Raw genomic sequence first — 68,569 nt, 5'->3', positions numbered from 1 at the left:
CTAGTCCTGTGATATGGAATTTTCTTTCATCCGTATTTACTTCTAGTACCATATTTTTCTGGATAGCTTCTTTCCCTGCCTCAAACTGAGAAAGAAGAAAAGCAAAGCAAGACATAGCAAAGGCATAGTTGTAGTTTGTAGGGGTATTTATGCTTGTAACATGTAAAAAGAAATACAGCTCTTTCCATTCAATTTAAAGCTGTTTTGTTTAGTTTTGAGTGTCATAGATCAGCTGAGTTGAATTTATATTGTATCAGTTCATAGTCAATTACAAAGTTTCAATGCTATTCAGAAATCGCTGGGATAGTTTCTGCTCAGAAGAACAAAATCTTGTTTGTTTCTGAACATTTAACCAAATTCCAAAAAAAAAAAAGGCGTTTTAGGAAATTTCCATCCATCTTGGTAGGTCTAATCATCAGGTATCGCCTAATCACATTATGCAATAGATTGGTTTTCCATCTTTATATATTTTTAGTGGAAAGCAAGTCTAACAATGTTTGGTTGATCTGCACAAATGTTTCCACGCATGCAGGCATTTGGAAGATCAGCAAGATGAGGGAGAAGAAACAGAGGCACAATAGGGCTGTTCGGATGATGGATAAATTGATTGAGAAAGAATCACGATATAAGTACAGTCACGATGGGCAAAATCCCATAAATGCTGCAGAACGGATGTATGCAGAAAGAATTGACATTCCAAAAGCAGCACCAGAAGCACCTGATACTCCTTCAAGCTCGAAAGACAACATCCCTGCAAGCAAATCCAAAGACGAGAAAAACAAAATTGAGAGTAAACCAGGTATGGTTTCGAGATAACAGTTTAGCTCTGTCCACCTCACGTGAACAACTAAAATTTAGAAGAGACTCGACTGTAATATCTAAAATTTACATGATATTTGTCTGCTTTAGTTGTATTGGTAAGGGCAATTATATTGGCAGCATCTTTTACCCTTGTTGTGCATGCTTGTCATTTGGCTTAAAGAGCATTTAAAGTGTGCATATGAAGCTAAATATGGTCTGCGAATGTCATTACTCGATGGTGAAGTCATAAAGGTAAAGGTTGCTTGTTCCAAGAAGGTAAGGTGCCGATAAAATATAGTTCCCTCTTTCTGTAATCTACCTTAGTTAGTCATACAGGACAATGGTTCATGCTTCCAACATCTTCGGTGGTCAATTTATGCAAACATGAATAGTAAGATATGAACCATGTTGAGAGTTAGCCTCAAGAAAATTGACTCTCTAATTTGAAATTAAGAAATAATGATGTGTTACAATGAAGTTATACTTCTAGGTCCTCTCTGCCTCACCTTCCATGGTGCTTTCTTCCCAAGATGATTTCTTCCATAAAATAATTGTCTTAAGCAACTCTACTTTAGATTGCACACACTTGTGCTGAAGCAAGTTAGCATAAAATCTTAGTAGCACATCAAAGTAGCTGATAGGTAAGATAAGAATTTAGCTTGAAGCTGATGGATGCCAATTAATCCACTGACATGACATACCTGTACCAGAAGCCAACCCCAAGGACGCTAAGGAGACATCAATATTACTTGCAGCAAAGATGGGTATATCAGAAATGGTGGAAAAAATCCTGAAAACCTTTCCAGTGGCCATTCAAGACTTGGATGCAAATGGGAAGAATGCCCTGCTCTTGACCGTTGAGAACAGGCAAATCAAGGTATTTGATTTATTAATGACAATGAAACTCCCGGAATTTGTGCTTTATCAAATTGACAATGAAGGAAACAGTGCAATGCATCTCGCTGCCAAGTTTCAAGAGCATAAACCTTGGCGAATTCCAGGTACCGCATTGCAGATGCAGTGGGAACTCAAGTGGTTTAAGGTACATATTAGTCCTTAGTCAATTGTTCCAAGCTGAGATTATGTTCTGATAATACCTGACTGAAATCAATCTATGACAACTTCATTGGCTTTACGTTCTTGATTCATTCTTTTATTATTAGAACTTCCTTTTTAGAATGCGGTAACCATCTCCAGTTCACTTTGTGTATTCTGTTAATTAGTCTCTCTGTACTAATAATGTTATATCCTGGAAAATGTTTCTCAATTAGCTATAACTTTTAGCTAGTACCTTTTAACTTCTTCATGAATGCACCCGGAGAGGAAGTTACTTTCCAAGGATCACCCCTCTTGACTGAAATATGTAAAAGAACTTGACAATGAGTTTTCCTTGTAAATATTTGTGCTAGTACTCTTTCTAGTTCAATATTTTTTGGCCTAACACGTTTTCTCCCATTCAAACCTTGCTCAAAAACACCAATATGCATCTTAACTATCTAATATCCAGAGATTAACCAAGGTGGTTTCCTACTGCAGCATGTGAAGACGTCCATGCCACCACAATGTTTCATCCAGTACAACAAGAAATATGAGACTGCAAGAGAGATTTTCACAAAGACGCATGAGAAACTAGCAAAAGATGGAAGTGAGTGGATGCTTAAAACCTCCGAATCATGCTCTGTGGTGGCAGCACTCATTGCAGCGGTGGCATTTGCTACAGCATCATCAATTCCAGGTGGTGTTAATCAAGACTCTGGTCATCCAGTTCTTGAAAGAGAGCCTATATTCAGAGTGTTTTCTGTCGCTTCAATAGTTGCTCTCTGCTTCTCCGTGACCGCTCTGGTGTTTTTTCTTGCTATCCTTACCTCAAGATGCGAACAAAGGGATTTCAAAAGAAGTTTGCCAAGGAAGCTTTTAATTGGATTAAGCTCCCTATTCACCTCAATATCTGCAATATTGGTATCGTTCTGTGCAGGAGATTTCTTCGTTCTCCAAGATCAAGTGCATAGGGGAGCATTTCCCATCTATGCTGTAGCATGTCTACCGATAACCTTTTTTGCGTTTGCACAGCTACCATTATACTTTGATCTCTTATGGTCTATCATCAGAAAGGTACCCGTCCGTTGCTACAAGTTATACTACAACTAGTATGTCCTGGGCTAATCTCTTCTGGTTTCTTTAGTTTCAAGGACATATCAATTACCCTGTTGGAGCTTGGATTGTATTTTTACCCTGATTGTTTTGGAGCAATAAGTTTCGTGTGCAACTTTAAAGTTTGATGTACTTGGATAAGACGATCTGTTTTGAGTGTTCATGGTACTCTGACCTGAGATGACTGTTGAAAGATAAATGTTTGCTTTGTGAAAAGAATTGATGCAATGATACGAGTGATTTTACCAAAATCAGCTTTTGATTTTCTGCCACATGTTGAATTTTCACCGAAGCAATGTTACATTTGCTTGTTACAATTAATCATATCTTTGGAGGTGATCGATGGATCAACTTGAGGAGTTGCAGCAAGCAGAGATTTAAATAATAATTATCACATTGATCTTTATGTTTAAATTCGATGATAAAAATAAGGATAAAAAATCTTAGCGGCTACTAAACTATTGGTCAGATCATATTTTGGCTATCAAACTATTTTTCGTCAGTAATTGGCTACCCAATAACATGATCAGTAAACCTGTGACCATTTGGTCAATAATTGCTCTTAATCTGCGAAATTAGCAGTTAATCTATGAAATAGAGTCACGTAATTGTTGGACAAAATTACCCTCACGCTTTGCCGCGTGTACTGCTAATTTCACAAATTAAGAGCAATTATGGACTAAATGATCAAGGATTTACTGATTAAATTGGTTAGTGGCCAATTATTGACGAAAAATAGTTTGATAGCCAAAACATGATCCGACCAATAGTTCAGTGGCCGTTGAGATTTTTTGCCAAAAATAATAACTATTTGCAGTACTATTTATCATACTCTGCTTTTCTTCTTATTATCTCTTGAGAACAGCTTAACATATTGTAATTTCTCCAAAATCCATAATGTGACGCCAAAAAAGGTGGACCAGAATGGATAGTGTCTACACCTGAGCGTAGTAAAGTTCCCTTTTTCTAGACCAAGAAAGGGAATAAAAGAGCACAGAATACGTGCAAGACCTTACTTGACTCACAGACGAACCAGGCTGAAAGGAACATCAAACCTGCTCTTAAAGAGCAGAAGATGTAAGCTGCGGAAATCATGGCATACAACAGTGTTAAAGAAGAACTGTCAAGTTTCACTTTAAGGATCTTAAATTATCATTCCCAACAAAAGAATATTAACTAGAAAGATCAACCTGGTTTCCCATTTTCATCATCAAATTCAGGCTTCCATCTAAACAAATTTCATCCCAGATTTACCAAGCTAAGGTGATCGAAACCATGCTTCTCCTTGGAACTAATTCCTTATTATATAACAATCCAACGAACAAGGGTCAAAAGAGAATACTCAAAATAGAGTGCAAAGGGCAAATGAGTTGTCAGCAGCATACAAGTCTGAAGTCATATATACAGGATGGTGAAACTTATGGCGAACCTATAAACATCTGACTACCTTCTGTCACTTTGCGTCCTCCTTGCAGCTGATTTATACAATTTGCAGACAAGTAATGTCACAGAACGATAAAAAGGTTCCAATCAGTTGAATGTGAGGAAATGTCTTCTGTAGCTAGCAGCAAATATTAGCAAAAATGCAAGTTTTGTACACAAGTGTGTGAGACCATCCTGGATACGTAATATGTAGGATTAACATCAATCTCCCATTGCAAGTAAATAGCTGGAGGTGACAACAGAAGATATTTGTTTACCAGTTGTGATTTCCATAGTTTAGGAGCATGTCTGCAGCGAAGAGGAAAGACTTCTACACCGTCTTTTCCTTGAAATTCCCTGAATCATGATTTTGTAATATAAATATCCAATATAAAGAATTTAATTCAAGGAGTAAAAGATTAAAAGAAAAAGAACAGACTAGTTCATTAGAGTGTACGAGCTTTGCATGCATTTCAGCACGGTAAAATATCTCGCCTTGATGTCTGAATAGACAATAAGCATTGGTTTCTCAACTATTTCCAACGTAATAACAAAGAATCAACAAAACTAGAATTCAAATTACATTTTAACCGGTGATTGGCAGTACAAATATTAAGCTTCAATCTCAATGTCAATCAAAACACCAAAGATTGATCAAATCTCTGATTACTAGTTTCTTGGATGCCAAGTTCTCCTTTTTAAGAATTATACCGTTCATTAAATATATGAAGTCAACAAATATTTTGTAACAGATTTGCACCAAGTTCTTTCCAAGCAACTCTACATTTCTTATGATAAAGTCAATAAATATCACTTGAAGAAAAGTCAATGCAGTCAACAGTTATATTCAACTGTTACCACATAGACAAGTAAAGAAGTGCCAGACCTTAGACGATGGAGTGGGTAAAGAAGCTTGTCGTACTGTCTTTCCAGTTTCAGTGAGCTGCTGAATCTCTTGAAGTGGGTGTGCCATATTCTCCAAAAGCTTCAACTGCATTTTCTCCCTTTCTTGGTGCTCCAAAGACAGGTTAAGTTTCCCTCTTCCTTCTTGCACTACCTTTAATCTTTCTTGAAGCCATCCGACTTCAAAATCAATCTTCAACTGTTCATTGTTTACCACAGACAAGGAACTCCTCTGCAGATCAGAAAGCAGAGATTTGCCATTCAGGCACAGTGGTGGGAGACTGCTAGTTACATCTGAACTACTTCTCCTAATGTCAACTCCAGCATCCAAGCAGCTCGTACTTAGACAATCACTGATAGCGTTAATCATCTGACTGGCAGAAGCTTCAGATGGAACATTAATTTTCCTATCAATTTCTAAATCATCATTCACTGACATCGAGTCAAGGTTGCTGCCACTAATCTGATTACACAAGTTGGAGTTACCAACTATTACATGGACATCATGAACGTGAGGTTCTTTATCAAGTACACGACAAGAACTCTTGGACCACTGGGTACCCACATTTGAATCATTTTCATACCGCTTTATATTCCCATTAAGATACGGAATATGCGAAGTTTCAACACAACTTTTTCCCATTTCTGCATGTATATTTGTATTATCACAGTACTCATGTCCTTTCACCAGTAGGAAAGTGGTTGTCTCTGGAAGTATCTCTTGAGAAGTGCCAGGTTCACATGTCTGAGAAGTTGACACTAATCTCTGCAAATCCCCTGCAGAAGAATGTGAGTTATCCATAGATATCATTTTATCCTGAAGATTCAACCTATCAACCATGCTGCATCCTGAAAACTGTGAAAGGTGCCCAGCAGGATGCCCATGTTTTTTAACTGCAGAACTTTCATCCAATCTATGAACTAGCAACTCTTCTGGAGAAGCAAGTACAGCTTTTCCTTTCTCAACAGGAACAGCCTCATCTGCTCTTTTAGTTTCAATCATTACCTTCTTGTCAATAGAGGCATTCAACTGCTGAAGTATCATTGCTGGATCCTCGTTTTGGTCAAATGAAGTATCAAATTCTTGTTGTTGACTGTTCAACATATCCACACCATCACCTGAAGATGGTTCCTTTCCAATAAAGCTCATCTCCCGATATGCATCAAGTTCCTTTTCCAAAAAATGCTTCTCCCTCTCCCTCCGGACAATGATTTCTTTGAGGATATTCATTTCTTCTGCATCATAAGCAGATTTCTCGTCAGTCATCCTCTGATATTGCCGAGCTTCCATTTCAATTGATGCCTTCTCCTCTTGTAGACGTTGAATCATAGCCATGGCCTCATCTGCAGCACTTGCAGCAGCACTTCTCTCCATCTCGAGCTCAAGGCAAAGAGCTGCACGAGCAGCATGCTCTTTTTCAAGGGCCTGTTCCAAGAGTCTTATTGTATTCTTATCCTCGCTGCCAACATGAAATACTGATTCTACATTAGGTTTTACCTCTTTAACGTGCTCATGCTGCATGTCAGATGATCTATATCCCAATCTCACTTTAGTTGGTGCCTCTTCCAAGTCTAAAATGACGTACATACCACTTTAGTGTTAGACTATACATGCAATAAATAGCAGAGACATCATATAACGCAAACTACAATCCTCAAAGACATTCATTGAAGCCCTACAGAACAACTCAAAATATAGTACGAATACTGATAACATCTTAAGAAAATGCATGTCAATGAAAATTAAGATTAGCAGTAGTTAATTCAAGAACTGTTTAAACAGCGATATGATGATTGAAAACAAAACAAGAGAATGGCACTCACATTTAAAATGATGCCTATTTCCTCCATAACCCAGAAGCTCAATGCCATCATCAACCATTTTACTCCCTCCCTTATTGATGCTAGGAGGAGAACGAGGAGGATCACTCTGTAGCATCTCTGCATACGGAGGATCATACAACGAAACTGATGAGTCTTTGCCATAACCAAGACCCCGTTTCCTCCCACGGCGGATCCCACTCCTTGGCCTCTGATGCATCAAACCCTTCCCCTTCAAATCAAACCTCCCATCTCGAAAACCTAACAAATTTCCAGCTCCCATCTCGTTTCTACCACTCTTCGACTCCCCATTAATGCTACCACTATTGTTAGGCCTCCCAGCATCTGATACTAATGAACTAGATGAACCCTCAGCTTCCAATTCAACAGCATCCCTTTTTCTATCCTCTATGAGCCTCATATTCAAGTTGGAATTCCTATCCTTTCCCCAAACAGAATCATTGAAAGGGAACTTGGACATGACAGAAAGCTGAACATTGGAAAATTTCTCAGCTGGATACTCTATTAAGAGCTTTTGGAAGCACAAATACCTGTTGAAATTATCACCAAAAACCCCATAACAAGAAGGACAAGGCAAATACAAACCAAAAAACCCCAGAAACTTAGATGCCATAAATGCTACTGCAGATGCACATAACAAGAAGTAAGCTATAGCAAGATCAAGAAAAGCAGCCACTAAGCCAATTAAACTCCACCTACACGTAGCTTGGCAAGCCATTTCCAGTAAACAAGAACGTTACTTTCTACCAAAAGATTCAAACTTTATCAGAAAACATCAAAAGGGCCTTTTCTATTTTCTGGATATTTCAAAACTCTAACAAAAGAAAAATGAAAAGGGGTAAAAAAAAAAACTGAATTTGACACCAAAAGAATAAGAACACAAAAAATAAAAATAAAAATCAGTCACTTTGAGGCTTTTCTTGATGGGTTTTTTGAGGGGTGATTATGGAGAAAATTAGCGGAGTAGACGAGGTTTATTGCAGTGATTAGTGATGATTAGTAAGCGGTGGAAGAACAGAAACGGTTGATTTGTTTACTACAGCACTAAACGTGCAGATGTATGTTAGTTCCTGCTGGCGGTGGACATCTGTGAATGATTACTGGGGGCCACTCAATACGACGTCGTCGACAAGTACATATATTCATTCGCTATAACAGTAGATAGAGACAGCGATGGATAGCAGATAATACTACTTATTAATAGGCAAATGAGACAGTTGGACTGTTGTTCCATAGGACGCGACACATTAAAAATTGAGCTCCCCGAAGTGCCACCTACTCCCACGTAGGTCCCGGTGGCTGGCGGCTGAGTTGGTGTGTCTTGTCCTTTTCTTTTTTCTTTTTTTTCTTCATAAAAAAACAGTTTCAAGTGTTAATTTTTTTAAAAAAATATGTATTCCATCTGTCTCACTTTGATAATCTTTGTTTTTTCCCTCACACGGGTTAAGAAAAATTAGTTAATTTTGTTGAAAAGATAAATATAGTCTAATATTTTTTTTCTAAAATACCCTTCTATTAATATTAGGAATATCACTAATCACTGTACATTTACATTGATTAGAATAGTAATAATAATGTTATATTGCACCATCCAAGATATATATTAAGGCAATAATTGGTGAAAAAGTTCATTGTATTAAATAAAAGGTAGATTACATTTGCTGATAACAAAGTATATTAAATAAGGGTATTTTAGAGAAGTTAAAAGTTAACTATATTTTTCAATTGAAATGTGGACTATACTTTAGGACGAATGAGAAACGAAAACACGATTATCAAAATGGGACGGAGGGATTATAAATTAAATACAGTTTAGATATATTAACGAGTGCTTATGCTTCGATAAAGAAATCCTTTCTTTTATTAGAAGTATGTTTTTCCAAAATAAAATTGGCATTGGTGCTCCCTTGATGCTCTCATTTCAAAAAGAAAAAACTACCTTTTTTATTAAGTTTTGAATTATAATTTTTTTAAAATATGTTTCTTAAACTATTAACTTAACAAATCTCCCAATACTTTGCATTTTAAAAAGGCGATAAAGTGTTATTTTTTCAAAACCACTCTAAAAAATTTATAAAGAAATGAATTTAAACGGAATACAAAATTTTGGCTTCTTTCCTATAGATAAAAATTTCCATTTTCCTATTAGGTCATGATCGCAAGAAGAAACGAATATTTTTCTCTTTGAATGTGATGAGGAAGTCTAGGAAATGTGTCATTCTCAACTCCCACAACCAATATCATTGCTACCACTTTTTTTTTTAATATTTTGTCTTTGGCTTAGATGCATTATATCCATTTTGTAGAAGAAAAGTAAAAACGTATATATACCTGGATTATATAACGAAATCATTTAATACTTTCGTTAAGTTTAATGTACCACAACAATTTGATTTATGTAAAATAAAAAAATAATTAAAAAATATACTTACAAAAAATACTAAAAAAATTTTCTGCAAAAAATCATAATCCAAGCAAGGTTGGGATTTGGTTTCTGCTTTGCTGGTGGCATCTCCATGATTTCTTATCAAATAAAATCTTCCTCCACGCACGCTACCGTGAAGGCATATCGTTCTCATTGACTGCATGATTAGCTTTTTTAAAGTGTCGTCGTTTGCGTACTGATCTGTCCTTTGTTTTGGTCTTAGGTATGATGGATGACTTTGAAAAGTTATCTCAGTATAATATCCTCCTTGTCTTCATTGGTTTTTGGCAGTGCACATTTATGCGGATCAGTTCTCAGAAGCATATCTGTTTACTATTTGCCTCGGAAAGGTTTGATCCCTAATGACATGAAACCACTGTAACCTGCAATTATCGCAGATTACTTGAAAAAAAATTTAAAATAATACTGTAATATTTTTTGTGATTTGATATATGTGAAATAAAAAAATAAAAAAATATGTTTATAACATAAGTAAAATAATATTTACAAATTTTTTTCCAAATCAGATAAGAACTGCATGAAAGGTTTGAGAATTTTAGTTACCAAAAATTGTGCCCTGCATGCGGTTTTTTAATACACGAGTAAAATGACTTGAATGTTTTCATGGCAAATTACTCCCGTAGCCCTGTCTTGGAGTTCGGGCAACAACGATTACAAGTAACAATGATCTGAAAAGATTGACGATCATGATTTGATAAAAAAAATATAAGGTTTAAATTACATTTTATACGTCGATTTGATACTATTTGTGGGATTCATAAAAGTTTATTCTGTGCTTATAAGTTGTTGAAAAAGAGCTACATTCTAAACAAATGAAATTAAATCCTAAGATAATTGAAACAAAATTGACCCAAACATCTGTCTGACAACTGTTTTGGGGCCCTGATCCCGTAGCCTTAATGAGGTCAAGGCCATTGACATGCTAATACCTTTGTGTACCACAGAAGTAAAAACTCCTTTGTCGGCGGTGGAGTCAAATTCGAAGGTGGCTATGGCCTTTGTGCATCATTTGACTTGATCATATATAATTAATTTGATATAGAAATCATAATGAATTTAACTTCACAAGTCACATGGCTATGTACAAATATTTGCTATTGGCAGGAAGTCAAAAATCATGTGCTGGTATTTTGGTGACGATCATGAGCATAAATTTATGAAAGGGCATCATGCACATTATGGGTGAAAACGAGTCGAGTCGAATCGAATTTTCAGCTGAGTCGAACCGAGCCTCCAGTTAATTTCATGAATCTCGAACTCGAGCTCAAAATGTCAAGCTCGAGCTCGAACTTAAAAAATAAAAAAATAATTATTATTATTTATTTTTAAAAAATAAAAAAAAATTATTTTATTTTAAAAAATGAATAAAATAATAATTTTTTAACAAATATAAAATATTAGGGATATATATGTAATTTTACTATTAAAATAAAAAATATATATAATTGAGCTCGCGAGCTTGATATTTTGAGATCGAGATCAACTTGATTAGCTCGAACTCGACTCAAATTCAATATTGACCGAACTTAAGTCGAGCTCGTATTCGAGCCGCTCACGAGCCGATTCGTGAACGGCCCTAATGCACAAATGCACATGCACCTTATTCTTAGATTAAATCTCTACCTGCTGCGGCTTCAATGGGTGCCTCCCTTTGATTAGAAGTCAATAGGACAGCTTTTTAGAAATAGAAAAAAAAAAAAAAAAAAAACCCTAGCAGAGAAGGGCTAGAATTTAAAAAGTGAGAAAGCCACCCGAGGAACCTAATGAGAATTGAACCACTATCAGACCAGAAACATGCAACACGCATTCATATGAATTTAGAACAAACTTCATATAGAGGCATATTGATAGGAGATAAGGTTTGAATCATTGACCTTCCATCCCACAATTAATGTGGTGGCTAACTCCCTAGAGTAGGCTTTCCTCCACCCGCCCCCCCCCCAAACAACACCGCTCTCCCGATTAGGAGTAGGAGTAAATTAAACTAATCTAAATGTGCCGTTACGTTAAAAAAAAAAAAAGAAAAAAGCAGAGGGATTAGAACAAGAGTTGGATGTAGGTTGCACCTGGAGATTAAGTGTTATGTCTAAGTTACGAGCATTTTCTCACAAATCAACTGTATTTCTTTAAATTAATTGGGGTAATTCGACCAACAAGACACGGGATTAAAAACAACACAAAAACTTTTTGTAATTTTACTGAGACATTTATGCTTCATGTTTTTCTTCCTATGATTGTACAATAATTTCATATATTGGCTCTACTGGGCCAAAGAATCTGCTTATGAGTTTTTACTGAGAAATATCAGACGTTCTTTTTGCTAAAGAGTCTGAAGAAGGTTGCCCAACTTTGCACAACAGATCATTTTGCTTTTGTTTTCTCCTTTTTTTGATCTGATTCCAATTACACATAATACAATCATATTGTATTAACCGTAACATAATATAATTAATACAGTCTGGAATATAAATCTAAAGTTTTACGTTTCACACAAGCTCATAGCAAGGAAAAAACTTTTTCACAGAAGCCCAGAACTGGGATATAATCCAATTAAGGCCCAGGTATTTGCTTTGGGCCAACTGAAATCGTAGGACCGGCTGACAGGTGAGAAGTGAATTGTTAACACTTACCACATGCCTCAATCTCATATTTGCATAACTGGGCCCTTACAACAATTTGTAAAAAGACCGTTTCAGCCTCATAATTTTGAAAAGATATATTTTAGTCCCCAACATTTTCAAAAGAATATATTTTGAAAAGACATATTGATCCCAAGCCTCTGTTTTTGTCACTTCTTTGCCTGAAAGGTTCGTGCTCACATGCCATAGAAATACTATACATACATACATAGATACATATATGCGTGTGTGTGTGCGTGTGTCTGTCAAATTTATTATTCAAATTTATACCATATATAAAAAATGTTATTTTCCATATAAATAAAATTTATATGATAAGAATGATAGTGGGACTAGAAATAACATTTTTCATATATATATATATATATATATATATATGTATGTTTGTATATGTGAACTGTCAAATTTATTACTCAAATTGCTGTGATATCTTATTTTGACATCGTTTATGCTATAGATTATGCTCTTCAGTTAGAACCCTTATGCAACCTCAAGAAATGAAATGGAAATCTTCAACTAGCTTTAAAATCTGAACTATAAATATACGAAGATAGTTTGAACCTTCTTGATGAATAAGTTTGGCTCCACTTTTCTTTTCTTTTTTTTGTCAATGGTTTAATATGAATTCTGTACAACTAGTCAAAGTTGACATATGAGAGGTGTGTGTGTGTGTGTGTGTTTCTCAAGCTAAACATGGACATTTTTTCGAGAAGAGCCAGCTTGCCCGTAGTTTTTTGCTTCTTCCTTTTGTCCATCTGAAGAAGAATGAATATGTTTTGACTCATGGAATGTTCTAACTCTTAATCCAATTTCTTTGACGAGTTGCTGGTTAAGTAAGGCTGCGGCTGGTCCAAACTTCAGATGAATAAGAATTAATAACCATTCAAATAGTTTGAGTTTTTTGGAGGGTCAAAAAGCATACCTTTCCGTCATAAATCTAGATTTTTGATGCGTTGATAACTTGACCTCATTATTTTAAAATTTGCATAACACATGTAGTTAAGATTGAGGGGTGTGATTTAGTTTCACCTTTTTATTTTGAATAAATCTTATATACACCGACAGTGTATACACTATTATCGTTGGATTCATGACATGTGTGCAAAAGTTAAATTTTAAATTCAAATTTTACGTAGTTGTCATTCATCCAACATTGACAATGTATACACTGTCAGTATAGAAAAGATTAATTTTTTTATTTTGTTCATTTTTTTAAGAATAAATTTGATGCAGAACGTGTTATGCATTACACTAATTTTTCACCAATACAACAATATTATGCGTTTGCATGTACACCCGATAATATAAAAATTACACAAATATTATGATCTTGTACGTACGCCAGGAATTACATAATGCACAACTAAAACTGCCACAAGACAAATTCACATGCATAAAGAAAAAAAAAATACATGTAGTTCTAGAATGTTGGGCAGACTTGATCAAAGTTTAGCGTTTAAACCAGCTGTTGATTAAGAACAAATATTTAGAACAACATATGTACTTCCACTGCATGCAAGTTGACATCGTAAATGTATTAGAGTAATGCATTGATTAATTGACCTGGCAACTTATCTTATCTCTTGACTTTAATTCTTGGAATCTCAGTACTATAATAATTAGTCATCGGAATATTGTATTGGTTGTTTTGCTTTCAAGTTTTGCTACCATCAGCTTGCATGCCATCTTAATGAGTTGGCCAACTAGCTGCTTGTTTTTCAAAGTTTAAGGCGTCAGTAGTTGAAAAATGCACTCCAATAATTCGAGAATCATTTTCACCTAAACCAAAAAAAAAAGGAAACAATAGGGTTTTTTTTTTCTTTTTTTAAAGTTTTTTTTTATAGATTTAAAATTTTGTCCAATCTAATTTTGTTTAGAATCTAGGTTAATGTTGTATAACTGCCCTAGCACAATTTGCTTCATGATTAACTAAATTTCTCCTACTCAATCATACACCAAATTTGATTAGCAGCAGCAGCTAGGAAAATTTCCAACAACCATCCTCTTAAGAGTCCTTTTAGGAAGTTTTTTTGGAAAGTGCTAAATCTATTATTGAAACTTGTATATAATGCATGTGTGTATTTAAGATGGAGGAGTGTGATTTAGTCTCGACGTTTTAGCTTTATTTTAAGTACTTTTCTTTTACTAAGTAAGTTATTTGAACCATTATGTGGATAAAAAAAAAAAAGGGTTGCAACATAAAAGCAAATCCAATTTCTGAACTTTATCTTGATTATATGCAATAAGGAGAAAAAAATTTACTGTTTGGAGATTTTAAATATGAATGCTACTTATTTATTTAGATGTTTATGGTTAGGAATGATATTTATGAGCATAACCACTCCATCTGTTTAAATCACCCTTCAACCCCCCATCTTAATAAGATGTGATTGCATTGGTGGATGTAGGAAAGCTACATTTGATTCCATCAGCAGTGTATTAATTAAAACCAGATCCATCAATACTAAACTTCCTTGTTTTGTTCAAATACCGGCTGCAATTTGAAGTCATGTAAATTAAAATTCAAGAAGGCAGAAATAATTGACCCTAGTAAAATCAAATATTGATTTAATCCAAATGAATTTGGTACAGGCACAATTGTGTCATGATCTGATTCCATTCGATTGCTGTATTTGATATAATATCCTATGTGCAATCACATTAGTATATAAATGTATATTGAATAGATAATTCGTTGCACTAATTTTACAACAATACAGCAATATTATACTTTAGTACACTAGATAATGTAGAAAACAAAATAAAGATGGGGAATTGCACAAAGCAAAACCAGAGTTGCCCCAAGTTCAAACGGATCAAGAGCCTCTGCTGTCACAAGTTTTAATTGTACAGTGCAAATCTAGACAGTAACACAACAAATAAGAACACTTGTACAACAAGATGTGAAACATTAAAAAAAATTAATATAATAAAATTTAGGAAAAATCATGAAAACTAGCCATAAGTTTTATAGCGATTCTCACTTTATCCCCTAACGTTAACTTTTTGGCACTTTTATCACCTTGACTGCCAATCAAAGCACTGAACTGGTAACTGAGTTGATGGCCGAAAGTTAAATGATAGTGGTATTCCTAAAAAAATGTTGGATAGACAAAATTACCCATGAATTTGATTTGGGTAAAAATAATTTTTCCAAAATACCCTTGGTGGAATTGGAATGGCCGACGTTGCTAGTTCATTTTAGCTTCTCTATTTTTCCCAAAAATAATTTTTCCAAAATACCTTTTGTAAATAATTTAGCTTCTCCGTTTTTTCCACAACTCTTGATTGTAATATAGTGCAAATTTTTCTTCCATTGTTGCAAAGTTCGGGGTCGACCCACTTAAAATAATCACATGCTTACCGATTCTAGAACAAAACAAAAATTTTTTTCCTCAAATTATTTTCTCTAAAAGTTAACAAAATAACATTATTTATCGTACAATTCATACCTTATAATTTGAGCATCCAAGAAATCTCCTTTCACAATTTTCCGGTGTCCATGACCTTCTTAACGGTGCTAGTTTATTGCATCCATATGTTTCTTGGCTTGGTTCTTGTACATACTATGATGAACAACATCTAGACAAAGAGCAGCAAAATGAATTTGAAGAAGTTTGGGACATTTTTTTCCTCTATTTTGGGTTGCAAATATAGGATTGGGAAGTTTGAAAACTGATGAAATGAGAACAAAAAAATTTTGGTCTTCTAGTGAGGCTTCTCTTTATATACAATGGACAAGGGCATTTCGTCACAAAATTATAACATTTAACCTTGGATCATTTTCTTCAAACTGAAATATTTCAACGGATCTTTTGCTAAGCTAGATTGTCAAAGGAGATAAAGTGCCAAAAAGTTAACGTTAGGAAGTAAAGTGAAAATCGCTATAAACCTTATGAGGAGATTTCGTGATTTTCCCTAAAATGTATGCTATACATTTAATCCCCTCCATCCAATTTCACAACACTGCATCTATCATCCTCAACTGCAGCTGCAATCAATATTGATTACAGCGCATTTGAATCCAACCCAAACCAACTGCATAAATACATGTACTTCTAGATTGTTGGGCTGGCATATTTGATAGTTTAGCATTTAGTCGAGCTGTTAAAGAACGAACCATTTGGTACAACTTATGTTCTTCTTGACTTATGGATCAAAAAGTACTTCCACGGTATGTAAATTTACATCGTAAATGCAATAGAGCAATGCTTTGATAAACCAACCAACTTATTATCTCTTGGCTTCACTTCTTAGGATTTTAGTACTATAACACAGTAGTTTGGTTGTTTTGCATTCAATTGTCGTTAGCATCAGCTTGTATGTCATTTTAGTTGGTTAACTAGAGTTTGAAACTCAAAATTTAAGGTATCAATTACTTGAATAATACCACTCCAAAGATTAAAGAACCATTTTCACCTAAACCAAAAAAAGAAAAAGAAAAAGAAGAAACAATAGGGCTTTTTTATTTTCTTTCTTTTTTTCCTATGGAGTTGGAAAGAAGTGGAAAAAGATGTCCAGAAAGAAGGCGGCATCTAGGTCCTACCTATTCAATTCTGCTTCAGAATCTACCTTAATGTGATATAACCGCCCTAGTCCAATTAGCTACATGATTAACTAAATTTCTCAATCATCACCAAATTTGATTAGCAGCAACTTGGAAAATTTCCACCAACCATCCCTTTTAAGAAGCCAAGTTCCCCACGTTGGCTTGCTGTGCTCCACCTCCTTACTCTGCATAAAATGGGGCCAAAAAACCCATGGTTCTTTGGCCGTCCCTCTCAACAAGATGGGTCATTAGTAAGGGCATCCACAATGGTTTACACTCTCTAAAGTGTAATCCACATGCCACGTCAGCATTCCACTTTCTCCTCTTTTATTACACTTCCACTCACAATGAATTACACTCCACAAGGTGTAATAGCATGGGTCCACAATTAAATCAAATATTTATTTTAATAATGCATAACTCATATCCCATAAATAAATAAAGTAATTTTTAAAAATAATTTTGTTATTTTTAAAAAATAAAGTATTAACTTTCATTAAATTTTTTACCTTTTGAATTTTTTATTTTCTAAAAATGATATTATTAATTTTTAAGTTTGAATAATATATCTTTTTCTATCTCTCAAAAATAATATATTGTTGGAAAAATTAACGTTGCAAATTTACGGTTGCAAAAAATGAAACTGATCGAAGTTGCTGGCCAAAATTTTGTCCGGCTCTTAAATTTTGCAATGGGGGCCACCCATTACTAGCATCATGAGGATGATGCATGTAATGGGTATTACATGGCTACAATGGGGTGGTCGTGTAATAACCCATTACAATGTCAGACATTACACCACAGTTGGAAATGCTCTAAGGTTCATGGAAATCTATAGGCTTAATAGAGGTTTATATTTTCTTTTTAACCAATTAATTTTACATTTTTTTTATTCGTTTAAACAAGGAAATTCAATCTCCTTATTTGCTCTCAATCTGGTTTTGAACCAATTATACATGGCCAGAATTGTAACGGAGAACAAGTTTTGTCTGATCTTTTTCTTTCTAATTTTGGGTTGGATAAGATACAAATTTGAGCTCTTAATATGTGTGCCATATATTGAGTTGGATAACACTATCACAATGATTTCTAGACCTTCTTTTTTGCAAAGAAAACAGAATTAAATTTGCATAAATAATTATTAGCTGAGTTTGCTAGTCTATTAGCACAACGCAACAAAAATCCAACAAATTTTAGTTATCCCAATATTATTGAAAAGTCTAACTAAATATATTAGAATTTCATAAAAAATTTTGTTTTTATAATTTTGGGGGGCCAAAATTGAACTAATGTTTTTAATTTTCTTTTGCTGAAAACGAAGTGAATTGTATCAGCCATGTCTTATCAAGAAACCGCCCATATTAATGAGACAAACAAGTGCAACTCTCATCTCCCATCTACCTCCATCGCGGCAATGAAATTCAGCAAAAGGCGCCCAACATTTTTGGAGTAGGCTACCAAACACAGCCAAATTCCGGCCAGGTGGTTCCCCAGATTACGTATTGTTGTGCCTCGTTGCTTATTGATAGGTGGCCACCTCTCATACTTTCATATCTTAGATTTGATAGTTTCAAAATTTGCACTTCGAATAGTGGCACATATGAATTTGTCTTAGCCACATATGGTAGTGGATCTGGTAGTTAGGCTTGTGTTCTATCTAGTTTAGCCACATATAGTAGTGGATTTGGTAGTTAGGCTTGTGTTCTATCTAATTATTGTATTTATTACAATAATTTGATTAAAGGTGCTCGTTGAGCGTCTGATAAGAAGAGTTTCAGGTGTTTGCTTTTCAATATATATATATGATTAATTCGAAAAAGTGTCACAATTTGAGGAAATGTAATAATTATGAATGTGCGCGCATGAAATAATTTATTTATGTACATCAATTTTTTTAATAGAATAATGTCATGTTTTGCCCCAAATCCATATATAAAAGGAAGGAATTTACTTGAAGTAGTTTAAAAAACTGAATAAACACTTCAATCAATAACTAGTCCTAAAACCCATTTAGATTGTGGAATCATGTTACATGATTGTCCTCTTAAACAGTGCACATCAAACACTTGTTAAAACATTTCATGTAGGGAATTATAATTCAAATCTGTAATACAATCTGTCTTTTTCCAAATTGTTTTGTGTCTCTTTGTGCTTCCCCACCACAATTTTGAGTGATTTTGCGCCTAAACTTGCGCCATAAATGATTGTCAATAATTTTAGGTCACATAACAATTCTATCACTTAGGCTGTAGTAAGCAATATTGTTAATCTTTGTCACTTGTCATCAAGCTGTCATTGTCCTTATGTCCTTGTGCAAATTTCTTGAGCTGTTTTAGGTGTAGAAGTCCATTCGACAGCAACAGCTACCAAATAGTTCTTGGATGTATTATTCAGATCAATACAGTAGTATTTTTCTATAAAAACTTCATAAAAAAGCAATCCAGATGGGATCTTAATCTGCAATGTTTGATTCAAAGAAGAGTAAAAATGAACTCTGGCCAAAAGGGTTGCTCTATTGTGAGATCTTACCTAATTTATGCTGAATTACTTCATAGGAGTATGAGATGAGACATTTTGCTTAATGAATTCATACCTTTTGACAAAACCAAACAACCAACCAAAACATAAAGTAAATAGTAGTAACTCGCACTAGACTATAAAAACATCAATTAATACATAGGTTATTCATAACCATTCAAGATTTGTGTCATGAAGGTCAACAAACATTCTGGAGCAGTTAACTATTTAGGCTCAACTCAAACAAGGAATAAAGTTAGATTATCTGGTGGTGCACAGAAAATGAAAATCTTGTTTTATTTTTATTTTTTTACCTTCTTTAATTATATTAATATATTTTGGTTCATTTACATTTCTTCTTGCAAAGTCCTATTACCCTCAAATTTACACCTTTAATTTCCCTTTAAACCCTAAAGGTTGATAAAATCTTAAGCTCAAAATCTAAGGGTTTTCTTTGGTGGGGATCCTTTAGATATCACATGCCTTTGCTCTCTAGGTAGCAACTTTGAGAAGTATGAAAGGTTTCACACGTTAGGATAGTTTCCAATGAGGATTTTCTCCTTTTTAGTGATGCCTAGAAACTTGTTTCATGTGCATTTGTTTGCCTTTTTTTTCTTCTATCAGCTTGTAGAAATTATTGATCTTCAAACGATTAGGAAACCAAAACTGACAGCAAAGCTGGCTGCAAAATTATGCCACTGCTTATTAGTAACATTCAGGGACCACATTTCTTGTGCATTAAAATTGTGGGACTAATGTATGGAAGCCATATTTGAATATTTGATACACATCCCAGAATTTTCTATGCAAGTTATTCGAAGATAAGGTTTAAACTAGTGTTGTAGATAATTGAAACCGGTTCAGTTGTTTTCTTTAAATGAGTATGCAAGACCATTGCTTTTGTTCTTTTTGTGCAAGTGTTTGTGCAACGATTGATTGGTATTAAGGTTCAATTATGTAGGGTTCTTTGAAAAGTGTTTAATTTTTAAAGAAGGCGATAAATATAAATGTGTACACCAAGATGAAAATGTTTTGTGAATTAAATATTAAACGAGTGTTCTAACATACGCGTTAGAAGAAAAAGAAAGACACGGGTTGCAAAAATTCTTATAAGAAATCTACTCTGTTAAGATAAAATAAGATCCTCCAGAGTATTTAGGGGTTTTAAAAGTTTGATTGTGGATCTATACATTCCCCAAATATATATAAGAATTTTGCTTACCTAGAACTTGGATCTTTCAGAAATAATAAATGTTTATGTCCAAAATAATTCCTATGGCCATGCACAGGAAAGCAGAAGTCAATCCGAGGTCATTGCAGATGAGCTAAATATCCATATACAGCCAAAGTTTTGAGTCCCCACCTCTTTCTGTTGTTTCTAGAGAAACATAAAGGTAAAACCCTCAACGCGGTATGAAATTTAAAAAAGCGGCTATGGAAAAATTAGCCCTCTTAAAAGTGTGAACAACTGATATGGATGATGTGATCCATGATGTGTTTCCAGAAAACCAAATCAACTAAAGAATCAGAATTTTCTGTAGCAAACATCATACAGGGGTTGGTTCTTGTTGGCCAGTTTTATCTTCATAGGCATACAATTCAAACATGCAACCTAACCATGTTTGAATATAAGCCACCAAATACATAACCAGGTTCAAAACTTTCATACAAGAACCTGCTTTTGTTCATTGTTGGAACCTTCACTACTCTTATCTGCATTCCCTCTATCCATGTCCAACTTTTGCAATTCAAGCCATTAACCATCTCATCAATATCAGCTGAACCATGCATCTGAACCGCCTTTGCTTCATTCTGCCAGCAGATGTTGATGAAATTGAACCAATTGATCACAAAAAAGTCCAGAAAACAAAGGAAAAACAACCGTCTCCTCGTCACTGTGGCTCACAAGTTGTGAATCTCCTTCGTACATCAGTGCATCGATTCTTTGACTCAAAATGGATCAACTTCTGCCACCAAGAAGCCCCAGGGAAGCATTTCTCTGGTATGTTGTTCCAGGATATGGCAGGAGTGAAGATGTCTGAGGAAGTAGGGGGCGAAAATGCCAGAATATTCAGCTATTCTGAGCTCTACATAGGGTCCAAAGGATTTAGTGAAGATGAAATACTCGGAAGTGGAGGCTTTGGCAAAGTCTATAGAGCAGTTTTACCCAGTGATGGAACAACAGTAGCCGTTAAATGCTTGGCTGAGAGAGGCGAGCAATTCGAGAAGACATTTGCTGCAGAATTGGTAGCCGTTGCTCATCTTCGCCACAGGAACCTTGTAAAGCTCAGGGGATGGTGTGTTCATGATGATCAGTTGTTTCTTGTCTATGACTACATGCCTAACCGAAGTCTTGACAGAATACTCTTTAAAAGGCCTGAGAAGAATGGTTCATCACCTCTTGATTGGGAGCGTAGGAAGAAGATAGTCAATGGCTTGGCTGCTGCGTTGTTTTACCTCCATGAACAATTGGAGACTCAGATCATACACAGAGATGTGAAGACGAGTAATGTGATGCTTGATTCACATTTTAATGCCCGTCTTGGTGACTTTGGCTTGGCTAGGTGGCTAGAACATAAGATTGAGTACCAATCAAGGACACCTTCAATGAAGAATCAACAATTTCGGCTAGCTGAAACAACCAGAATTGGTGGAACCATTGGCTATTTGCCACCGGAGAGCTTCCAGAAGAGAAGTTTCGCCACTGCAAAATCTGATGTATTCAGCTTTGGAATTGTGGTCTTGGAGGTTGTTTCAGGAAGACGTGCTGTTGATCTCACATACCCGGATGATCAGATCATCTTGCTTGATTTTACCAGGAAGCTCTCCGATGAAGGAATACTTCTACAAGCAGGGGATACTAGGCTCCCAGATGGGTCTTTCAAGCTTTCAGACATGGAACAAATGATACATGTTGGACTTCTCTGCACACTTCATGATCCTCAATCGCGGCCTAACATGAAATGGGCTGTGGATGTACTTTCTGGCAACATATATGGTAAATTACCAGATCTTCCTTCATTCAAGAGTCACCCCCTTTACATATCTTTGTCGTCTCCAAGCAACAGTAGTTCTAGCTACACGATCACAACAGGGTCTTCTACAACAAGATCCACAACCAGCATCAGCACTTCTGCTCTAAACTCATCAAACTTTGTCACAGCCACTGGAGAAACCTTGTACGTAACAGCAGAGGTTGAGAACAGTAATATTGTCTCTTCACATAGTAGCCACCCTCCGCCATGTACTTTCCCGGTGGTTGAAACTCCAAGGGTGATAACATACAAGGAAATCATTGCTGCCACAAACAATTTTGCAGATTCACGGAGAGTAGCCGAGCTTGACTTTGGAACAGCCTATCATGGTTTCCTTGACAATCATTACCACGTTCTGGTGAAGAGGCTTGGCATGAAGACATGTCCTGCATTGCGAGTAAGATTCTCAAATGAACTCCAAACCTTGGGAAGGCTTCGCCACAGAAATCTGGTACAGCTTCGTGGATGGTGCACTGAACAAGGGGAGATGCTTGTTGTGTATGATTATTCTGCAAAATGCCTCCTAAGTCATGTCTTATTCCATCATACAAGCAGAATCTTGCAATGGCATCATCGATATAGCATAATCAAATCGCTTGCTTCTGCCATTCGGTACCTCCATGAAGAATGGGATGAGCAGGTTATTCACAGAAGCATCACATCTTCTGCCGTAGCTCTGGATGCAGACATGAATCCTAGACTCGGTTGTTTTGCTCTAGCTGAATTCTTGACACGGAATGAACATGGCCATCATGTCGTTATTGACAAGAAGAGATCAGCTTGTGGAATCTTTGGATACATGTCACCAGATTATATTAAATCTGGAGAAGCAACTACAATGGCTGATGTTTATAGCTTTGGTGTAGTGTTGCTTGAGGTGGTATGTGGGCAGATGGCAGTTGATTTTAGGAGGCCCGAGGTGCTACTAGTGAGAAGAATTCAAGAATTTGAGGCGCAGAAAAGACCATATGAAGAACTGGCAGACATGAGGTTAGATGGAAAGTACAACCGCAGGGAATTGTTGAGGCTGATCAAATTAGGCATGGCATGCACCAGCTCCAACCCAGAATCAAGACCAAGCATGAGGCAGATAGTAAGCATACTTGATGGTCATGATCAATGGTTGACGGACAATTGGCGCAAGGAGGAGGAAATAGAACAATGGAAACAAAGAAATGCATCTTCTTTGTCACTTATTAGAAGAATTCAAGCTCTTAGCATACAATGAAACTTGCCTATAATGTAAACAATTAGATATGCTTATATTTACCGCAACCTGTGTTGTAAAATTAATTATCTTTTGCCTTTTATTCTTTAACGTCATCTGAAGGGAGTTGTAATGTGTTTTACCATTAAGGGTGCAGAACGCTACAATCTTTAGCATAGATAACATTGACGTTTTCCAGCTGCTATCAATAGTCCATATCACATGCAAAGAATGGAAACAAATAAACACCGGGAAACAGTTCAATTCATTGATACAAAGTATAGACTACAGATCTTAAGAAATCTTATGGGGAAAGAAACAGCAAAACACACAAAAGTATGAAACAGAAGTGAGATTTCAGCTTTTTCAGCTGAAAGTAATAAACGTACGTGTAATTGGCCACTTATGCACACTGATATGCAACGCGCTTTATGTCACGTGTACACATCAATCAACTCTGACCTCCTGCAGATTGTATCTTGCTTTCTGCCTTGCAGATCTGGATCCAGCTAATTTTCTATCTCAATAGCTTCATCATCTGAGTCCATTCCAACCCAGTCGATGAAAGCAAAGAGAAACTCCCTGAAGCCAACCTTGCCTTTTCTGTTCCAGTCCATTTCTTCTGCAATCATTAATAGGATCACATGAACTCTAAAACATGGCCCTACTTGCTGGCTGATCAATGATATAAATAACATTAGAGAGTATGAATATACTGAATCGAGTGTGAGTCACGTGAGAGGGTGATCTCTCCAAAGAAGAAGCCTCATTCAGTGCCTGGACAACATCTTTCCTGTTCAATTTCCCTTTGCCATTTTTATCAAGGAACAAGAATGCTTCAATTATAATATTAAAAGTAGCTTGAAGCTGTGGCGAAAGAATATCTGATGCCTGAAACAAAATTCAACTGTGAGGGACTACATTTGTTCACAAAAGGATAAAAGAACATTCAAAATTGTGAAAAACGAAGGTGATGTTGATAAATATACAGTATGAGAAGGGATGGAATAATCCGTTAGGAAATATATGAGACACAGAAGAACAATAAACTCATTGAGTTGTATGCCTTCATTTTCATTTATATCACAATAGTAGAAAAGATCATCAATTTCCTCCTCTCTGATTGTTAACTGCAATTCCTGAGAGCATTTTTTTAGTTCTTCACGTTCAATGGTTGCATTGTTATCTTCATCTGCATTGATGATTCAAGAAATCGAGAGAGAGAGAGAGAGAGATTTCAGTGTCCTTAAGGCTTTCAGTTTCAAATTAAAAACTTCCAGACACAAAAAAGACTCACCGTACTGTCGGAAAATGTCTCTTATCTCTTTCAATCCCTCTTTGAACTGGGGGAATTTCATGATTATGCTATTGATTGATCTGAAGTTGCTTTGTCCTGAGGCACTTTTCTTAATCTCAATCATCCTCTTTTCAAGCTTACGATCCAGCCTCTCATACTTGCTTTGTGGTTTATGACAACAGAACATCCCTACCACCTTACCTGACAACAGCTTCAGATCAGCATAACGGCGAAAGGTGCCTTCAAGATAGCCAGCAGTAGGTAAATCATTAACTGTTGATTAAAACATAACAAATAAGGTTATCTGATCGTCAACATGAAATCGTAACGTTATCGTTCAAATAACACACAAATTAATGGAAATCATGTTCATCTATATGATTATAAGTGAAATATCTCAGAATATTAATCACCCCTGAATGCAGAAGCACATGTCATCAGCGCAAACTTATAATGGAATATCTTGCCAGCAATACTAAACATAACTTTTTAAGTTAGTTCGATGGTGGTTGTTGTCCGAAGCAGTCAGATAGTGATAACACTTCTAAGCAATTCAAGAAATTGGCAAACAGAATTAATTGCTTGCCATCACGTTACTGTACAGGTTTCCCAATACTCCAGTTAAGTATCTTTATTTCTTTTTTCTATATCGTGGAATATTTCAATCAGATTCCAAGCATGTAACAAGGAAACGAAAGACCTTTCATAATTCAAGATAATAACCGAAGGTTGTATCAGGAACCTACCATTCATATGCTGAAGTTAATGAACACCTACCTGTCTTCGTCATATTAAACAGAACTAATGTGGCAATGGAAATCTCCTAAAAAACAACCGATCATGCCTCGTACGTCTTTTTGCTCTCAAATGGTTGTAACATAGTCAGCAGAGTAATTTTGTGAAGGAATGAAGAGTGAGTATATGGACTCCAACCCATGAAACCAAAGCAGCAATAGCAAATTAAAGAAATATAACAAAGGAGAAAATATGTTGCTGGGAAGCGCAAGAGAACAGATAGAAATTGATGTCAGACGCCTGTAGTGCTCTTGCCAAACAAAAAATTTGTATTCATCTTCAAGGATTAGCAGTAAAGTTCTTTAATATCTTCATCTTTAGCAGCAAATTACGATTTAGAGGCTCGAACCCATAATTCGTTGATGCATAAAGTAAAGAAGCTAGAACTAGTAAATGCATAAATCCACACCAAAAAATGGATTACTCTGGAACAAGAAAGGAGTCAACAACATTGAGGCATTCCCATTAATACAGTCAGTAAAGATTCTTATAAAACCACAGCTGATAAAGCTTATTCTACTTTACATATTTAATCTTGTAATGTATAAGGAGCCATTACTCTTATTGCACTTTAACATGACAGAAGTACCAAATATCCTAGCTTGTTCCTTTATACAAAAGGCCGAAACTGTGAGATTATGCTATACACAAGTTGAATTCCTTTATGCATTTTAACAAACATGTAACGATAAAAGGAATAATGATATTGAAGTTGTAGTACAGTTTGAGAAACTGGGAATAAATCCAATGCTCCTGAACAAGAAAGACAAGAAATGGTGCGGTATACCTGGTGAATCTTTCATGGGTTTGGAGTCTGGAAGAACAAAGAAAGAAATTGCTGCTTAACTCCTAGAATCTATCTGTATATGATAGAAAGGGAAGAGGGACCCATCAATGGTACAAGCTGCAAAACTAGTCCTATAAAGAAAGAAAAACAAAGGGTTCAGTGGGGAAGGAGGGAATGGGGTTATGGAAAAGTAAAGTATATATACCATCGTCATCATATCTTTGAATGGAAAATTCTCGTTCTCTCTCTCTCTCTCTCTCTCTCTCTCTCTCGCTTCCCCAAGTGGATATGCCATCATAGCTTTGACTACAAGCCTTCCTCACTTTCTTTCCTCTCCTCTGCCAACTTCATCAACCTGAAAGAGTTTGAACAAGCTTTTATTTATGGATAGTTTAACTTTAAATTCCATTTCTTGGTGTCAATTTGATAAGGAAACTGTAGATTTCCATTCCAGAATTTTGCCCATTGGCATTGACTAATGCTTCCAACATTTCTCTACATACATCATCATGAATTCATTTTCGACTTTCAGACCCCCTCTTCCACGAAAACCTCAAATGTCAACTTGACACTGCATTAAATATTTTCCCTTTTCATGTCAAAAAGCTTTCCATGCACTTCTATTACTTAATTTTAGTACGAACATGAGTCATCTTTCAAGTTAGTTACAATTTAAACAAGATACTAGACTTCAGATTTCTTTTGCCCCAAAGGGAAAAAAAGAAAAACACACACACAAGAGCACATATGAGAGGGTGCATTTCATTTTAGTCATATAATTGTGATCAGGTTTGAGCAAGGCCCCTAGGCTAAATTAATCTCCACCCTGTTTACAGATTGATACATGCTAGACAATGATGAAAACCACTTCTCACCTGCAAAAGTCGATAGTGAAAGACAACGAAGTAGAATTATTGAAATCAACATGTTTGAAAGGTCATATATCGTTGATTAAAAAGAGATTCATGAAATCCAAAAATGTAAAATATCTTTCGTGAAAGTCTAACATGGCTATTATCCAAGTCAAGTTTAGGCCCTTCTACCCTTGTTCTATCATTCGGAATATCATTTCAGAATGCCGATATTTGTTGGTTTGAATAATAAAAGTGAGGGAATAAAAGGGTTATAGTTGATACATGGGTTAATATGCAATGTACATCTTGACGGCAAGAGGGAAAAAAAAAAAAAAAAAGAAACAGAAGCTAGAACTGTAACAGTTACAGATTGACACAAAATAATTTCTTGGTGATTACTCTTGACGCAGAGAATTGTTGTATATTTCGATCTTGTATATAATGTAGAATGATTAAGCACGAAGCTACTACAGATATATTGATCAATAAATGAAAAACTTGTTGCAGGAGCAACCACTCTTAGGCAAATGATTTTTCTCCTCTAATCCATTTCAATATTGCATCCAAATGTTCTTAAGAAACCACAGATAACATCTAAAATGTGGGAAATCTGTTTCTTAGCAACTGCATTCAGCAAGAAATTTGTCAGCAAGGTCAGTTAAAGGTATTTAGAAGTCAAAGTACAGGAGGAGGCACCTTGAAATTCAAGTACTCCCAAATCAATCTTCCTAAGTAATTTACAAAGGGCATGCATAAGACTGTTGCAAGGTAAGCTGATCTCTTAGATCAACAAGATAGAATCACAATGCGATGAAACAAGCAAAGAACAGATGATTTATCACTCATATATAAATCATCAGAAACTCATCCAATGTTGGTCATCATCCACTCCACTTGTCGCATGGAGTTGTCAAAATGCAGAGACTCCCCGTTGCCAAACACCCGGCGTGCCCGTTTCTTCAATGCAGCAGCCTGTGAACCATCACCAACAGGAGATACAGGGCTTTCATTTGACGTCAAGCAGCTATCTATGGAGCAGTCACCAATTCGAGCAGGCAAATTGGAAGGGGTTTTGTTTTCCATTCCTGCAGCAACTTCAGATAGAGGAGGAACAGATGTCATACCCTGACAATCAGAAGCAACCTTGATTGCCAACTCAGATAGCTCCTCCCTAGCTGCTTCTAGCCCTGCGGATGCCACAGCATGATCATTAAGGGCTTTACAAGCTTTTTCAAGGATTGACTGCAGGTATTTTCCCTGTGCTTCAATGCGTAACTGAAGACGCCGCTGAACCTGATTGAACAGGTTAAAGTTGGAAAGACATCTAGAATCAGAAACCAAGTTTTACGAAATAGAAATTGCCAAAAGAATTATGCGCATATGTGCTTATCTATGGTATTGAGTATATAATGCATTTAGCCTATTGCATTATCCTAAAGAGAAGTAATTATGAAACTCCAATAGCATTACTCAATTTTCTGAAAAGGGTGCAAAGAAGGAAATTCTCACATGCAATTAGCATGTGAGTGCAATAGGAAGCAACTGTTTTAACAAATGGAAGTAAATGATCAGGTTAATGGCGTAGATACAGAACAAAACCTCTGACTAACCTCGAGCTGTTCATGCAGTCTTCGCTGCACTTCCATCTGCACACGCAAAGCCTCCGTAACCTGGTAGCCACTGATCAAAGAGACGGAAGACTGGTGAAACATGATGTAGTACGTAAAACTGGTGGAAGAAAGGAGTAAGAAATGCAACATACTCATTGATATCTTGCGCAATCATTCTTGATGAAGCACATGTAGAAGAACCAGTGTCCTGACTTTCAGCAACGCAAGATGCTGCAAAACCAACAATTTAATATCAACACTTGGACCACTTCAAGTGCTTTTTCTGAGACAAATGATAATATGTATTATCAAGATTATCCAAGTTCATTTCCTTAAAGTTATCCATTCTAACAATTTTCATTTGCTGCTAAATAGCGTATTTGCTTAGTAGACACCATTTATTGAAGTCTATCCCAGACCACAAATCCAATACAAAGAGGCAGAGGAGGAATGGACTTCCAGAGCATGAAATTCATGATTATGACACAAGTTCAGTGTTAGAAATCCTACAAGTTATAGACCTACCCTTTTTATGGTACCATAGCTCACTAAATAATCCTAAAACAGGGTTTTCAAGAACTCTTTCAAATATTTTCCTTCCTCAGAAATAAAAAGTTGGATAATCCTGTGGATTTGAATAAAAATATGTAGAACAGTAGTTTTAGCCTTCTGATCTCTTTGATCTGCAAGGTATCATTGTTGGGAGAGTTCTTTAGTCACAATCTCTTTCTGCACTTTCTGACAATTGAAATATGGTGTCCCCACCCCACACACACCTCCCCCCCCCCCCCCCCCCAAAAAAAAAAACAAAAAAACCCACCCCCAAGAAAAATCCCACAGCAGTCAAACAAACTCACAGACATACAAGTTAGAAAGTTTTCGAAGAACATAATACTGTTGAATGAACAAATAATCTGAAGGGGAAGATAAAAAGCAGCCAAACCCAAAAGAGATTGATAATGGAACTTCTTTGTAAAACCACTTAATTCCCTTTTATTTTGTATACTTTTGTAGGTTTGACATCCTGACCGCTGGCCTCTGATGCCAACATAGTAGTTTGTCTAAAATACACTTTATTGGTATGTTTTAACAGTATATCTATTATAATACACATCATGATGCAAAAGCAGGATAGAGAATTTCAAAAGAGATCCAGGTTAAAAAGGGTCAAAGTTCAACCATTACCATCTTTAGAGTTTTCAGTTGTCTCCTTGCAAGCTTGCTTTCCAAGGCGGTATTTCTGCAAAAAGAAAAAATAGAAAACAGGATTCCATGAGAAATTGACAGGGAAAACTCTTAAACTTCTCCCTTCAAAGATCAGGTAGGATTCCAATGTTGTATTGCCTAGAAGAACTGTATATGTATTAGATCAATTTTTGAAATGCACATAGGAAGTCTTAGAAGTTTTTCCTTTTTACATTCTCATTTCTTTCCTTTTTTTTTTGGTGGGATCGGAGAGGGAAGCGACAGATCCATACCTGAAGATGAGACTTCAAATGATACAGCGTAAGGCCTTTGACTCCCATTGTTCTCATAATTGTTTTTGGTGTGGCCTCTGGAAAGTGGAATGGATTAATATCAAGACGAGCTTATTCATGCAGAAAAATGTTTTTGAACAAAAATTAACCATCAGACAAGGAAGTTAATGCCACCCACAGATGAAGAACAACAAAACATGCCATCATAAGGTATAACTTTTATTGATATATCCATGTAAGGGTACATATAAGGCCATAGAATCAGCTTGGGGGAAGTAATGGATACAATACTTGAAAGTATTATAGCTACACAAAATAGTCTACAGCTTTTAGACAATTGCTTGGGATTATTCAGCTTATATTTCAAGGTGTGTAAATATTCCAAGAGCTACTTTCTATCTTTCAAAATCCAAATTCACAGCTATTAGAATCCTTAAAGACAGTTCAAATCACTTGTAGCATTCCTTTTTTGACACTATCATAAATGTTCTATATTGAGACATTCAAACTATATACCAATACAAGCCACTTCTCAGAAAAATATCCATCAGACAAGAATCTTCACATAATACAATACTGTGAAAAGTATTCTCAAGTTTTCAGGTTAAGCGACAGAAAGCGGTAGGAAGATTTGTCTAAGTGTGGATTATTATCCAATGATTAGTTTATTAAATTTTAATTGGCTAAAATGAAAATCAGGTTTACTAGCATTGGCAGTTCTATAAGGTTTCTTATGATGGAAGCAAACATCTATAGTTGCAATCGTAGCAGGGACTCTAATACAGCCACAGCCACAGCCACAATCTGTTTATAAACCTTTTGATTGACCATATATTGAACTTACAGCACCAGAATATTCTTCAAGTGCAATGACAAAGTCCAGCTGTCATACTAATTTGTCTACTAATAGAACCCAAATAGAATTACATATGCATACATGGAGACAACATAATTTGCCCATTTGACTAACTTCTGTTTCTTTTGTGTCCACTCCACAAATTCATAAGAAGTGACCACTCTTAAAAATGCTATGAAAAATATTTTAAAACAATATATTTTAACGGTCCATTGAAGAATAAAAAAGATAATCTGATGGGACATTTTGAATGATTTTTCCTACTAGTAACAAAGGAGAGGCCAAGAGAAAACTTATTTTATGATTCCATAATTATGATCTTGACACGAGTCAAAAGAAAATGTCAAAATTAAGAAAAACAAAAAGGATATGGAAGAAATTGATAGGTAATCATGAAGTCCATAGCTATGTCTTGTCCTAATCATACTTATAAAAAACAAATGCCACTATTCAGAGAAAAAGAGAAGTTTGACCCCAACTTAGTGAATATAGGACATCAATCAACATCAACCACTATGGTGACAATAATGAAGATAATCATATTTAAGTGTAATTTACCGAACTTGAACCCACACTTTATGAGTTTCAAGGTCATTAAAAAGATAAGCTCTTTATCACCTTAAAGGCATCCCATAAGACAATTGTTTTACCATTTCTTGAATAGTTAATCACAAATTTACCGCACAACTAAAGGTAGCATTAAGATCATACAGTCATAAGATCATGCCCAGAATAACAAAATGCACAGCACACACGTATTATCAGAAATTCATTACATTTGACCAAGTACAACAGCTCATGCACGAATTACCACATAATTCAGAAAGCCGTTCCTACTCATATCAAGATAAACTCTTAGAAAAAAAAGAGTATTTTTGAAACACAAAAAATTCATTTCTAAACAAATGTTCTCAGCAAAAGAAAAAACCAGTAACAGAATTTTAAGCAAAGAAAGGCAAGGGGACGGTACGGACTATCAGGGCCACCGAGCTGAGTGACAGCGTCAATAAATCTTTCATGGAGCTCCGCGGTCCATCGGAGGCGGGGCTTGGGGTCAGTGGTGAGCACAAGGCACGCATCCCCAGGCAAGTTGGTCCCATCTAAAGACATGCCGGGCCCTCCGTGATGGTGATGATGATGGATGTGATAGTCCCCGCCTCCTGCTCCAGCTCCAGCTCCACCGGCGCCACCGCCGCTAGCCGCCTCCAACGGCAGCGTCTGTACTATCGGCATCCTAGCCGAAGAGTACATTTTTTTCCACGAAATGAGAAATGGAAACCACTGGGAAGGACCCTTTTAGCCAAAGTTCAAAACCCAGAAAGGATATTTCAGGTGAGTTTGAGAAGTGGAAGATTGGAGATGGTGTGTGTTGTGTGTGAGAGAGAAAGAAGGGGAGGAATGGGGAGAAGAAGAAGAAGAAGAAAGAAGGAGAAGAGAAGAGGAAGGAGCTGAAAGAGTAGAGGAAGGAGTCAGGACCGGACAGCGAAGTATTGTTGGGTACTGTTTTCTTTGCTTTTGGAGTTCGGTATTTTTTTAACTCATAACTCATCAGTTTCTGCTTTTTGGGGGGTTACTATGTGACTATGTGTTGTTTCTTTGTCTGTACTTGTCTGTGGCTGTTAGGAACTAGGCATGGCAGGACATGTTGGCACTATTTCTTTTCTTATTATTATTGGGAAAAAAATAGGGCTATGATGAGATATCAAAACAAACGAGATTAGTCTGTTTGGATCGTAAGTTATTTACACATTATTTATACATATTAATTTATTTACATTAGATATTAATATATTTTTCAATCACCTTTTTATTTTATATATATTACATCAAAAAAGTACTACAGTATTTTTTTCAAAAAGTTATCCCAAATAATCTCCTAACCAAACACAAAACACTAGAAAAAAATTTCAAGAAAAGAAAAATAAATATTTAAAAATAATAAAAAAAAGAAGAACAATACGATTTACCAAAAAAAAAGAAGTATTCAAAGCGCTATGCAACAAATTCAATGAGAAATCAGAGTTAAATAGACTGTGTTTTGTTTTGTAAGAACTCACATTATTTCGTTGTAAGATACAAGGCGACAATTTAATCAAAGGTTGATAGGTCAATTATGGCTGAATTAAGTATCACTCAAAATGGAACACTTTTTTCTCATCATACAACCAAAATGCTTGCCTTTTTATGCATTATAGTATGTGAGAAATAGAGGGAGAAGTCAAAAATGGAGAACTAGGAGAAAAGTAGAAGAGAGGGATTTTTTTTTTTGATGACAAGTAGAAGAGAGAGATTTGATAGTACTAATTGCATGATTAACAAATGGGTATTGTTTAGAGAGGAATATAGAACCTTATCTCTATGAATGAGACCTCATGTGAAGAAGGAACCTATGAGCTAGAGTGCTTGACCTTTTTGGTAAAATGATTCTATGATTAGCTCAATTATGCAGTACTAAACAAATTTGTGTGTACATAGTACTCCTAGAAGCACTAATTATTTAGTTCTAGAGATGGGTATTTTAAACTTAAGTTTAACCAGAGGGCTTGCTAAATCTAAACTGCAATTATCAAAATGAAATCTAAACAAATCATTTGCAGACCATGAAACATTGCTAGTGTAGAGGTTAATCGCACTTAGACCTGGGGTACTTAATCAAGTTAATGATAAGAATTTAAGCCTGTGTTTATATTGCTTGATAACCCAAGAACAAAAAAGAGAAATATTGGTGCATTTGCAGATTTTGATGAGATCACATATACTCCTACAAGTACTGATTATCTAGTTCTAGGGATGGATATTTTTAAACTTTAAGTTTCACCATAGAGCTTGCTTTATTGCTCACGAATTTTAGTTGTTTATGACTTGGCTTATCTTTGTTATTTTCTTCCGTATTTGATAATTCAATTCAATATTTAAATTTAATAAATTTAAATTTTAACGTATTTAGACGTGCGTTTGATAATAAAAAAAAATGAAACATATGAATTAACTAAGTTGGAATGAATTATTTAGACAAAATTTGCTCTAAAAAAAATAAGTAATAAGTTTTCACTTATCACTTAATATAATATACACTCAAATGTATCAAATTTAATACTTAACAATTCAATAATTTAACGAAGAATTCAAATTACAAATTTTAGATTTCAGACTTTAGTTCTCAGGCTTCAATTTCATCTGCGCACCGTAATTCCTAAGAATGGGATTAGTCATACGACCTAACCCTAGAAGAGCCCCCTTCCCCACCCTAGCGAAGTAGCCAATCAATATGGAAACAGTACGAAAGTTGGTATGAATGATAGGCAATTTCAACAGTTATGCCTTTAACTCCGACTATGAAATAATTTAAGCAATAACATGCTATTTATCGGTTAATGGCCTAAATCTAAACTGCAATTATCAATGAAATCTAAACAAACCATTTGCAAACCATGAAATATTACTAGTATAGATGTTAATTACACTTAAACCTGGGGTACTTAATCAAGTTATGATAAGAAATTGGGCCTGTGCTTATATTGCTTGATAAGCCAAAAACAAAAATGAGGAAAACTGGTGCATTTGCAGATTTTGATTAGATCACTTTCACCTCTTTTTTTCCATCATAGTTGACAATCTGTACGTATAGAATGCAACTAGCTTTTTGCAAATTTTAAGGCCCCTAAATGTACAGACTCACTTGAATTGGTGTTATTTTAAAAAATAATGGTCCAATATATTCCAGAATTAGTCCAATCTTCTTACTCTGCATCTATGGAATTGAACTATTTTTTGTCTAAGCTTCGCAAAGGCTTTTTCTTCCATCTTCTCTTCAGAGAATTTGGAGGCTACTAAACTAAATTTTCTTCTTTCTTCTCTTTAGAGAATTTGGAGGCTACTAAACTAATAATATGTTTGGAACCAAGTTTTTCTTTTACAAATTTTTTAACGACTTTAACTACAGTAATCTCACGAAAATTTTTTAAATATACACCTCAAATACCCAAACACACAAAAAATTTTCCCTTCTTTCTTCCCACACCTCAATTTACCACCACTTGCACCGCCGGCACTATTGCTTGTCACCGTACCGGTGTCGGCGATAGTTTTTTTTCTTTTTCTTTTCTTTCTTTCCTCCCTCCCTCCTCCTCCTCTCCTTTCCCCCTCCTCCTCCTTCCTTCCCTCGGAACCTCCCCTCCCCCTTCCTACTGATCACACGAGGAGTAGGGGAGGGGGGTTGCGGGGAAGGGGGAGGAGGAGGGGAAAAGAAGAGGAGGGAGAGGGAAGAAAAAGAAAGAGGGAGGAGGAGGGAAAGAGAGAGGGAGGGAGGAAAGAAAGAAAGGAAAAAAAAAAAAGAGTTGCCGGTACTGGCGAGGAGGGTGAGGCGGTGGCAGTTGGGAGGGAGGAAGAAGAAAGGAAAAAGAAACGGAAAAGGACAAGAAAAAGAAAAAGAAAAATTATTTTTTCAATTCTCAAATACATAAAAAAAAATTTCACTGACTCTATAGTAAATTACAGTAAAACTTTATATAAACATCCAAAAAACACGCCTTTCAAATAGACTCCAACTTCTCCACGTGTAAAAGTAGTTTGATAGCATTTGCTGATCCTAGAGGGCGTTAGTAAATACATGCAACAAAATAAAGGCCTTGCTTGAAAAGGAAGGACAAGAAAGAAACAAGAATTAAGACACAAAGGGTGCACGAAGGAACCAAATGGTCAAATGAATTTGGAAAATCCCTGACAGGTTGTTGTTGTTTTTGTAATAGTTTATATCAGATCATCGAATGGTAACAGTGTTAACGCAATTGTAATATAGGATAGTGTAAAAAATGACGTGCAAAAATTTTTTTTAAAAAAAGTTCGACGATAAAAAATACCAACTTGAAAAAGTTTGATATAAAAAATACCAACTTGAGCATTGAAGTAACCTCATGAACAATCCTCGCCATTTTTTGTGTTTTGTGCTTTGCAGATGCAGGTACTTCTATGGCTTGGTTCGGTTTCCGATTACTCAGAACTCGACGATTCTTTAGTAGCCGAACTATAGCTTAGAAATTGGATTAGTGTGGTAACTATTATTTTATAGTCATTCTTGCGCAGAGGCCATGCTAATCGTCTCTGTATTGTTCCAATTATTTTCTAGTCAATTTGTAGCTTAGACAGGATTGGTTATCTAGTACGGGAGAAGCGAGCAAATACAGCAGAAACCTTGCAAGGACATTGCATCTTTCAGAAGTGTTATAGCTCATGACTTAAGAATCAAGATTATTGCATTCTTCCTCAGCTTGTGCAATTACTTTTGAACATTTGTCCTCCTCCTCCTCTTCTTCTTCTTCTTCTTCTTCATTTTTTTTGTTTAGTTCTTTGATGATTGATCTCTCTCTCAATTTTGTCAAATTACGTTTTCCCTTTTCAATAGCTTAAACAACCAATTCTTGCTTTGTTAGAAGGCACGTAGGACAAAAGCATTACCTAAATCAACAAAATTTTTAATGGTTTTTATTACTCATTTTTTTAATTTTTCATATTTTTTGGCCCTATGGTTGCAGCAAATTTAGGATATCCACAGTGGTTTACACTCTCTAGAGTGTAATCCACATACCATGTCAACATTCTACTATTTCCACTCTTATTACACTTTTATTCGCAATGAATTACACTTAACAGAGTATAATAACATGACCCCACAATCAAATCAAACATTTATTTTTATAATGCACATCTCTAATCACTCATAAATAAATGAGATTAATTTTTTAAAATAATTACATTTTTTTGAAAAATAAATTATTAACTTTCATTAAATTGTTTACCTTTCAGATTTTTTATTTTCTAAAAACTAATATCATTAATTTGTGATTTTCAATAATATATATTTTTCTATCCCTAAAAAATATTAATATTTTTACGCAATTATTAAACAAATAGTGACACCTTAAATGTGAAGATATCATAATAATTCATACTTAATTAATAATACTCTATCGAATTAATTTAACTCCATGACATAATATTACATATTTTTACCATCAGATTCTTCCATCTATTCATTGGTGGGAGTAATATTTTCAACCCCACGTTGTGTTAGATAAGTCGAAAATTGAGAATCTGAAATTGACTCCGTTGGTGTTGTATTTTCTTGTGGGCAGTCGAAACCGGAATCCTTCCTTGCTTTTGATAGAGTCTTTGAGCCTTCACAACCTATAACAAGGTTGTAATATTCTGATGTATATTGATTCCCCATTGACTAATTAAAATAACCAAGCGGCGGATACATGTGAAATGGATATGGAAAACCTGGTGGATTTTGATAATTGGATGGATGATTGGAATTGGGCAAATTTGGTGCAATACCAGAAAATGAAAAATTGGGGTAATTTTGAAAATTTTGTTGGTTTTGATTTTGGGAAGAGAATGAATTTTCTATATTTGGATCATTAAACATATTCCTAAAACTATTAAAATTCTCATCCATAATGAGAAAATAAGAGCACTTTGAGGAATTGTACAAGTGGTTGAAGGAAATGAGTAATAGCATATGAGAAATGAAGAAATATGAGGGTGAAAAATGAAAAAAAATTATTTATAGAAAAAATTTAAGATTTCGGGTAATGGTACAAATTTTTTTTAATGAAAAGAAAAAAAAAGTGAGCAACAGTCCTCAAACAACGGTCCAATTGGTTTGATAAAAAGAAAAACGTCCACAGTTAGGTCCATCAACAGAGCATATCATTGTACTCGTGTATTCGTTGTCTTCAAAATTGAATTTTTTTGAAATCAAATTAACAATTGGATATTTGACGTCATCATATAGCATAAATTAATAGCAAAATCATATTTACGTAATAATTCGGTATATCTCCATCTTCTTCTTTGTTAAAATCTCAAAAGCCTTACACTTAATCTTTCTTTTTGATATATCAATGGAATTCAATTTTGAAGAAAAAAGCCCTGACTGATGGAGAAGAATTGTTAAATATCTTAATTTTTGGATTGTGTTAAAGATATAATAAAATCGACCACATTTAATATCATTTAATAAAATCGATCACATTTAATAAAATCGACTAGTAGTGAAGAATGTTAAATAATTTTTTGGATTCTACTAAAAATATAATAAAATCGACCATATTTAATATTATCATCTTTATTCTTCTGCAAATTCAGAATTTTTTTCTTTGGAAATTGGCTCTTTTATTTTGATTTTGAATTACTCACAAATTAGTAATAGATGAGGATGATGCATGACAAAAACGACATCGTCTAGCCTACTGTTTACTTAGGAAGTGCCATCCCGGAAACCCCTTCTAAAACCCTGCTCCCCGCATCACAAAACTCCCTCCTTCGTTCCTACTCCTCAGGAAGATCATTTCATTTTCATTTTCATTTTCAAGAGATTTTGAAGAGCCAAGAAAAGCAGTAGCAGATTGAGCAATGGCCATTAGACGTTCTGTCTTCCCCGGATATCTTTCCTCTCTTTTCCATTCATCAAAAGGTACCCTTTAGCTTCAAGTTCCTTTAACCTTTCTGTTCTGGCTTTTTCCTTTTTGGGAGTCACCATTTCTTTCTATTGTCTTTGCTTTTCTGCTAATTTCTCTTTGAATTCACTTCCACGGTTTTCTTGTGGTAGTGATTTCATGCGGGACCCTTTTGCCTCTCCAGTCTTCTGCTTCATTCTCCACTCATCATTTTGTTGGTGATACCCCAATGCTAGTAATCTCTCAACTTCGAATGTACTTTCTTCTTTGTTTGCATGTTTTTTGGCATAAGGATTATTATATTTTTTTTTCTGAAATGGGATATCTAAAGATGGTTGCTTTTTAATTGTGGCTGAGTTTGAAGGTTAGAGATTTTATTCATGCTGCATTGTATGATCCAAAGCACGGCTATTTTTCGCAAAGATCGAGGTCTGTTGGGGTGCTTGAGAGCAGCATTAATTTCAATAAACTGGGAGGTACAGAAGCCTCTTTCTTGATTAGTTTGTTGATTAGCTTGAAGCGATTTTTTTGAGATTCTGGTGTATGGTGTTGATAATCTGGTCATGATTTTGAGTTGGAATTTAGTGACTTATCAGTCTTTTGTGCTGTTAATGGCACTTTCTTGTGGTTGTTTTATTGTTTTTACTGATGATTGGATGTCCAACACGTTGAATAGAAAAACAATAAGGGTGTAGACGGTTAAAAATAAGGAGTGATTGGAAGCTAAACCTGAAGTTTTTGTTTTTGATCACAGTGGAAACATTTTCTATTAGGCGTTAGATTAATGAACCAGAGTCCTTATAGTGGTTCAAGGACAAGGAAAATGGAGTATTAAAGAAACATAGGCAAGTAGAAGGAGGTCATGTGTAGTGGGCTTGATGTTTAAATCACTTGAGCTTCCCATCATTAGAGGAAAATTCTTTTCTTTCTTGGTTTGCTCTTAAAAGTCATCTCTTTCCAAACTGGTCAGTTTAAAGGTACTTAATGATTGATAACAAAATGTTGTGACTGATCTTTCATTCTTAGACTCTGATAAGAAATTATCAGTATGTGGTGATCCTATCACTCGTTTCAATAGGCATCAGAAGAGTTACAACAGTAGCCTCTATTGCTGTGAGTGACATTGACTCTGTGCTTTCTGGCTGAGCATTGGTTTTGCTTTGTTTCATGACGTAGTGTTTTCATCCTGTCCTCTAAAATTTGAGGCTGTTTAGATTTAAGAAAATCGTATAGTTGGTCTGTCTGCATCACGATTTAACGAGCCTTCTATCAAATGTCTTGTATATATACAAACTCGCATGAAATTATGAGCTCTGAAATGTTTCAGGACAAAAAGCTTATATGCAGCTTTTGGATAAAGTTTACAAGCAGAATGAGGTATCATGGTTCACACCAGTGGAGCTTTTTAAGGTATATATCTGTCTCAAATTCCCAACAGTCTTTCTGACTACAGAATTTGATTCATGTCTTGAAATGTTTGTCTTTGTAGCCTTGGTATGCTCATGGAATTGCTGAATCTATTCTTCGTACTGCTAATCTTTCAGTTCCTCTGAAAGTAAGTTCCTTAGTGTTTGACTTCTGATTAGTCAATACCATCTCTTAATGGCATCAGTGTTTACTATTATTCATTTGTTCTTCTGTAAATGTTGGTACTTTGTTTAGGATGCCTACTTTTATTTAAATTCGGTCTGCCAGTTGATTCATTTATGGGTTCCAACTGGACCTATTAGAATTTCTGAGATTTCACATCTTGATAAGTCTTTGGCAAAGAATAAAAAGGATCAGTATTATTTGAAAGGCCATTTAGTGCTGATGATCTGTATGTCCAGCTGCTTTCCCGGGAAGTCATTCGATTCTTACATGCTTCAGCTTGGTATTTTCTCATGGATACTAATCCTCGTTTACAATCTAATTTTTTGTCATTACCTCCAGTAGTGGTCTGGTTTGAACTATTTGTTTACTTCATTTGGTATAAAACTACTAACTTGTTGCCTGGGAGCCTGAATACTTAGATTCTATTACGTACCTTTCTAGTTATCTTGTTTGTAGCTTGGTGCCCAAGCTATGGAAAGTTGTAGGTCAAGGGAGTATCAGGTGCAACGATATGTTAGCTTGCAAACTTTTTCTTGTGCTGATGATATCGCCACACAATGCTGTATTGTACAATTCAGATGAATTCAAATTGGTATAATATATTTGTTGTTGCACATATCTAAGTAACCTTCAATTTGTATTAATTGTCTTGCTTCCGTCTTATGAGTTCCTCACTGTAATGCTTATTGTGTTATTTGAAATGGAAGTGACATCTCCAGTCTACCTAACATATGCTTAAACAATAATTCCACAATCTCTCTCTCTCTCTCTTCCTTTTTTTCCTTCTTTTGAGTTCCTTGCTAAAATTTCAATCTACCTGTAAGTTCTGAATGATTGATAAATATCTTTGCTTATGGCTCTGGACTACATCTATGCATCAATTCATCAACTTCTCTTTCTGTAGTTAGACAGATATTCAAGGATTTGCTTTAAGAGCTTTCTGTCTGTCTTTTTTCTGTAGATATATGAAATTGGAGGGGGATCAGGGACCTGTGCCAAAGGCATTATGGATTATCTCAAGTTGAATGCACCTACAAGAGTCTACAATAGTTTGACATATATGTATGTGATGATGGCAGAGAAAAGTTATTGAAATCATAACCTGTATGCTTACTGAGCTTATTATGTTGGGATGTATGCCTGAGAGGCGTGTTTGGACCTATTAGAATTATTCTTGCTAAATGATTAAATAATGTATTATTTCGTAGTTAATACTTAAATATTGTTTATTGTCTTCAGCTCTATAGAAATTAGTTCTTCACTGGCTAAGAAGCAGATGGAAACTGTTGGAGCAGTTCAAAGTCATTTGTCAAGGTTTAGAGTAGAGTGTCGCGATGCTGCTAACCGTAGTGGATGGGGTATTAACTCTGCCTGTTATTTCTTTTATCTCACTTTCATCTATCAATGCATGGAATAAATCTGAGATTGTTAATTGGGTTTGCAGTATCCTTCGTCTGTCTGTAAATGGTATATAATCAATTATTGGTGGTTGTTTTTTGGTTGAAACAGGGGAAGCAGATCAACAACCTTGTTGGGTTATTATGTTAGAGGTCTCTTTACGATGACTATCTCAATCCTCTTGATGCCTTCACATGTTGACACTGGAAGCTGACTAGCACAATTAGAATTGAATTATGGAAAAAATACCTTTTGATAAATTCTTTAGCTCTTTTATGTTGATTCAAGCAAACAGTTATCTATATTTCTCTCTCTTCCCTGTCACTGAAATAAAGCAAAGGAAGAGTGGAGATAATAGAAACAGAAACTGAACATGGGTCATGCTGTTTCAGCTATCCTTTTTAATTTGGTTACTTTAAGTCTGAAATATTCTTGGCAAGGATGATTCTTACCCTGAATACTTTTACCATCGAAGTGCATGCTATTACTGAAATATTTTGATGATTTTCCAGGTTCTTGATAATCTACCACATGATATTATCTATTCTAGAGATCAGTTTTCGCCATGGATGGAAGTGTGGGTTGAAAAGCAGGCAGAAAGGTGTGAAATGTACTTTTAAGTATTTAGATGCATACGCATAAACTACCTTGTGTTGTTTGTACTATGCAAATATGTCAGGTTGTGACCACATGTTTTTTTCTTCATACTAGGAACATTTGGCCTGCTGAAGGCTGCAATTGGATATCACTAGAAAGGGGAATAGATATTGGCAGTCGATAAAAACTTAAAAGTGATAATATGGGTTTTCCTTATGTGCTTGTGCTTATTTTGGAGATACCTACGTCTTATCCTCCAAAGTTTTCTTTGACTTTATTAGAGTCCAGTTTACATACATGTATGCGTAGAGGCATATTACTTACTAACATAATATGATGTGGAGTTTTATCTTTTGTGATAGCTAACTTGATTAAAAAGCATTAAACCTCTTTTGTTTGGAAGAAATGGTTCTTTTTCTGCTTTTTGACCACATTAGAATTATGATATTCAGCTATAGATTGTTACATGTTAATTTTCTTTCTGAAAATAGTGACCTCTATTTTTCTCTCTCCCCCCATAGCCTAGACTTCTTACTTTCCTTCACATTTGTAATTTGAGTAGGTACCCCATGTATTCTCTCTGCTTCTTCCTTCTTTGAAAATCAATCAATAGCTTGCTGGATCTTGATCCTTTCACTAATTATCAACCCTAGTTAATGAGATGTTAAAAAGTATTTGTATATGTTTTAGATATGCCCTGCTATAATGAAATGTGCTCATATTGCCTAACACCTAAGCCTAGGAGGCCTTGGCTGTTTGTATATTCATGTCATGCCTTCACAACTGTTATCAGCCATGCAGGACGTGATTTTCTTGTTCTTCTATATTAACAGGTCAGAACTCTGTGAGTTATATAAGCCTGTAGAAGATCGACTAATATCTAGCTGCATGGAGATCTTGGATTTAGAGAAAGAATCTGATGGAAGAACGTCAGCTTCATTGGTTAGAAATGTCTGGGCTAAAGTTTTCCCCAAGCCTCGGCGATGTTGGCTACCTACTGGTTGCTTGGTTATTATGCCAAAACTAATTGACAAAGTTTGTTTTTCATTCTATCTTTCTCCTGCGCAATTTGCTCATGTTTACCATTTATCTGTAATATTCAGAAACTTTTGGAGGTTTTACATGGAGCTCTGCCGAAGATGTCTTTAATTGCTTCAGATTTCAGTTACCTACCCGATGTTACAGTTCCTGGTGAGAGAGCTCCATTGGTTTCCAGTAAGGTAATTCATTATATGTCTTCCAGTCACTACTCTGTTTTAGTCTGTTTCTCATTATTTGCTTCATGTGTTTAATGATCTTCCATGATAGAAGGCACATTTGAAGTCACATGTTATGATTAAGCCATTTCAATTACAATGCTGTAAAGGAAACAACAATAATTCGGGAATAGGCTGATGCTAATATCCTGTCAAGTACAATTTTTGATGCATTAAGTCTTGTTTGGCTCCAGAATTTGATGCTTTTCTTTTCTGAAGAACTTTTTGTTGTTTGGTATTAATTTGTTCTTTCACTAATTTTATACTTAGATTCTCATCTCAAAAGGATTTGGTAAAGAAGAACATGCTTAGGGATTTGTTCTTAGACAATATGCAAAACGTGATTTATTATCATGTGAAACAAAGATGTAAAGAATCAAATCAGAATCGTACTTTACTAGTTCATTTGACCTTAAGCCATTTTTTGCAGAGAGACGGTAAGAGTTTCGATCATAAAAGCTATATGGATGCAAAGGTAATAACTTTTTTGCTGCCCTTTCTTTGCTTCGTGGTTGTAATCTTAGCGTTGGTTAACTCTAATTTTGTTGTCATTGCAAAATGTAACACGGCATGCACTTTTGAAAATGATTTGGCAATCTAAGCACAAAAGTTTTGGTGCATATATAAAAGAAATGATGAATAAGTGGAATATGATCACGATGAACTCATGAAATCAGTTTTAAGGGAATTATTGTGGAACAGTGACATATAAAAGACCTGGTACTTGATTTATGAACCTTCTCTAGGTAGATTTGTTGTTATTTCTTTGAGTTAAAGTTGCCTAGTTGATACATATGATGATGCTAAAATGCATGGAAGGCTGAGTGAAATCCATCATGAAAAAAATCCTTACTGTAAGTTGCTCTAATTAAATATAATTTTGATTCATCTTGAAATGTTTTTTGGCTCTGTGCTTAGCTGTTTTATCTGTAATGTTTGAGGCACCAAGCTTGTAACCGAGGTCTTAAAATGATAACTTCCCTTGGTTTTCTTCCTCTAGATAATTTTAAATGTTTCAGCTATTGGGGAATTATTCCTCATAACTCTGTCTCTGTGCTGTTGTTAAAAGAGGTTGGCTGAAGCAAAAATTCTAGGCACTAAAATTCTAGTTTTTACAGTTTCATAACTTTTTCGCTTGTATAATTATCAACTTTGGGTAGAGTTTTTCTGGACTATTCAGTGATAAGCCCTTGAATTGTTTCAATTCGCATTCTGGAATTCGGCTGCTTCATTAATAAGTGTTGGACAAACTGTTCAGTCTTCTACACGTCTAAAAGAAGATATTCAGTTATAAACAAATTCTGCAAAATAAAGAGAATTAATTGGCAAATGGGATGTGCATTTACAGTGTCTTTCGGATTGGATGATGTCCAACTATTGCTAGTCTTCCTTTCTTAATTACATTAGGTCTATCATAATACTAACCTTGTCTAGTATTATTATCTTTGACCTTGCAGTTTAAGTTTATTGACTATTGTTTATCTGCAGGGTGATGCGGATATATTTTTCCCGACAGACTTTTGGCTTTTGGAACGGATGGACCATCATTGCTCTGGATGGCTTAAGCCAGACCAAGATAAATCATCGAAGAAAGGAAAGAAAAGACGGACGCTTACGGTAATTCCTGTTTTTTCTGATTCTGCACTTCTTTACCTGCATTTGGTGTGACACATGATTATTAAGCCTAAAGATCTTATCGGTGAGTTGCAATAGAATTTAAAGATGTTTTGTTTTGGTATCTTATCTTAGCGGCACTGAATGCAGAATGAGTAGGCTGGTCCTTTTCGGAGTAGTTCCATATTGGTTATGGTCAAGTGTCAAAAGTCAGCTTGGAAAGTTCAAGTAGGTGATATTCATAGAGGGGGGAAAGGGTGGATGGAAGATGGACTGATGATACCTCATCTGAAGTTCCAGGGAGTCAGATATATAATAAAAGCACAAGTGATTTGAGTTTCTGGTATAACAGTGTCAGGCTGAGATCTTGCATATAACTGAAACTTTGGGAAGTTTTCTTTGCACAGGGTAATGAAAAAGTTGAGGTCACATAGTAGGAATGCTAACTTAGAGAAAATTGACAGTCTCATTTTGGTGTCAGACTAGATTTATGATGACAGTGTCTATGTCTTGTGTTCTGTTGGATCCTAATTGATGCATTTTTTTTTTTTGGCAGCTGGATTTTGTTACTACCCATTGCCAAGTACACGATTAACACATGCAATTTGCAGCTAGCACATTACCTATGAATTAACCCAATTCTATAAATTTGTAAAGAGTTGTCAAACATGGAGCCAGGCTAGTACCCTAATAAGATACTAGATCAAATTAGTACTAAGCAACTAATTTTGTTGGGCAAAGGATGATTACATTTGGAAGCCTCCCCAGTTCATTACTTTAAAATTCCCAATGCACCAGAAGATGCTCTTTTGTAGATGAAGCTTGCAAGCTATACAGGATTTTGTTTTTTGGTCTCCTTTCTCTGTTTTATGGTTAAATATGTTATCAGAAAAGGGACTGGAGTTCACTTTACCTTTTGGTTTGTGCGGTAGAAAAGTTAATGTTTAGAATTACTATTTACATGTAACATTGGCTGAACTTTCACAGATTCACGAGTTACATATCTTGGAAGGAACATAAAACACTCCATGATTTGATGTAATTACATGCTTTGCAAATAATATCAGACACACACAAACTGGATTAAATAATAGGGGTATCATGTCTTTGATTGGAAAAACTGATAATGCAGCTCTGTTGCTTATCTGTTTCACTCTTCATGTAGCTTGATACTTCATCTTTCATGGAAGAATTCGGTCTTCCCTCAAAGACGAGAACAAAAGATGGATACAATCCTCTGTTGGATGACTTCAAGAATACCAAAATATATCTGAGTGTTCCAACTCATAATACAAAGTAGACATCTGACATTGGATAAAAGTCAAATCTTTTGAGGAGGCATTCTTTCGTGGGTTCAAGGAGGAAGTATACTGATTATGCAGCCTCCAATCCTTGCGTCCAATCAGCTTCTGAGTCAAATTGTTACATTGTGAATCATGTTTCATATTTGCTAATCCAGTTGATAAGTCACTGGCCATAATGTAATTGCCACATTAAATGCTTCTTGTTAGGGAAATGATGGAGGAGGTTTTGTACAGTTAGGTGGAACTTCAAAATTTTGATTATGCATTGATTTAGTAATGTGAACTTTAACTCTACAACATAACTTCATGATTTGTTTTGTCATCACGTTTGAAATGGTCATTTTGGTCGAATAATTACTAGCAGAAGTTGGTATGAGAACTATATATAATTATCTTATCTTGGCACAAGTTTGTTTTGGACTTCTTATCTTGCCTTTCCACACCACCTTTTGTGAAGATTGGACGGAAAAAAAAAATTTACTCCCATACTTTAGGTATTCTACCAACTGAACGGCTGAGAGTTCTAAAGTAGATTTGAACTTTGGAGAGTTAAAATTTCATCAATGAAGCATAAAAATTACTAATTACCAGTGTTCTGAAAAATCCTAGACAAATGGTACACTTGAAGAAAGATAGAAATGTCAAAAGAAGCATAAATTGGTGCACATTTTGCAGACAAAGTGGTTTAATTCACCATGTTGAAAGGTTGCTGGATGATCCAACCATCATTATCAATGAATGTCAAGTCAGTTAACTTCTTCACCATTTCATCACTCAATTTGTGCTCCCAACCCACCCGTCCAGAAGTGTTTGCTCCTATTCCATGGCAATCATGCTCAGCAAAGGTCAGTTGGTACCTGCAGGTTAATGGCATTAGAATTATAAAGAAGATACTTGGATTGGATCCCATAATGAAGAGGTATTGGCACTAGATAACCACAGAAGATGGAAAAGTACTAAGTCTTGTAATACTTGAAAATTTAAGCAAAGCCCGCAAAGGAAAAAGCCATCAGAAAGTATAACTAACAACCAGGATACCAGATTTTAGAACAATAAAAAGTGCTCTCAAATTATGTAATGGAGAAAGGGATATTTGATTACTCATGGCCAGTAAACCCCCAGGCATTCCATCCTTGAGGAACAACAGCGTTTGACATAGAAGTGTTGTAGAAGATGACCCTGGCATAGTCTCTCCAGGGTCTTCCCAAGTATGTTGTTCCATCTCCAATCACATTGCAGTCTTTGAATATGAATCCACTTGGATCAGTAGGACTATTTCTTCCCTGTGCTGTGATGAAGCCAGTCAATCCGCGCAAGGCTCCAGCAACTACTGATACTGTACATCTCTACAGTTCAACAAAGATGACAACATTCATTACTTTACTTGATTTCTGCATTAACTTTGACGTGTTATATTTATAAGTTATTTTCTTTCCTACACTGTCAGTGTAAATAAATAAATTTATCTTTTTGACGTTAACAAGCCTTTTGGACTCATAACCCTTATTTAAAATCTAAATTATCTTTATGGAAATGTGGCATGTATAGATACTAATTTGAAAAGATCTACTGAGTGCAGAAAAGCTCAATTTTTTTTTTCTGTATATTTTTCATGTATAAACAATATAGAAAATCAGCAAATTGTAATGATATCTAGGCCAAAAGAAAGAAAAAGTTCTTGTGTTTAAAATAAGAGAGAAGGGCATGGTTTGTCTGGGATAATTGATCCATCTAGGATTTGTAATTCAGTGGTTCAAAATGAAGTGTATCCCAAACTAGATGAGTAATTAGTGACAAAACGGGATCAACGTAAATGGCATGAAGGAAAATATCTCAACATACAATAAATTTCTTGACAAAATATACCACGGTAAAAGATAAAGATACAGAGAGAGAAATTAACAGCTAAGGTACCATGACTTTTGCTCGTTAATGAAAGCAGGAAATAATGAAAAAGGAAAGTTGTATCAGATCATATCATTATCCCATTAAAGAAAAAGTATTTTATAGGAAAATCAATGATGCCGAATCATGTTGTACAATTTACCATAAAAATTTTGTATGTAAATTATACAGATTTCCCCTTGAGTTTAACAGAATATATTGGCACACATAAAATTTTAATTCAATATCAAATTTTGGATTTGATTGTCGAAATTATTATTGCGAAAATTGAGTTGCAAGACCGATAAGCTTAGTAGTATGGGAGTCATCCCCAAGACTATTGAGGTTTTGAGTTTGAACCAAATCAAAGCTAAAGCCAAATGTACCCAAAAATTTGTATGAGAAAATTTGTTTGTAAGGCCTTTTCCAAATCACACTTAACTCAATCAAGTTGCATTTTAGTTACAAAGTTATCCATCCTTGTAAAGATCATGCAAAGAAAGAACCAGTACAGTACTTTTGAAAAGTAACTAATGCTGATTTTGCATGGAAAACTAAAATTAATCTTGGAAGGTTTAAATTTTTTGCTAATAACAGAACCCCTTGGAGAAAAGGAAGAGAATAGAGAAAAAAGAGGAAGAAAAGAAAGCAAGAGTAACTTCTTGTAATTGTACCTCATATATCGATTGGCCATCACCGAAGATAAAATCAACTGCCCCTTGTATGGTACAAAGCTTGAAGTAGTGTCTTCCTTGATCATCCCAAAGGGTGTCTTGAAACCCCAAGAATGCACATCTATAGAACGCAGATTTGTCCCCAGATATCATAGCAGCCACTGCAGCTTTTATTTGATTCTTGTTACTCCCCGGTGGATGGTTGTAAGAATTCTGTTTTGTAAATTAGGACAGAATCGATATATATATATTCAAATTGTGTATTACAAATCATGTAGCTAGCAAACCTGTTACCATCTCCTTGAACCATTTACCTAAATAGTAGATGTAATATAAGGTAGAACTTACAGTGAAGGAAACACTTTTGATAACAATATTATCAGCTTGGGAGATCAAAGTAGCACATGTGATAATTGGACCAGAACCACCCCAAATAACACGAGTTTTCCACTTCCCTTCTCCTTGAATATAGATGAAAGGTTTGTCCGAGGGAATGAGAATCTGTTCGCTGCATGAAATCAAACAAAAATGGTAGATATTTCTTGAACTCCAATCCTCATTATTCTAACCCAAAAAAGAGAGAGAGAAAGAGAGAAAGAACTTCAAAAACATACTTGTATATACCGGCCTTGATGTATATCCGAACCCATTGTTCATTGTTTGAAGGAATATGATCAATAGCAGACTGAATGCTTGAGAAATGTCCATAGCCTGATGGATCAACATACAATGTTGTGTAGTTTACTGCCTTCATATGGAACCTTCTTAGCGGTTCAGCGTCTCCACATGCAGCCAGAACCAGGAAAAGTGCAAGTAAGGAAGACAAGGATGGTTGAAGAAACAGCATCTGGTTAGAAGTGGAAAACATTCCAGCAGCCCAAAATTGAGGGAAAGAGTGGTAGCAGAAGATTGATAAAATTTCAGGGATGAATAGATATATGAAAAAGATTAGCTTTCACTCCACATAGGACTCATAATGTGTCATTAAATTTTGAAGCGGAGATTAGGAAGTCAATGTTCTCTAAATGGAAGGATATAATGAGAAAATCATTAACCAAATCTGCAAAATCCTTGATGATTTAGAAGCTGCTGCTTTTGCTTTTCTTTCCTTCATTTTTTTTCTCTTTTTGACTTTTGAAGGTGAGAGCTGCGAAGACATTCCTAGCTCCCTTTGCGAAATTTTGGTATGGTATATGGCAAACTGCATGTGGCATTATTCTTACCCAAAATGAAAAATGCATACATATATATGGCATTCTTTTATAGTAAAATTATTTTGAGAATGTGGTGCATAATTGGAGAAATGTTCAGCCCGGAAATGTTGATATATGGCTTCATTAGTGCGAATTGGCTTCAATGTGATTGAGGGATTCTTAATTGATGGAACATGAACGAGGTGATTGAGAGAAAGTGAAGCAAAGTCCAGCCACCAGTATTCTAAGTAATAACAGTGATCATTCATCTAGTTGATTTGGAAACTTCGATGTACTTGCATGTAGAGGTGTTCATATTTCGGAAAAAAAAATCGAAAAATCCAATTTAGATCGGATTTCGGTAAAACAGAATTCGAAAAAATCGAAGTATAATGTTCGGTAAAAATGTTTGGGAATGGATATTAAAAATACAATAACGAAATATTGATTAGCGACCGAATTATCGAAATTTTGATAATATAATGATATGTATATATATATATATATATTACTAATTATAGGAGTAAATCTTAATCCTATTGTTAAATACTAATTAGTAATTAGTAATTGGATTTTTCTAATGGGTGCCTATAGGGCACTGTTAATACACACTTAATATTCACCTAACCTACCATGTATATACTAACAATTATTACCCTCCCTTACATTTATATACTTTCCCTATTTAATTTTACCTACCCTTCCTTATATTTATTTACCTTCGTTAATTAATCTATATTTTTTACCGATCGAGTTATCAAAATTTTTATAATATAATGATATATATATATATATTACCAAGTATAAGAGTCTATCTTAATTCTTTTATTAAATACTAATTATTAATTACTAATTGGATTTTTCTAACGGGCACCCGTTAACCCACACATAATATTTATCTAATCTACCATGTATATACACATATTAACAATTATTACCCTCTCTTACAATTATATACCTTTTCTATTTAATTTTACCTACCTTCTCTTGTATTTATTTACTTTCCTTAATTAATCTATATTTTAAAAAAATATGAAACCTGAAATATATCATATCGGGTGCTCTATAGGCACCGGTTAGACAGACTGTTACTAATTAGCTAACTTAACTATAACTATATTTGGAAGCCAAATATTGATGGAAGTTGACATGTTGGAGTTTAGTTTGACAATTTAATTTGGAGTTCTTGTTATTCATTGTTCGAGTTAAGTTGATTGAATTTTGTTGAAAAAAAAATATGGGATATTATTTTGTGACAACAATTTTCTTAGAGAAAATTAAAATATTTTAACTCACTATTAATATTTTAGACTTCAAATATTACTGAATTACTGGCTCTTCGATCCAATTTACTGAAATTTTTTTTACCATATTCCCTACTACCGGCCGATGGACACCTCTACTTGCATGCGCTTAGGACATGAAATTATAAGATCTGATGCCATGAATCTCTAATTGTTTAGGTTATCTAATATATTTACAGGTATTTTTATTTCAAAAACATATATTGGTAGTTGAATACGGGAATAAAAAATCAAAAGGCAATACATCAGATTTAACGGTGCCCCTTCGTACTACATTTTTCGGACTTGATAGACCCAATATCTATTCTACAGGCAACGCAAGATGATCGAACATTGCCAATCTTGAAAAAACAGTCCCCTCCACCGTAAATTTTAGTTCTCTTTGAAGTGGCTTCCAGAGAGAAATGGAGGGGGAGGCAACACAAGAAAAATTGAAAGGCTACTACCAATTTGAGGTTTGCACATTAAAAATTGTCGAGGGCTCAGAAGGCTGGTCTTTGTTTATTGGCTTTTCCAGAAAAGTTAACTGCACAAAGTGGTATATTCTTGTTTAAATGTTCAGAAAAAAGCAAAAATAAACTTCATTTCTTATCTACTTGATAACTTCGTCGAAAGAAAATTTCCAGGATGTATCCGGTCTGAAATTTTTGAACAGGGGATCCAGATAAAATAATTTTCTGGTCCAAAAAGATGTTTGAGAAAAAACATGAGCTTCTCTCATTTCACAACGTGATAGTCTACACAACTGGGCAAAATCAACATGCAAAAATAAATAGAAAATTTTATAGCAAAATCTCCAAAGAAACACCAAATATAAACCACCCAGAGTAGGGATGGTATTTAACAAAAACATATCGAATAAATCATCGTTTTCCAACAAAATTGTCACTCCTGGTAAATTATCTCTAGTACTTGATAGGAGCAATAACTTCAAGTTGGGGGCCAAGCTTTTCCTCAGCAGCCTTCTCAGCTTTAATCCTCAGTTGTGTTAACTGTTTCTTCCTCTGATATGCTACCTGAGCTCGCTCTTTCCTCTTCTTCTCAAGCTCCTGCAGGAGAAGAAACAAGATGATTTTTCACGATTCTGTAGCAATCAAATAAAAGGAAAAAGCTAGCAAACCCAAAATCTAGCCAGTATTGACAATAAGAGCCACTTGTTTTCCCAAAAAGAGTTTTAAAAGGAACAGTTTCCTCAAATCCATTGCCCCCAGTTAACGAACTGCCAATGGAACGGTGGTTCTAGCCAACTAGAAAGCGGAAATCAAGCAACAAACAGGGAAAGCAGAAACATTTGAACAAAGAATAAAAACTCACCCTGATGGTATCATAGTGGTTCCATCCAACCTCAGACGAAAGCTTTCCCAACAAACAGTATTTGTGTCCAGCTTGTAGCCTCAGAACCCTAGCCATCAAACAAGAAACAAACTTTACAGATGCTAAGACAAATTCTAAAAGTGCTGGGCCATGTCTAGAAAACTAATTAGTGCGCTTACTTGAGAGCATCAGGGATGACCATCCTCTTTATCTTGTCATATGGTGGTGGGATCCCCTCATAAACCTTCAAACGAGCGAGTGCAGCTGCTCCTCGCTTTGTCTTGTGGGGAATCATGCTACAGTAAATGACAATAACAGCAACAATCAGTTTCAATAACCATAACTAGCGACATAAATAAACCGAATTAAGGCTCTCAGATTGGTTAAGAAAGCAGTGTTACAGGACCTAAACTGTTCCCAATAGCAGACAAAAAAGAGGGAACAATAGACAAAGTAGAATTCTATCAATGGGGAACCATCACTTGCTCAAAAGAACATGAAACACAAACCAAAAAGGCTAACAAGAAAAAAAATTTCCTAATTAACTTACCAATAAAAAGGGATTGTAATTGTACAAGATATGGGAGGGGCATGTGGAAGTTATAACTTAAATTCCAAGCTTCAACATTCAATATCAGTCCTTTCTGTTCCAGGCAAGTTAAATCTTACTACTATAACATAGAGACTTCGTTAGTCAACCAATTTGGGTACCAATCTTCGCCACCTACATGCAACTGAAATTTATATAACCATGCATTCACATCACAATAGATAATTTTACCTAAATTTGTTTTGTTTATAAGATAAGTCATTGTAAGTCAGGTGTGCCGCATCTTCAATTAGTCCACTGAGGGCTCATGAAACTGAATATAAGTAATTGTTTATCAAATTACAACGAACTTTGTTCCAAAATAAAACTATAAATGCACCCGTTTAATGTTTGCAAACTCCCATAAAAAAGGGTGGCACCAGTAGATGGACAGCTGAAATGAAGACACAAGACCGTCTCTGATGGCTTCAAATCATTTGGACATGTTTCCAAAAGTGCATTTAAATACATAACCCATCATCACCTACACAAACTCATACTGACAAAACTCTTTATGCAGATTAATAAAGAATTTGTGAAGACTCGTAATTCTCGTCATACAGAGTAACAAAGAAGATAGGAATCTTTATTTCACTAATCCCCAAAATTAGCCTTGTAATCAAATTTCCAAAAGGCATTTCTCTAATCAATCCAAATTCAGAAACATAAATCCAAGTACAGAACTCAAACTGAAGATAAATGTTCAATCTTTCCTCAACACGAATACATAAAATTGTACCCAAAATAAAAACCCAAATTCCAATATGCCAAATGAAAGTGAAAAACAACCAAAGCCAAGCAAGCAATTCAAAAAGACATAAAGTCGATCACTTGAACGTCATACCAAATAAATAACAAGTAACTCACCCACGAATGGTGCGCCAGAGGATTTTAGAAGGAGCTCGGAAGTGAATGGGACCATGAGAAGGCTTGGTGTTCATCCTCTTACGGAGAAACCTATGGTATTTCATTTTCTGACGAACTAAGCCACCGGAAAGGCAAATTTCCTCGCATCTAACCACCACAACTTTCTGGCCATTCAGCAATTCCTTAGCCAAAATGGAGGCCAGCCGCCCCAACATGTGGTGCCTAGCATCCACCACCACCCGCTTGGCGCAGATCCCTGACCCGGAAACCATCCCTTTTCTCTCTTTTTTCTTGAGAATTTTCTGCTGCTGCTCTAATGGCGGTGGAGTTTGTGAGAAATGGGCGTGGAGAAGGAGGAAGAGAGCATAAGGTGTTTTTAGGGTTTTGGCAGGGTTGTCGTTTATTGGGTTTTGGGCTTGGATACTTTTTATTTTTGTTATTGTCATGATAATGGACTGGGCTAGGAGAGAACAAAGGTGGGCTTGTTGGTGCTCTGAACAGATGGAGCTTGATGAGCGATCCAAATACAGATTGTGCAGTGGATTTAAAAGCCAAGTCCGAAAGTCCAATGACTGTCTCTTACTCTTTTTCTTTTACTTTCTTTTTAAGTGATAAATATATGAATTTCTCTTTTAATTTTCTTAGTTTCTTTTAGAAAGGAGGAGGGAATAAATAAATGAAACAAGCAAGAAAAAAGATCTGTATTGTTACTTTATGAATTTACTTATGTTAAGAAAGTTTATGACGATATTCTTAAGATTATACTGCATAATCGCGCCAACAGCCACTAATTTGTGATTGTAAATATCCAAAAAATATTCCAATTCATGCATAATAAATTTAAGAACACTAAGCCTTTTTTTTTTGTGAAATCAATTGTTTTCAATGTAGTTTAGTTTTCTTTTTTTTTTTCAATAGTAACTTGCCTTCATGTGTTTATTATATGGGTCGGATATTTTTTTTATGTTTTTAATTTTATTAAATGATTTGTAATGTGTAACGATAGCATAACCACCGCAAGATGCTTGTGTGATCAATACGATTAGCATCACCCAAAAAACTATGCAGTAATGGCAAGAGATGGAGAAAAGCCAAGAATCCAAGAAATTAAATTGATCAAGAAGATGTTGAGAGCCACACCAAATGATTTTACTAATGGCTTTAGCTTAAATTTGTTAAAAATTATGTTTGTTTTGCATGGAAGAGCAAAACTGCAAAAGACATCAAATGCTTTGACAAAATGGTCTTCGTACTTCCGTCACCATTAATGCTTTGTGTTTGTTTTTCCATGCACGTACATCCTAGCATCTTGCTGAGGACAAAAAGTACAAACGTTCTGTCACATTAGGTCCCCCTTTGGTAGCTACTAGAATGGCCATACAAGAACTTCGGACTTGGGCAGAACGGTTGTCAGAACTTCCAATCGTCATTCAGTGATGTAAATCTCTCTAAACATGTAATTCTGCATAAATTACTGGTAACCTCTTGTTACGTATGAAATTCATATGAATAATTGTAAAATTGTATAAACAGTTAAGAAAGAGTTATAATTTGTATAGACAGTAGTAGCGTTACACCATTCAAGTGTGATTGATGTTCTTGACGTCCCGACCTCAAGTGCAAGAAGTTCATAGAAGCATCCATAGCATGATAGAATCACACATGAAAGCAAAGAAAACATGCTAAATAGAACAGTAAATTAAGCTCATTTGACACCTTCCATCATAGTAGGTTAGGCATATTCTTTAATTCTTGTTTGACTGCTACACTGAAGGCAAAACCATCAATATATTTCACCATGAGTATATTCTCTTTTACCTTTATTTTGGTAAGAAAATGTGTAATTTATCAGTTATTGGGGCAAGTGATTTGTTGAGCAAAATTTACGAGCATCCTTCTAAGGACAAGAGACCTTGAAAGGTACATATCAAATCAAAATCAAAATCAAATCAGATGGCACCCTAATACATCCAAGGATCTAATTCTGTGTTCTGACAAGTCAACCCTACGGAAATGGCACCAAGGGCTTGTGGGGTAAGTTGACTTTTTTGTATGAACTACAATCTTTTAATCCATGTTCTATCATTGGGACATCCTTGCAGATTTTGTCACCATAAGCACATAGATTCCTCCTTCCACGCAAATTCCTATTCCTAATCACATCACAGCAGATAACAGCTGCGAGCCAATGTCACTTTCTCACACAAATACCGCCAAGATTTGATAATACAGGGAACACGTTCATCATCCTCATCAGATACAGATGACCAAATACAATAAAGAGCAAAATTTGAGAACAGAAAAAAAGTTATAATGTTACATACAAGTATACAAATCAAAATCCAAACCAAAGTACAAAAAAAAATGACAAAAAGGAAGTAACTTTTAGCACAAAGAAAAAAGGGAAGGAACTAATAACTCAAAAAAGAGGCTACATTTGTAAGTGATAAAGTGGCTCAAACAGTAAAACTTGGCAGAGATTTTGGCTTCTTGACAGAAAGTACAGAGTGGTGCGCTGAAAAATTTTGAGAAAGAGTTTCAACTGTGTATGATAAGACCAAAAATTTCATTTTAACACAAAGTTATCGCCATTTGAAGTATAAATTGCTTAAGTTCAACTTTGAAGCAGCATATATGAAAACTCAAGAACTCATAGCATGTTTTACGTACTTATGAATTACATATATTTCCAATAAGAAGTTGGCATTTTCGAGTAAGTGATGGAAAATTAGTTGTGCAAAGAATTCATGGTTCTTTTTACTGTCTGAAAAGTTAAGTTTAATAAGAGAAAAAAATAATAATATGAATTCATCTTCACCCATCAAATCAATTCAAGGTACTGTATTTTGTAATTTGTACCAATAGAGGTACTACACACTCCTAGCCAGTTTTTAGCTGAGCCCACAAAGGAAAACTGAAAACATGTTCAATACACCGTACAAGCTACAGAGAAAAATCATTCAACTCTAGTCACATATAAATTAAACGCCATCATCATATGCTGCTGTTTGCGTGGATAAAACTGAAAATTTGTTGAATGGAATTTGCTATATCTTCAGCTGTGAACCTTGCTTCGCTTGCTACCTACATATAGAATATCAAAAGTAAATCACTTATGTTACAACACCGATTCAGAATGAAGTTCTTGAATCAAATTTATAATTTATATTTAACAATGAATAAGACTTGTGTTGCATGTCAAATTCATGGAAATTATGTATAAGAGAATGGAAACTCTAGAGGGTTTTCACATATGTACCTTGACATTGAAAGAATATAGAACAGTCTGTTCAATTGTGGTTATGTTGGTATGAAGAATATTGAGCTGCAAATCCTCAAGGGCAGCAATGGTCTTAATAAGCTGTCCAGGTCTTCTTCTAGACAATATCTTGATCAATGCATCAAACCCTAAGAGCTTCACCTCAACATCAGCCAAGCATGACTTGCTCTCAGCTGTTTCTTCATGTAGTCCAGTTTCCAATTCAACAAGCTTCATTTGATCACTAGAAAGAGGCATGCCAGGAAAAAATGGGGGTTGAGGTTGCTGAATTGGAATTGATGATGATGAATCTCCTATTGGTCTTGGACCATCTCCATATAGCCTCCTCCTTTTTTGTGATTCTAGACATTGAAGAAGTTGCTCCAATTCTCTTACGAACTCAATTGCCCCGCCAATTATTGATGCTTGATCTCCCTATTAATTTGAAAAAATCCCTTGTCAAATTTCTAATTTGTTTCAAACTAACAACTCGACTTGTATATACCATAGGCTTAAATAATAATTACTCTTTATATATATGAAGTTGGACTAGATCTTTTGCAAATATACAATTATTAGATTGTGCCACATATATACGTGACAATAATAAAACTGCCTGCGTATGTAAGATTTATACTGCCAAGAAATATCAATCTAAAAATTGTTATAGATACAAATATTCACATAGTTTTATGAGTATGCATGAAGAGTTTCATACCCTTTGCACGTATGAGCCAGGCATGAGAGACCTAAGAACTCGAAGATGTTCATTCATTTGCTTCCTACGGTTTCTTTCTACTGCTATGTGAGTCATCCGCTGGCTCTCAACTTCTTCACTCGACTTGATAGTTCTAGATCTTTTTTTCTTGTTCTTAGTTTCTGTTGTTAAAGGACTCTTTTCTCGGTTATCACCAAGAAATTGCAGTTGAACTGATGTGTTTCCGAAACCCCGGGCTTGATCTTGATCAGGTCTTTGATCACCTTCTTCCCCTACTTTAGAGTTGCTTTCTTCATTGATAGGTCGAGGAATCATAAGGGCTTGATGATCACGGTCATCCTGCAACTTCTCATTCAAGACCGGAAATTTAAGGAAGTAAACTGAATCATTCAAGACAGTTTCCTCCTCTGGAGTTTTTGCTTGATTCAAGGCTAACTTTGGACCAAAATCGGCAAATTGCATCACATCAGCAAAGCTCAACTTATCTAAAGAAGTTGAACCACAAAAGCCAGAAGACATAGGCTGTTGCTGAGCAGTGTTGTGGAGCATGTAATCCACCATTTGATTACTGCCATCGTCACCCGATACTTCTCCAATCTGTGGCTTCATCAGCTGTGGATGCTGATTCTGCTGATGATGTTCTAGTGTGTAGTCAAGTCCTGTGAAATTTCCAGGAATGGAACCCTGCAACATTTCAGGTTGAAAGAAAAACAGCATAGTCATGTAATGATGCGTCAACAAGAAAATACAATATAACAAACAATGAAGATAAAGGTTTTCTTGGATTTTGCGTACTGAGTAGTTTTCTTCTTTCTCCATTTTATATATGCACTAGGTTTACCGTGAAACCCTTAGTGAGCTCAAATCATGTAATAGTAAAAAAAAAAAACCTCTTGCAATTTCACTCTGGTCCACCCCCTGCCAAAAAAACAAAAAATAAAAATGAAATACATGAGTTTTAAGTGTTAACCACTATCAAAGCAAGATGAAGTAATTTAATGCAAAATTTTATGCTAGCTCAAATCACAATATGGACAAAACCAATGTTTGTTGGTGTTTGTCTTTGTGTAACAATTACTAATATACACAAGAAACCAGAAGTTGTATAGACTAACCTTGGGAGATTGAAGAAAATAGTAATTCAGATAGATAAAAGTTAAAATAAGTGGGGTTTTAGTGCATGAGAGATCAGAAACATAGGGTACAACTGTACAAAAATGAGCATTCTTATATGGTCTAGAAACAATTGATGAAGATGGAGATTGCTGTCTATATATAAAGGATATGGGATGCTTGCTGGAGCTGCCTTTGACTTCATATGTCTTCATGTGTAGAGAGAGAAAGAGAGAGGAGCCTGTGGAGTAATTTCCACCCCACAAATTCATGATGATGATACTTTTTTCACCTCCCATTAATATGAATCACAAGGGAAAATAACTTTACCACCTCTTCTCATGACTTTAATTAATAAATCCAAGCGCTGAAGATTAGGACTTTTGAACTTTGAATCTTGAAATTGGAGATAATATGCACAATTTGGTGCTTGATTTGTATTTACTATGTAGCAAGTAGCAACACCGGATGTAGGGATAAACCACGCCAGCATGGTTGTAATAAATATCTAGGGATAATTTCATAAATCTCCCCTGAGGTTTTTAACAATTACAGAATATTTCCCTTAAGTTTTAAAAATTACATATACCTCCCCTATTTTTACTGTTTAGTAACAATGTAGATCCAACAAACTAAATTTCTCTCAAAAATCTTAAATTGCCCTTTTGTGCAAAATTAATAAAGAAAAATATAGTATACTCAATCATATTCCTCCACACGTTGCACAAAGCAACAAGTCTAATCCCTAACGACCATTCAAGCATAAGTTCTAAAATCAAGTAACTGTGCAAAAGATCTCAAATTGTATATACAATATCAATACTTTCCACACAAAAATGAAAAAAAAAACACACAATCCCCATTGACAACCAATTTTATACCCCAATATTAAATATTAATGCTCAAATACCTTTTCAATGCAAACTAATCTAACCTAGAACCGCCCTTACAACCCTCATATAGTTTTAAAAATATTAATATCTCTAAATTCTATCACCACAATAAAATCATTATAAAAAATTTCTAATTCAATGAAAAGGATCCTTATGTAATTATTGACATTTTATAAAAGTTTTTTTTTACAACAAACAAAAATATGACAAATTCCACATATTTAGTTTTCTTCTTTTTTTCAATCATCAAATTCATTATTTATTTCTCTATCATTGCGAGTTTCTTCATTTCCTTCTAGTTAGGCACATAATCTGCTTCCTCTGTGATTTTGTAATTTCAATTTGCTAATATCCACAAAATTGAAGATAATAAAAATAAGTTATATTAACTAGAAAAGAAAGGAGCGAACATAGACAGGAGACAGAAAAATAAATTATTTCTTTTGGGTTTTGTAAATATGTTGTCTTAAATTGAAAATTGTCTATGAAGTGGAGGGTATTATAGGTATTTTACTATGTTAAGGGAGGAAAGTGTAATTTCTTAAACCTGAGGGGAATCGAGTGAAATTGTTAGAAACCTTAAGGGAGGTTTGTTGAAATTATCCCAAATATCTAAGTCATAAAATAATAGCACTTTTACACTTGTCAAAACTGATCTAGGAATCAGAATTCAGGAGCAGAACCACCATTGGCTGAGGGTGGAAATTGCCTGCCCTCAACTTTGAAAAATTAAGAATGTGACTACTAAATATCCTTAACTTTATTAATTTATCTTGCATTTACACCCATTGAATTTTATAAAACTCTCTTCAACTTTTATATAGCCACCCCAAATTTTTTCAAATGTCCTTCATTCTTTATATTGCCCCTCATAGAGATGAAACTTTTAACTGATTTTCGGCAAGTTCTTCTCCAAGCGGACAAGAAATGGTTTGTGCTGTACAACTTTGAGTTGAGGTCATCCACGTTATTCAGTTTTCCTCCTCTCCTGTATCCCAATGCCTGTGTCTGCTTTGGCAGCCCCCTTCAACCACAGAGAAAGAAACAACTGAGGAAGAAAGGAAGAGAGGTAGCAAGAGATGTGCTATAAAATTAGGGGAAACCATCAAGAATGCTAAAATTAGTTGATAGAATTACACTTGTTTGATTAACTAGAAAAAAATTATGCCTAAAAATTAGATAAAATTATGCTTATTATCTGCTGTTTATGTTCGCATCTCATTGTGCTTATTACCATTGTACTAGCAAGAGTCTATGCAAATTTTAGATATCATAACACGGAACCGTAGGTAAGAATTTTTTGTTTATCCTTCAAATTGTGCTTATTAAGATGACTCAATATTTTGAGCTTTGGTCACTTCAAATTAACTCGCTAGACATTAAATTTGCCATCAGATCAAAATAACACACTAGAAGGTTTCTTGAAATCATATACCAAGACAATAACTTCATCCTAATTCCCAAATTAGCCTACTGATCTCTTTGTAGGGGTGGGCAAAAAAATCCGCCGATCCGAAAATCCGATGAACCCGATCCGATCCGATCCGAAAAATAGGATACCCGATCCGATTTTTCTTAGCGGGGCAGATGAGGGTCGGGTACCCGAAAAATCGGATACGGATACGGATCAGAAAAATAAAAACCCGCGGGTACCCGACCCGCAGGGTATATTTTATAAATATTAAAAATGTAGGGATCATTTTATAATTTTGTAATTTTTAATCCTAAGTGCAAGTGAAGTGGCTCGCAGCCTCATATTCTAATCCTATATGATCTACTCTTCTCATTTTTTTTGAAGAAAGTGAATATTCTCGGTGAAACATGAACAAAATGAAAAAAAAAATTTGTGAAACTCTGTTATAAAAATTGTTCATCCCTTTCATCTTTTTTATTTTTATTCTACCTCCATCGATCTTTCCTGCAAATCTTGCATCAATTCAATCAAAGATTTTTGTTTGGAGTCTCAATTTTCTGTTAGCTAGATAATTAAAATATTTGTGTCATTCATTTGCAATTATATCTCTTAAATTTGTCTCTTTTATTTAGTGTAAGAAATTTATTTTTCTTTTTCATCACCTTAATACCATAAGGTCTATTCCAAAGATGTAAAGAAGTTGGGGAAGATTTTTAACATTATTTTGGTTATATTTTTTTCAAAAATAATTAGTTCTATTCAATTCTTTTCCGAACTTGATTTCACAATTGACTTATTTGAGATGCGGTCTTGTACCATAATATCCTTGGGGAAGTTACCAAATACTTATTATCCTTGTGTTTGTTGTGTTGTAGAAGTATGAAATGTGTGAAAATGGTGATGTACTCAAAATTATTATGAAACTTCGTTTTGTCCATTAGATATTCTAATATGTACTAAATTTATGAGATTGATTTGATTATTGGATGAAATGTGTGAAAATGGTGATGTATGGACTTTAATTACAATATCTCTACCAATATTAATTGGAAAAGCATGTTTTTTTATTGAAAAACATGTTGATATTAAGTAGAAAATAAATTTTTTTTATTGAAAAATAGTTTTTTTTAGGGGCGGGTACCCTATGACCCGCCCCTTTTTTTCGGGTACCCGCTATTCGGGTACCCGAAAATATTAGGAGCGGGTTAGGGTCGCAAAATGGTTGATCCGATATATTAGGGTCGGGTCAGCCAAATCATGTTAGGGGCGGGTACCCGACCCGTGCCCACCCCTATCTCTTTGGTCGATGACAAACTGTTGGTTGTGTCTTGCAAGTAAAGAAGCTTTCAGCAAACAGAATTTTCAGGTAAACAATTCTCAACTAAGTTCAGGATTCGATGTCGAAAGTTTGATACTCCAAATTTGCTTAAGACAGGAGGATGGATCAAGTATTCTTAAAACATTTCCACAGCTCATGATAGACAGATTACTAATTCAAATTACACGCTTACCTCAAGTTCAGGTGCAAAGGATGCTCCATAAATCAAAATCTTCTTAGGAGTACAGCCACGAATCACGAACCTGTAAACAAGTTTAAGTACATCTCATCTGTTATCCTGTTGAAAAGGCTCCTGAAATGACTTTTTACAGAATCAATCCAATAGCTTGTAAGAAATTACGCCAAAGTGGCGTTACAATATCCCCTTGTTTGGTACGTAAGAATGACCTAGAAAGGAAAGGCCTTTCCAACTTGTCCATTTCATTTTGGTGTTTGGTGCGATTTAAGTGAGAAAACTCATTCCTCCTGGAATGCTCATTCCAACTTTTCATTAGAATCCCATTCCTGAAAAAATTTAGGAAAAACTCTTTCCCACCTTTATCCTAAAATACCTAAATAGCACGATGTCAAATTTATCCTCATAAATCTATTGCATCACCAAATTTAGGTTAGTTGTATGTTCAATAAGTATTTGAATGTAATCTCTTATAAAAATTAATTTTCCTTGTATTTAGAATAATTTTTTCATTTATACCATGAAACAACTATTTTGTGATACTTTATTCTTTGAGTTTTGATCAATTGTTCAAGATTTTGCAATTGTGAAAATGTATACACTGTCAGTGTATAAAATATGGGCAAGGATCAACTCCAAAGTCGGCCATGCTTAGTGAGGGAGTACACTGGCTTTAAGAACTGTGGAAGACCCATCCTAAAGAGGTTCAATACTTGATCTTATCTTTTCCCATTCTTCGAGTCAAGGTCACTTGGAGAGGAAGGAAAAAGGTACCAGAATGGTGCAAAATGGAACACCTTCAAATCCAAAGTAATGGAGATGAACAATGAAGCTGCCAACGTAAGCTAATACCAAATACAAAATTGGAGAGGATTGCAACTAAAATGCCCGTAGAGGATTGCAAAACGGCACGGCGGGCGGGGTTTGGTCGGTGCTAGCGGGTAAGGGGATCTTTGCGTTGGTATGTTTTGTGTCTTTTGGGTGTTTTTTTCCCTGTGATTTTAGGTATTTTCAGGTGTTCTAAAATATTTTAGTGTGGTTACCACACACCGTATTTCATCTATATGTTTTTTTTTTTCCGAAATATGCAATCCAAACAGATTTTCTTGAATCCGTTTTGAGTTTCAACGAAAAGCACAACACATATAAACAGTAAAAATGGCTAAGTTGCAACACCAATCAAAACTGGCTCCAAATATTTTTCGTATTAACCAGAACAAAAATGGTACGAGACCATCAAAACCTTGTTACAAATGAAAAAGAACAGAAAAAAAAAGAGGAGTGTGCGCGCGCACACACAAACCGGAAAATTCTGAAGGTGATACTTTCTGCAACTTTCATTAACTTAATTCAACAAATACAAGTTCACATCCTGTGTCAGCATTAAAAGATGAAGGCAATTCATCGATGCTAATTCCTTACACAAGCTGCTAAACTGAAACTTTGAAGAGAGAAATCGACAATGTGTGGCAATTGAACCCTTGGAGCCGAGCAGGAATCTTGAAGAGAATAAATCAAGCTGTGTATTCAAAAGGCTGAGGTGGCTGAGGTTCCTCATCAACCGCCATTGCAGATCCAGTACCCTGTTGTGCCGTTGCTGATGCACCAGCATTCGACATTGTTGATGAGGGTGAATCGGTTAAAGACAACACCTCTGGTTCAGTTGGGCGCAGATCTTTCAGAAGCACAAACCCTGAAGGTGCTAATTTCACCGGCACGTATCTACTGTCTTCCTTGAATTTGATGAACTTCTCTTGGGCAGGAACAACTCTTGCAGGGTTGGTCAAAACCTCAAAATTAGGCTCTGGTTCTGATTTCTTTTCTGCAGCACCATCAACCTGCCAATCACATAATCATCTGTCAGTAGAGCTTCTAACACCCAAAAAAACATCCAACATAGAGCATTATAAATGACAACATTTTTTTATTCTATAATAAAGAGATCATGCATCTATTGCGACTAAATGTTAAATGAAAATGGTGTGTTTCTCAATCTTCATTACACAAGGAGGCAAGTTTTAGTCGAAGTAACAACAGGTGGGTTGGTATGTGGAGAAGGTACGAGTATAATAGCATAGAGGTAGTAATAGATGGGAAAACACTGAACATCCATTATGCTGATGCAATCTAAAGTGGATTTCAGCAGAAGAAAGAAGAGTGTAAACTTCTAATGCAGGGAAGAGAATGAAACAAAAACATTAATAAGCATACCTGCATGGATTCTCCATCCTTATCACCAGATTTAGCCTTCCCAGAAGTTCCACTTCCAGATGGTAACTCTGCTCCAAAAGTCTTGTCAGCAATTGCCTTCTGCTCTGCCTCTCTCTTACTCGCCCTGGCCTTTGCTCTGGCTGATGTGGATAAAACGGCTGTAGGAAGCTTGACAGCTGAAGTGGTGGTGGCTACAGTTGTGGGCTTGGGATATTCGAACAATGATGGTTTTGCATGAGATAGGAACTCAAATTTCGGAACTTTAAGGTCATAATTGAGACCAATGAAAGCTGTCGGTGAGAATGACAAGCTAACGAAGTATATGAGCGGATACCAGTACCAAAATTGGCTAAAAACAGCAAGACCAACAACTGCAGTTACTTTGTCATGTTTTGTCTTTGAAAGCAACTTTATTGTCACATTCCTTCCACCAGCATCCAAGATTCCCGTTGCCAAAATTGCACCCATCTTGCTCATAGTGTCTTCATGCTTATCCAGAATAATTTTCTCCAATTGCCTCCTGTTAAATGAGGCAAAAATATCAGCTTAATTGAAATGAAATAGATAGCCAAGTGCACACAGCTAACAGGAAAAAAACTACCTGAATGCACCAACACGGGAATCACTGGCTTCACTGATCTGAACCATTACCATGGCCATCGCCATGAGAGCTCCTTGACGAACAAAATCAACTACATCTGATGTCAAAGGCTCCAGCAATGATATGGCCTCACTCAGACCGGTACCAGCACATGATATGCCAACGGCAAGAGCTGCACCATAACGAACATGTGGATTGTATGATTCAGAGAGCAGGGAGACGATCCGAGGAGTCTGCATTTTAAGGTTAGCAACTCAATTAGATGGATTGTTCAACATCTGCATTTCCATCGATTCTCGTACAGGGCAGAAAAAATTAACAGCAAACACATCATATGAAAAGTTGTTTGGAGAAACAAAGCGTCGGTGCAAATTCTTATAGCCCAGAACATAAACCATAAGCATCGTAACAATAAAAACAGAAGGATGCACAAGCACTGAAAGTAAGAGAAACCAACCTGTTCTGGATCATTGTACATAACAAAACCAAGTGCCAAAACTGCAGTGCGCCTAACATCATCGCTCACATCTGATACAGCAAAATGCAGCAGCTGTCGAATGGCCTTGTTGTTTGCAGTTCCACTGTAAGCCAACGCCAATGCATACATTCCTCCATAACGTAGTATGGGATCTTGATCCCGAGTCATCTGCTCAATCAGTGTATCAGCTCCTTCTTCTCTTCCATAAACTGTCAGAGCTATCCCCAGTGCCAAACCCCTACAACAGTCGATAAAAGATGGTAAAAAAAATCTCCAACTGACTTTTGATCTCTCTCTCACAAAAAGAGAGAGAAAAGAAATGGCGGAAAGAATTCATTAAGGTTTTAATTCTGGAGATAGATTATAGACGTTAAGCACACCTGATAATTTTCTCATGCTGTGTCTCATGCGCATAAGCAAGCATTTCACTTGCCTTCTCACTTGCAGTCCCAACCATCAGTAAACCCATACTGATTCCAGCAGCTTCACCAGCAACGGCACTGTCCGTGTAAAGGACATTCTTTATATCATCAAAAATATCTTCATCAGCAGTTCCCAATGCTGCCAAACCAAGACCAAGGCAGGCACCATGCTGAATAACCTGCAGGAGACAATTTTTCAAAAAGGTGGAAAAGTGCAAAGATGAAAATAGGTACTTTTTTACATAATACAACAAGGCAAATACCTCAACATTAGTGCTCCTCAGGCTATCACGTAGAAACTGTTTGATGCCCTCCCCATGATTAGCATGAATCAAACCCAGAGCATACAAGGCACCTCCTTCTGAATATGGGCTGCCACCACCAGCAGCTCCACTCTGTGGCAAGTAAGGAGCCATTAGCGATCTTCCCTGCTGTAAATGGCCTCTGTGAATAACTCCTAGTCCTGCTGTTGCACTAAACTTAGCCCAATTTGTAGCCCGGCTAAGCCAGTCCTGACAGTTTAAACAAATACAAAATGTTAGATAGAAATCACTACTTTTGTCATTATGCAACACATAAAATAATGAGGAAAGTAGGTGCACAGTAACTGACCAAATTCTCCCTGAGAAACGTGTCGACAGTTGTCCCAGCATGCATAAGGGCATTAGCGTATATAGTTGCACTATGACAAACACTATTTCTCATCTCAACAGATTGCTTTATTGTCTTGAGAATTAGGAGATCCGATCTTATATGCAAAAAACCAACAATTAGTCAAATGCTTCAAAGAAATCCAGTAAACTGAAACTATCTTGGGAAGAGAAGAAAAGAAAACAGGAAAAGTGCCTTACTTATTATGACTATATAAGAATTGCAATGTCAACTGTATGGAAGTCTCTCCAGACAGTATTCCTTTTATTTTTGATAACCTCTCAGCATAAATAGCTTCCTTTGGATCAGCATGGGACACATTTCCTTCAGAATCTTGACTACCCTCTGTCATCTGAGCATCCTCCGTTGTGGTATTTACCCGTGAAGAATGTAGCTCAGCAGATCCAGACTGTGCAGGCACTGAGGGTTCTCCCTTGGGACTGGAAAGTCGGTCCCTCACTTTCAAAAGAAAAGCTTGGTGTTCATTCTCTACAAGGTCAAAAGCTATTTGAAATCCCAATAAAGCATCATCTTTGCTTTCTGATCTTAAGAGTTTCTCAAATACACCAGCAACGTCCTCTGGTCCATCCAAAAACATGAGAAGCTGACATATGCTTAAATAATCAGGTGATGGCAGTTTTTGGAATACTCTAACAAGAAGACGTTGCACCTGCATTAAAGTAGTGGAGGGTCAGAATTTCTCAAATTTTGACATCTGATATACACGGGCCAACGTTCTCTAGAATTAGGAATAAGGTTAACAAGAATGAATTAGATAGACATAGTCACCTCACGCCGATATTCTCTAGAGTTGACAAAATTGTGAGAGACATCCGTACAGTAGGATAGGGTTGCTTGAATATTGTCACTTCTTATAATTGCTTCCTCAAGCTTATCCAATCTTCGGCATTCTATGGCCATTCCCACAGCTTGTTGATATCTTCCATCAGTTATACACCTACAGGGAGGTCCAAAAATGAGATAATGAGAAAAAGTCCAAATCTATAGTCTAATCTAGCATTCCAGAAGTTTACATACTTATCAAGCATTCTTTCAACA

The 68,569-nt window shown here is 35.5% G+C and overlaps 10 protein-coding genes and 1 pseudogene across 15 annotated transcripts in view; 3 read left to right on the top strand and 8 right to left on the bottom strand.

Moving 5' to 3' along the window:
• The window catches only part of LOC113764496, a 7,143-nt gene extending 3,937 nt beyond the window's left edge, over positions 1-3,206 (top strand). For both annotated transcript variants that reach the window (XM_027308414.1, XM_027308413.1), the window contains exons 7-9: positions 533-799; positions 1,512-1,843; positions 2,338-3,206. In XM_027308414.1, coding sequence (XP_027164215.1) covers positions 533-799; positions 1,512-1,843; positions 2,338-2,949 — 1,211 coding nt within the window. In that variant the 3' untranslated portion in view covers positions 2,950-3,206. The remainder of the gene's footprint in view (positions 1-532; positions 800-1,511; positions 1,844-2,337) is intronic.
• A 949-nt stretch (positions 3,207-4,155) lies between these two features.
• On the bottom strand, positions 4,156-7,921 carry LOC113765626. Of its 2 annotated transcripts, XM_027309866.1 has the most exons (4): positions 7,102-7,921; positions 5,261-6,849; positions 4,653-4,731; positions 4,156-4,569 (listed from the first exon to the last, which is right to left on the bottom strand). In XM_027309866.1, the coding sequence occupies exons 1-3, from the start codon at positions 7,835-7,837 to the stop codon at positions 4,672-4,674; spliced, it is 2,385 nt and encodes a 794-aa protein (XP_027165667.1). In that variant the 5' UTR covers positions 7,838-7,921; the 3' UTR covers positions 4,156-4,569; positions 4,653-4,671. The 2 variants fall into 2 exon arrangements, with proteins under 2 accessions (XP_027165667.1, XP_027165666.1); XM_027309865.1 differs by having other exon boundaries at positions 4,156-4,731.
• Positions 7,922-20,715: 12,794 nt separating this feature from the next.
• Positions 20,716-23,638, top strand: LOC113764656 (receptor like protein kinase S.2). Its single transcript, XM_027308625.1, has one exon. It carries the CDS (start codon positions 21,056-21,058, stop codon positions 23,531-23,533), a length of 2,478 nt encoding a protein of 825 aa, XP_027164426.1. The 5' UTR covers positions 20,716-21,055; the 3' UTR covers positions 23,534-23,638.
• Positions 23,639-23,766: 128 nt separating this feature from the next.
• On the bottom strand, positions 23,767-26,489 carry LOC113766866 (probable calcium-binding protein CML22). Of its 2 annotated transcripts, none has more exons than XM_027311028.1 (5): positions 26,392-26,489; positions 24,810-25,082; positions 24,502-24,704; positions 24,229-24,403; positions 23,767-24,134 (listed from the first exon to the last, which is right to left on the bottom strand). In XM_027311028.1, exons 1-5 carry the CDS (start codon positions 26,405-26,407, stop codon positions 24,022-24,024), a joined length of 780 nt encoding a protein of 259 aa, XP_027166829.1. In that variant the 5' UTR covers positions 26,408-26,489; the 3' UTR covers positions 23,767-24,021. The 2 variants fall into 2 exon arrangements, with proteins under 2 accessions (XP_027166829.1, XP_027166830.1); XM_027311029.1 differs by having other exon boundaries at positions 24,810-25,049.
• A 1,358-nt stretch (positions 26,490-27,847) lies between these two features.
• Positions 27,848-32,709, bottom strand: LOC113765280 (protein PHR1-LIKE 3-like). 2 transcript variants are annotated; one of them, XM_027309400.1, is made up of 6 exons: positions 32,160-32,709; positions 30,334-30,410; positions 30,041-30,095; positions 29,008-29,086; positions 28,856-28,925; positions 27,848-28,538 (listed from the first exon to the last, which is right to left on the bottom strand). In XM_027309400.1, the coding sequence occupies exons 1-6, from the start codon at positions 32,287-32,289 to the stop codon at positions 28,110-28,112; spliced, it is 840 nt and encodes a 279-aa protein (XP_027165201.1). In that variant the 5' UTR covers positions 32,290-32,709; the 3' UTR covers positions 27,848-28,109. The 2 variants fall into 2 exon arrangements, with proteins under 2 accessions (XP_027165201.1, XP_027165200.1); XM_027309399.1 differs by having other exon boundaries at positions 32,164-32,709.
• Positions 32,710-36,221: 3,512 nt separating this feature from the next.
• On the bottom strand, positions 36,222-36,330 carry LOC113767193 (annotated as a pseudogene).
• Positions 36,331-38,570: 2,240 nt separating this feature from the next.
• Positions 38,571-46,718, top strand: LOC113766601. The gene is made up of 14 exons (XM_027310777.1): positions 38,571-38,666; positions 38,802-38,884; positions 39,014-39,125; positions 39,977-40,059; positions 40,139-40,204; positions 41,204-41,304; positions 41,482-41,600; positions 41,752-41,792; positions 42,153-42,241; positions 43,071-43,245; positions 43,341-43,457; positions 43,924-43,968; positions 44,982-45,110; positions 46,273-46,718. Exons 1-14 carry the CDS (start codon positions 38,606-38,608, stop codon positions 46,405-46,407), a joined length of 1,356 nt encoding a protein of 451 aa, XP_027166578.1. The 5' UTR covers positions 38,571-38,605; the 3' UTR covers positions 46,408-46,718.
• Positions 46,719-47,096: 378 nt separating this feature from the next.
• Positions 47,097-49,816, bottom strand: LOC113765931 (probable pectinesterase 29). Its single transcript, XM_027310170.1, has 5 exons — positions 49,584-49,816; positions 49,318-49,477; positions 48,970-49,182; positions 47,513-47,757; positions 47,097-47,268 (listed from the first exon to the last, which is right to left on the bottom strand). The coding sequence occupies exons 1-5, from the start codon at positions 49,814-49,816 to the stop codon at positions 47,097-47,099; spliced, it is 1,023 nt and encodes a 340-aa protein (XP_027165971.1).
• A 2,343-nt stretch (positions 49,817-52,159) lies between these two features.
• Positions 52,160-54,599, bottom strand: LOC113765148 (60S ribosomal protein L13a-4-like). The gene is made up of 4 exons (XM_027309228.1): positions 54,237-54,599; positions 52,960-53,076; positions 52,781-52,868; positions 52,160-52,515 (listed from the first exon to the last, which is right to left on the bottom strand). Exons 1-4 carry the CDS (start codon positions 54,506-54,508, stop codon positions 52,372-52,374), a joined length of 621 nt encoding a protein of 206 aa, XP_027165029.1. The 5' UTR covers positions 54,509-54,599; the 3' UTR covers positions 52,160-52,371.
• Positions 54,600-57,059: 2,460 nt separating this feature from the next.
• On the bottom strand, positions 57,060-59,435 carry LOC113765147 (transcription factor FAMA). Of its 2 annotated transcripts, XM_027309227.1 has the most exons (5): positions 59,329-59,435; positions 59,009-59,131; positions 58,214-58,897; positions 57,496-57,930; positions 57,060-57,320 (listed from the first exon to the last, which is right to left on the bottom strand). In XM_027309227.1, exons 2-5 carry the CDS (start codon positions 59,030-59,032, stop codon positions 57,231-57,233), a joined length of 1,233 nt encoding a protein of 410 aa, XP_027165028.1. In that variant the 5' UTR covers positions 59,033-59,131; positions 59,329-59,435; the 3' UTR covers positions 57,060-57,230. The 2 variants fall into 2 exon arrangements, with proteins under 2 accessions (XP_027165028.1, XP_027165026.1); XM_027309225.1 differs by lacking the exons at positions 59,009-59,131; positions 59,329-59,435 and having other exon boundaries at positions 58,214-58,987.
• A 4,884-nt stretch (positions 59,436-64,319) lies between these two features.
• Positions 64,320-68,569, bottom strand: part of LOC113765930 (26S proteasome non-ATPase regulatory subunit 1 homolog A-like) — a 7,542-nt gene continuing 3,292 nt past the window's right edge. Inside the window, exons 5-14 of the mRNA XM_027310169.1 lie at positions 68,549-68,569; positions 68,300-68,468; positions 67,711-68,180; positions 67,472-67,607; positions 67,123-67,371; positions 66,818-67,038; positions 66,417-66,675; positions 65,960-66,192; positions 65,359-65,878; positions 64,320-64,985 (exon numbers count right to left, since the gene is read on the bottom strand). The exon at positions 68,549-68,569 is cut by the window's right edge and continues 88 nt beyond it. Of these exons, the coding sequence (XP_027165970.1) occupies positions 64,662-64,985; positions 65,359-65,878; positions 65,960-66,192; positions 66,417-66,675; positions 66,818-67,038; positions 67,123-67,371; positions 67,472-67,607; positions 67,711-68,180; positions 68,300-68,468; positions 68,549-68,569 (2,602 nt within the window). The 3' untranslated portion in view covers positions 64,320-64,661. The remainder of the gene's footprint in view (positions 64,986-65,358; positions 65,879-65,959; positions 66,193-66,416; positions 66,676-66,817; positions 67,039-67,122; positions 67,372-67,471; positions 67,608-67,710; positions 68,181-68,299; positions 68,469-68,548) is intronic.

The sequence above is a fragment of the Coffea eugenioides genome, chromosome 3 (genome assembly GCF_003713205.1).
Source record: "Coffea eugenioides isolate CCC68of chromosome 3, Ceug_1.0, whole genome shotgun sequence".
In the NCBI taxonomy this organism is placed as follows: Eukaryota; Viridiplantae; Streptophyta; class Magnoliopsida; order Gentianales; family Rubiaceae; genus Coffea; species Coffea eugenioides.
Note: the sequence above shows the minus strand (reverse complement) of the source record. Positions and strands in the feature narration are given on the sequence as shown.

Bases quoted from the DNA above. Each gene is read 5' to 3' on its own strand.
- LOC113765147 (XM_027309225.1), bottom strand. From the start codon at position 58,936: ATGACTATGCTGTTTTTCTTTCAACCTGAAATGTTGCAGGGTTCCATT. The intron at 57,931-58,213 runs GTATGAAACTCT...TCAAATTAATAG, and splicing joins CTGGCTCATACGTGCAAAGG to GGAGATCAAGCATCAATAAT. The intron at 57,321-57,495 runs GTACATATGTGA...TTCTATATGTAG, and splicing joins TATATTCTTTCAATGTCAAG to GTAGCAAGCGAAGCAAGGTT.
- LOC113765931 (XM_027310170.1), bottom strand. From the start codon at position 49,816: ATGCTGTTTCTTCAACCATCCTTGTCTTCCTTACTTGCACTTTTCCTG. The intron at 49,478-49,583 runs GTATGTTTTTGA...GATTTCATGCAG, and splicing joins ATCAAGGCCGGTATATACAA to CGAACAGATTCTCATTCCCT. The intron at 49,183-49,317 runs GTAAGTTCTACC...TTTACAAAACAG, and splicing joins TCAAAAGTGTTTCCTTCACT to AATTCTTACAACCATCCACC.
- LOC113765148 (XM_027309228.1), bottom strand. From the start codon at position 54,508: ATGGTTTCCGGGTCAGGGATCTGCGCCAAGCGGGTGGTGGTGGATGCT. The intron at 52,869-52,959 runs GTAAGCGCACTA...TTTGATGGCTAG, and splicing joins GTCATCCCTGATGCTCTCAA to GGTTCTGAGGCTACAAGCTG. The intron at 52,516-52,780 runs GTGAGTTTTTAT...CTTCTCCTGCAG, and splicing joins ACCACTATGATACCATCAGG to GAGCTTGAGAAGAAGAGGAA.
- LOC113765626 (XM_027309865.1), bottom strand. From the start codon at position 7,837: ATGGCTTGCCAAGCTACGTGTAGGTGGAGTTTAATTGGCTTAGTGGCT. The intron at 6,850-7,101 runs GTGAGTGCCATT...ACGTCATTTTAG, and splicing joins AAATAGGCATCATTTTAAAT to ACTTGGAAGAGGCACCAACT. The intron at 4,732-5,260 runs GTCTGGCACTTC...ATCATGATTCAG, and splicing joins TACCCACTCCATCGTCTAAG to GGAATTTCAAGGAAAAGACG.
- LOC113764656 (XM_027308625.1), top strand. From the start codon at position 21,056: ATGCATCTGAACCGCCTTTGCTTCATTCTGCCAGCAGATGTTGATGAA.
- LOC113766601 (XM_027310777.1), top strand. From the start codon at position 38,606: ATGGCCATTAGACGTTCTGTCTTCCCCGGATATCTTTCCTCTCTTTTC. The intron at 38,885-39,013 runs GTAATCTCTCAA...CTGAGTTTGAAG, and splicing joins TTGGTGATACCCCAATGCTA to GTTAGAGATTTTATTCATGC. The intron at 41,793-42,152 runs GTCTCTTTACGA...ATGATTTTCCAG, and splicing joins GTTGGGTTATTATGTTAGAG to GTTCTTGATAATCTACCACA.
- LOC113766866 (XM_027311028.1), bottom strand. The intron at 24,404-24,501 runs GTATATTTATCA...ATTTTGTTTCAG, and splicing joins ATTCCATCCCTTCTCATACT to GCATCAGATATTCTTTCGCC. The intron at 24,135-24,228 runs GTATATTCATAC...TAATGATTGCAG, and splicing joins CGTGACTCACACTCGATTCA to AAGAAATGGACTGGAACAGA.
- LOC113765280 (XM_027309399.1), bottom strand. From the start codon at position 32,440: ATGTACTCTTCGGCTAGGATGCCGATAGTACAGACGCTGCCGTTGGAG. The intron at 30,411-32,163 runs GTCCGTACCGTC...TCCACTTTCCAG, and splicing joins TCAGCTCGGTGGCCCTGATA to AGGCCACACCAAAAACAATT. The intron at 29,087-30,040 runs GTAATGGTTGAA...TTGGTTTTGCAG, and splicing joins AACTGAAAACTCTAAAGATG to CATCTTGCGTTGCTGAAAGT.